The following is a 69,784-nucleotide window of genomic DNA, read 5'->3' as shown; positions in this document are numbered from 1 at the left end:
CCGACAAGACATACAATTCATCCGAGGAGGACTCAGAAAATGGTTGGTATTCAAACATCCGATAATATTACTGTTACTTTTTGGTTTTCATTCAGACATCAAAATCGTCACCAAAGAAGTATACGACAACAACGCACAACCATTCATGAATTGGACTGCGCGGGCAGGAAGCTTCATTGAAGAGTCACGGGCTTTCATCGATCGCTACCTGGGCCGTGGCAATACTGCAGAGGAAAGCAAAGACGACCCCGACGTGGTTGTGGTCGTTGAGGAGGAAGCCATCGAAGGCGAAACGTCGGTAACGTCCGGCGAGGAGGTATGGGGCACCCCGACAAGTGGAGGCGAAAACGACGACTTGCATATTTTTGGCAGCCTTGAACAAACACATTCGGTAAGTACTATTATTCTGAAAATATTTGTGAAAGTATTCCGATGGCATACTGATGTGAGCATATTTGCCTAATCCTCTCCCAAGTCACCGACCAAGTCCACGTCTTCCTACACCGGAGACGACGATACCGAACTGATGATGGATGAACTGCTGATGGCACCACCGATGACTGCCAGTGCCGTTCGTGGTCTATTGCCCAGGTACCTGTAGTTCGTTTGCTTCGTAGATGGTAGTAGTAGGCTGGTTTAATTCCTGTTCCCGTTGTTCGCTCCTAGGCTTAGACTAGTCAAATAGTCTATATTTAGGCGCTAGAACTAGTCCCAGTAGTTGGTAGTTGGCCAGATCTTAGAACAGAATAGTTTAGACGAAATATACTTACTTATCCCATTTGTTTGCGTTGGTTTCTTATTTTTTGAACATTGTTTCAATTGAATTACATACCACCTATAGACGAAAGCTAGAACCATTGTTTGAAGAGGATAGCGAAAGTTGTGAATCAGATGATGATAGTAAACCACTGAGTGGACGGGACAAACAGGTAGGATATGATAAATACAGTCTGTAATGTCAAGTTATTTTTGCCATTTCGATATTATTTTTTTTATATTCATCGTTTTCGTACTCCCAGTTGCAGTTGGTTAATGCAATTATAATACCTAGATTTTAATTCATTAAGTTGTTGCAAGTTCGGAACAGGGCCATTTCGAGCTCAAGTTATAAGATTCTGCATTCGGTGTTGCCTGTTTGAGAATCGTAAAACGCTTTGCTTGGCCTTTGGGGAAGGGATCGGGAGGCAGGTTGGTATCATTTTCGCCGGTTTATCGAGATTTTGAATTTATTTTACAATTTATTATTGGCAAAAACCATAGAACATTAACTACGATGTTATCAACGGAATAGATTAAACCATATTACTACAGATTCTCGTTTCGCTTTAATTGCGATTGTTGAGAGTTATTTACTTTCCGCCGCTTTAGGGAAATTAAATTTAAAGAAATACCTATTTTCTAGAACATGTGTTGAGTTCAGAATGAAAGAAATAAAAAATTCTTCGGTCGTGAAAATCACATTTTCAGCTCGCTATGTTAATTCGTTGGTTCAACAGCAACAATTAGATTTTTATAATGTGCGGGTTTCTCTCAGTTTTATTTGACACGGTTCGATGCGGTAGCTTAACTGTGAAAAATACATTTCTTTTCTTCCAACAAAACCACACCCTATGGTAACGCTATTGAAATTATTTGTATCTGTTTTGTTTTTGTTTTCAAGAGCGGAGAGCGGCAATGCTAAGACTAAGACGCTCATTTTTGCCTTTGTCAACAGAAAGGTATAGCAATTGCTCCGAAAATCGACATTTTAAGCGAAGCACGGAGGGCCGAGTGTCATATACCATTCAATTCAGTTCGTGCAGTATGCAAATGTCTGTGTATCGAGATCAGTTCGGCAATTCCGATGGAGCAAGGCGTCCGGTTCGCTGGTGCCCCTGATGACCTGCGACTGGTGGTTTTCCATAACGGTCTACTCAATCTAGTCCCCGGCGGTGAATGTAGCTTACGCCGACGGAGAGATCCCTGGCGAAGGAAATTTTCCCGATACCGATTCTTCTTTAGTTTTGGCACCACAACTTCTTGAGCCCTTTGGCGCTCTGTCCGGTGCCATTTAGCGCAGCAACTCCTTTAAGCTCTTTGATTTCTTCCTCGTTCCATTTCGACCCACTTCCCTGACGAGCCATTCAGATCCCGACTTGCCCGTGAACTACTCGACGACCCAAGCAACACTTGCAACATGTAATGGCCGCGGTTTGTTGCATAACCATAAACTTTTGCTGGTGCGCTTTTTCAGTTGCTGAATCAGTTTAATAATGGTTTATGTGCGATTCTTTTCAACAAGTTTTGTTGTAGAAACTGCTAAGGGATCATCCATAAATGATGTAGCATTATATGGGGGAGGGGGTAGTTTTGTATTTTGTGATGATGTGTGACTACAGGGAGGTAGGGGGTCATGTCATGCTACGTAGCTTTTTAAAGGGGTATAGAATAGAATTTAAAAAAAAATTACGGAGACAAGGGGGGCAGGGTTACCGTCAAGCTACGTAATTACCAGGGGAGGGGGGAGGATGTATTTAGAGGTTTGTGACGAAATGCTACGATGGGGGAGGGGGGTATTAAAAATCACTCAAAAATGCTACGTCATTTATGGATGATCCCTAATCAACAAGCGGTGCTGCTCGGGGATGGACATAGCTTACTCCGACGGAGAATTCCTCGGTGAGAGAAGTTATCTCGAAGCCGAGCCAATAGATCAAATGTCCTAGTCAGTTCGGTGATTCGGGTGGAGCAGGGCTTCCGGTTCACTAGTGCCTCGACGACCCGCGACTGGTGGTGTCCCGTCATGGGCCACTAAGTCTAGTCACTGGCAGAGAATCTAGCTTACGCCGACGGAGAGTTCCCAGACGAAAGAAGTTCTCCCGAACCGATTCTTCTTGATTTTCACTATATTTCTCATGGGTGAAACGGTAGAGTGCCGTGATCGGTCCGACAATTACGGGTGGAGCGTGGCGTCCGGTTTGCTGGCGCCCCGGCGACCCATATCCGGTGCTTTATTGCGGTCTACTCCACTAGTCCACGGAGGTGAATCTAGCCTACTCTGGCAGAGAATTTGCAGTGATGATTGCTGTCCCGAAACCGTTACTCGCTGTTCGTCATCTCTCTGCGTATCGCTTCGAACCTCGGGCTTTCAGAGACCACATGCTCTGGTGTCTTCTCGACGTTCTCACACTCCGGGCACATTGGTGACGTTGCTCGAACCGATGAAGGACAGCTGTGTCAGGTGGAAGTTAACCTCTCCAGAAACGCCATATCGCAGTATTGATGAAGAAACAAGACCGAGATAGCAGACATCTTGTGCTGCTTTTCGGACAGCCGACGTTTGGTATGATTCTCGTTATTGTTGGCTCGTTGCCTTCACCGACTTTTCACAGGCGTAGTCGATGGGATTGTTGGAGCTCAACCGGTCGTCAGCAATCACTCCCAATTGCACCAGTGCACGCTTCGGTGCAATCACTTGCCCTCCGACGTCGATCTGCATCTGCTGCAGCGTTTTACAGTTGCTGACTAACAACACTTCCATCTTGTGATAAGCTATTTGAGGCTTGACCCAGTTCATCCAGCTCTCGATTGAGTCTCCGTCACCGAAACCTCCTTTTCTTCAAGTGTCTCACTCATCACCGTTAGTGACACGTTGTCCATAAGACCCACGATTTTCACTTACCTGTACAGCCGCAGTGTTAAGATATCCCGTTTCAAAAAGTTGGACCGAGAATGGAGCCCTCAGAAACGCCCGCTAATACTCGCATTGACTTCTGCTCTTCAGTCATCTCATAAAGCAGCACTCTGCGCTGGACGTAGCTCTTCAGGATCTGCCATAGATAGTCGGGAACCCTCATTCTATGCAGCACTGCAGCGATGGCTTCCCAGCTGCTGTTGTTAAATGCATTCTTCACATCTATCATGACCACAGCGCAGTATCGATCTCCTCGTCGCGTCTGTTTAGTTGCCTCCTCAGCATTCTTGAGCGCTGTACGAATAGCATTCACTGTCGATGCTCCTTTGCGGAATCCGAACTGCATCTTGGACAGTCCGCGCTCACCCTCCATGCATTTCGTCAACCTGTTAAGGATGATTCTTTCCAGGAGTTTTCGGAGTGCATCCAGCAGACATTGGCTTCGGCAGCAACACCAGCTTCTGTACCTTCCACATTTCGGGGAAGTTGCTTTCATTTAAAGACTTCTGCTGCACCATCCCGAACATGACCGGATATGCCAAGATCACAGCTTTCAGCACGACGTTTGATATTCCATCCGAACCGAGGGCTTTCTTTGACTCCAGGCGCTTCCATGCTTCTGCGAGCTGATTGTTAGTCACTTGACGATCGTCCGTGTTTGCTCCTTCTTCTTCGCCGTACGGTGTCGGTGGCCAGATTCCCTTTGAATCCCGAAGAGGGTTACGGCAAGGTGATGATCTATCGTGCCTACTGTTCAACGTTGCGTTAGAAGGCGTACTAATTAGAGCAAAGATAGACACGAATGGCACGATCTTCAGGAAGTCCGTCCCGCTTCTTGGCTTCGCCGACGACATTGACATAATGGCTCGAAACTTTGAGGCGATGTCGGAAACGTACATCAGACTGAAGCCAGCAGGATTGGACTTGCCATCAACCTTTCGAAGACAAAATACATGAGTGGAAGAGGCTCTAGAGACGACAATGTGGACCTCCCATCCCGAGTTGGGATTGACGGTGACGAAATCGAGATGGTCGACGAATTCGTGTATTTGGGTTAACTGGTAATCGCCGACAATGATACCAGCAGAGAAATTCAGAGACGGATCTTGGTGGTAAATCGTGCCTACTTTGGACTCCGGAGGACGCTCCGGTCGAACAAAATTCGCCGCCGCACGAAGTATCTACAAGACACTGATTAGACCGGTGGTCCTCTACGGCCACGAGACCTGGACTATGCTCGTGGAGGACCAACGCGCCCTTGGAATTTTCGAACGAAAGGTGTTGCGTACCATCTATGGTGGCGTGGAGATGGAAGACAAAACGTGGCGCAGGCGAATAAACCATGAGTTGCATCAGCTGCTGGAAGAACCATCCATCGCGCATAACGCAAAAATAGGACGTTTGTGGACTGGACACGTCGTTAGAATGTCGGTCGATGACCCGGTGAAGATGGTTCTTGAGGGCGACCCTACAGGAACAAGAAGACGGGACGCACAGCGAGCCCGGTGGATCGACCAGATAGAGAAAGACCTGCGGACCCTTCGAAGGTTGCGAGGCTGGCGACAAGCAGCAATGAACCGAGTGGAGTGGAGACGGCTTCTACATACAGTAAGAGCCAAAAGGCTCTAGCCTGAACGAAAAGGAAAGAAAGTCGGTGGCCAGATAGTTCAATCGTGCTTCGGCAAGGCACATTTCCGCTGGCGTCGTCGAACCCTTCACTTTCGCCATCACGACTAGGTACGCATCACCCCAAGGATTTGCGTTTACTTCTAGGTACAGCTTCCTGTTGCAATCTGACTTGCTAAGTCTGATCTCCCATTTTAAAGCGGCCTTAGCTTCTCGAAATGCTGCCTTACGCTCTTCTCCATCTGGCCCCGGATATTGCTCTTTCAGCTCGTCTTCTGGCTCTGAGACAAGCAGGGCGTAGCGTACTAAGCGTCTCGTTCCACCAGTAAACTGGTTGTCATCTATTGTGTGGTTCCAGTTTTCAAGGCATTGTGACGTCACAAGCCGCCACAATCCTTCTTGTAAGGTCAGCCGCATCCACATTCTAGGTCCCACCGTTTGGTCGAAGTGCCGCAACGAAGAGGTCTTTAATGAAGAATTTCGTTTTCCACTTTTGCTTGCCGGTCATCCTTCTCCTGCTGTAGCTGGGTTCCCTCTTGTGTTGGTTACTTTAATACCCCACACCACCGCCCAGGCGTTGGAAACACCACCAATGACTACCGGTGTCCAACCGATCAACTGCTCGGTTAACTGCTCCAGCATTAGGCTGAACTGCTCCACTGTCTACTTTGGATGAGCGTAACAGCTGCACACGAAGACAATCCTTCCACACAATCACCATCTCCGGGTTTAAAGCTTTAACTTCTGCCTTTTCACCAATTGATTTAGTAATAATCTCCTGTAAGCTCGAATTGTTAGTCGTGGGATCCTCCTTCAACTCGAAGAGAATCTCGCCTTTTTGGGTATGCCTGATTCTTACTACGTTGTCCCCAAAATCTCTGTAGACCTACCTGCATAAGTAATCGCATTATTGGCATCGACGAGCACGGCTTCTCCCTTTGGCGCCTTCTGACGACAGGTTTTCTTTTCCTCTTCTGCTCCCCTTTTCACTCTTCCTTCCGCTTTTGCTATTTATTGTGTTTCTCCTTCCGACCAAAAACGGCACTCAAACTTTCTCGTTGGGAGACGTCTTTTCCTTCGGCAACTACAGCGTCCTCGAGGTTCTGCCTCCTGGGCCCTCCTGGTATTCCAACTCCTGGCGAGGTTCTTATCCTCTTTGGAGTCACGGAAACTGGTGTGTTCTCCACTCCAATCTGCTTTTCCTTCCTCTGCTTCGGAGAGGCTACGAAGATAGTAGCATTTCCGACGCCAATGTGCGCTCAGCTAAATCAGCCCTCCACGATGCGTGCCATACTTCTTCACTGCAGACACCACCTCCTTTCGAATTCTGAGAACCGTCTCCTTAATATCCTTATGGACATTATTTGTCGCGTCCACAAACTTGTGGAGCTCCTCCACCAAGTACCTCGCTGCTACTAATTTTGGCTTCTGTGGGGAGTAACTGTTCCCGCTCGGCTCTGGCTATTGTTGCTGTTGCTGTTGTTGCTTCTTCGATTGTTGCTGCTTCTCCTCCTCCTGATCATACTGAATGGCTTCAGCTGCTGCTGGTGGTGGTGACTTCACCAAACCACATATGGCGAACGAATTCGTAGCGCCTGCTCTATATGTGTGAATTTCTTGTTTTTTCTCTATTGTTTTATTTCGATTATAGAGGTTTTAACCTTAAGATCATTCGCCTCTTCGGGTTAGAAAAATCTCTTATGAAAAATTTCTAGCCCTATGTGCGGGGTCGGAAATCGAACCCAGGTGCGCTGCGTACAAGGCAATCGATTTACCAACTACGCTACGCCCACCCCCTCCTTTTCTCTATTTTATTAGGTGTGTGTATGTGTGTATGCATGTAACCCACCATCGCACATCAATAGCTCGAAGACGACCGAGCCGATTTTCTCAAACTTTTGATGTTTTCGGTTTTAGATGCGAGTCGCCCTAGGTTCACTCTAATGTTTACAATATCCATGCAAAAGTGTCAGTTCCGAGCGAACCTAGAGCAGCTTTGATCTAAAAACGAAATCAGCATTAGTTGAAAATAAAAGTCATGGGTTGCTATTGAATTCAATTCTGGTCTGACGTCCGGTTACGCAGTTGCTTGTTGAGAAGTGCGGTCATACAGTAATTACTTTGTTCGATAATCTCCAAATATTATGCAACTTTCAACAACGTTGTTCGTTATTAAAAAAAAAGCTACAATACTTGAAGTTTTGAGATATGCATGTGGGAGTTTTTATTGAATTTTTTTTATCTCCGATTTTCGCTTATTTCACCATAGAAACTTCTGAACTCTTTTGAGTGAACTAGAGATATAGGAAAAACCTCATATTTGGTATACGGTGTGTAGAGCTAATTACTACTTGATCTAGCGGTGTTCCGAAAAAGTTCAAAAAAGTTGCCGGTTTAATGTATATTGTTGGGCGTAATTTTTCGAAAGTTCCAGTGAAAAGGTCATGTCACTATTGGAAATGTGACTACCATTCAACGGAATGTAGTAAAAACGCGTGTGTACTACTCTTGTGGTGTTATAATAATGATGTATATTTCAGCAACTTTTTTATAAAAATGTATTCATTTCCGGAAACGGTATGTTGGCACTAGTGCTGTTGAGAGCTAGCAGTGCAGCCAGATTGGCTGCTCGGATATAACAGCTCTTCCCCGCAGAACAAAACTCCCTCCATTTGCTACAAATTGAGTCTCTGTGGAGCTTTGCTAGGCCGGTTCGATCGACGCAATCCTTAATTCGATGGTAATTCCACTGCACCTGAAGATCCACCATTGTCAGCCATTGCAGCCGAGATAGACGGTTGGATGTCCGAAGAAGGATTAGGGATGGTCGAATTAGGATTAGGAATACTGTCAGTAGAAGCATTTTTGTTTTCTTCCCGAGTCGTCATACTAGGTTTGTCGGAAGTTACTGCGATAGCATTGGCATGAAAAGTTTGACAGCCGAACTCTTCGCCACGCGAAGTTGTTGATGAGCTCTCAAATGCTGTACTCACGCCACGCATTTGATCTATATGGCGTTTCCAGACCCGTCCGTCGTTAAGTTGCACCATGTAATGAAGTTTACCTAGTCGTTCTATAATATTCTCAAATTCCTACTTGTTTTCGTGAATGTAATGTAATCTCGAGCTGCAACTTTGGAGCCAACTGTTAGCTCCCTTATTTAAGACTGCACTTTGCTTCCTTTTAAATTTGCCGAGGGAATCATGCGATCTAGCCGCCAACGTTTCCAATTGTAGGATCATTTTACGGTAAGATAAGAAGATATTACACAATTCAGTTTGCACATCAGCACGACTGCAATCCATTTGTTTCAATTTGGATTTCATCGACTGAATGAATCGTTCGGCTTGTCCGTTTGTGGCAGGGTGATAAGGAGCACTGAATTTATGAACAACTCCATTCATTTTTAAGAAATTTCCGAAATCTGCCGAGGTGAATTGGGAACCGTTATCACTTATGAAGACTAAAAGTATTCCGTATGTACTGAAATATTCCCTACAAACGCAAATTGTAGACTCCGTAGTCATGTTTTTGGCCTCATGAACCTTAGGCCATTTAGAGAATGCATCTATTAAGAAAAAATAGTAGAATACCATGAATAGTCCGCGTGAACCCGTTGGAAAGGTTTTTAAGGTACTTCCCAACAATGGATTGAAACCTTTGGAGGATTTGCTCTATTAGCTTGACAAGAAACACAATCCTTAACCAGATCTACGAGGTCTTTATCTATTCCTTCCCATCAGCAATACCATCGAGCAAGCGATTTTATTCTAGAAACACCGAAATGTGCTGAATGAAGTTCATTTAGAACTTCCATTCTCTGCGAAGATGGTATATACACACGACTGCTACGCATTATGCAATCATTTTGAAGGCTAAGCTTCTCCTGGTTTACCCCAAAACGAAGTCTAGCGTCAACGACTTTACCTGTTCTCAAAGCACGGGAAAATTCTCGGACATTAACGTCGGAAAGGGTAGCAGAACCTAATTCATCGACTGTCAATGGTAATGTTTGGATGGCGACGATGGCGTTGATCTCGAGTACATCAGGCTCCTAGATCTCCGAGTCAGGATCAGTATGAGAAATGGGTAAACGAGACATAGCATCTGCGGATATTGATGACTGAGAACCGCCCTACACCGTAAGGTTACGCATCAGTGGCTAAAACCACCGGAAGTAAAGGATCGTAATAAACTAAAAATCTATCGGACTGCATTTCCTTCTTAACGAACGCAAATGACTTATCACACTCCGTACTCCATATGAAAGGAACATAATTTTTAGGTAAACTATTGAGCGGATATAAAATGGTACTAAGATTGGGGAAAATCGACTGTAGTACATGATCAACCCAATGAAAGATCGAACTTGTTCTCTGTTCTTAGGAACAGGCATGCTTTGTATCGTATCCATCTTATTTCGAAGCTTATGAATTCCATCTTTATCCACTATGTACCCACAATGCTCAACTCTACCGGAGAAAAAGTCAATTCTCTCGATTTACGCACAAACTGTATTTGTCCAATCTCTTGAAAACTTCCTCTAACCTAAGCAAATGAGTTTTGGCATCAAGACAGGTAATGCGAATATCCTCAATGAAAACCGTTACGCCTGGTATACCTTGAAGGATTTGTTCCATCAATCTTTGCAAAATAGCTGGTGCCGAAGCAACACCACACATGAGTCTAGTAGGGCGAAACAATCCTCTATGGGTACTAAGTGTAAGTAATTCCCTATCTTCCGACCGAACTTCTAGCTGAAAATATGCTTGAGATAGATCCAACTTAGAATCGCTCTCCCCCAGCTACGGTTGCAAATAATTCATCGACAGTGGGGAGGAGATGGTCATCTACCAGCAAACTTGGATTTAATGTGATTTTATAATCACCGCATAATCGTACCCTGCTGCCCGCTTTTTTTACGGGCACGACGGCAGTAGTCCTTTCTGAGTGGTTAACCTTCTCCCAGATACCATCACTCGCGAACTTATCGATCTCCTTAACGATTGCTTCTCCTACCGCAAAAGCAATAGGTCTAGCCTTCACGTACACTGGTTTTGTATTCAAGAACGTTCAGTGAGGCTTGCACCCCCATAGTTTTACCAGCACGTCCATCGAAAACATGTGTGAATTTTATTTGTAAATCTTTCAACGCATTAGCGGTTAATTGATCCATGACGCTACAATAACAAACCGAATGTATACCGGGTCTGAATACGCGATTAAAATCTAACTTTAGCGCGAGTAACCAATCACGACCCAGCAAGGGACTTGCTGGACTTCGCGACGTGCAAAGGTAGTTTTAGCTGTTCACCATTTGAAACAACTCTTACCGAGTACCCCGATATCATTATCGCAGTAACTTACCGGTCGTGTAGTGGTGGGATGAATGTTCAAGTCCTTGAAGTAACGTTGTTTGTCATGTAGATATCAGGGACACGGGCAATCCGCTGTCGACCTCGAATGTTAACTTCTCCCGGTGAACATTCACATCCAGTAGGAACTTACCCGCCAAACTTCGTACCGCATTCAAATGGAAAACATGCTTAATGGTACACGATTCTTTCAAATGGTGTGCATCATTTGTCCCCCTTTTCTCCTTCTGTTTCGACTGGTACACTTTCTCGAGGTGTCCTTTCTTTTCTCAGTAGTTGCAAACAGTAGTTTTGTGCTTGCATTTGTTCGCGAAATGGTCAGCCTCACCACAACAAAAACAGTTTTTTTTTCTACCCATTGTTTGTATATTGACTGGAACTAGCTTGACACGTCGACTGGATAGTGAACTTCTTCATTTTGTTTGCTCCGTGCTCGATGTGCTGCGCCGCGGTGCGGGGTCAGGAGCCGTGCATCTCGTCAGCTCCTCGATGGGACATCTCCATTCCGAATCCAATCCCCTTCGCTTTTGCCAAGGTTAAATCACGAACCTCCAGTAGTCGCGATTGGATGACATGATTCCGGATGCCAAAAACGAACTGGTTGGTTTTGTCCAAGTGATCTCCGAAATTGCATGATTGTGCCAAATTTTCTAAATCCGTCAGAAAGTCGCAAAGGGATTCGTGATCCAGCTGCTTACGACTCGCAAATTTGAAATTCGGAGCAGGACTGTAATGTTCCTTCAATAGAGTCACCACCTGCTCGTACGTTTTGGTTTGTGGCTCTTCTTTTATCAATTTATTGCAGAGCACGTCATAGGTAGCACTGCCCATGAAATGCAGAAGGTAATCGCGTTTTTCACCGTCAGGAACTTTGTAGATACGGAAAGAAACCTGCAGCCGCTCCAACCACCGATAGAATTTTGATGTTGCTGCATTGAACAGCTCGAACGAAAATGAGGCAACTATAGTAGCAGCTTCACTTTTATTTCCAGGCTTTGCATTTTGTGAAATATGGCAGCAAACGATTTTCACGCAGTTTCGAAAACTCCTCGTCGCCAACTATTGGAAATGTGACTGCCACTTAACGGAATGTAGTAAAAACGCGTGTGTACTACTCTTTTGGTGTTATAATAATGATGTGGGGGTGGGCGTAGCGTAGTTGGTAAATCGATTGCCTTGTACGCAGCGCACCTGGGTTGGAGTACCGACCCTCGCACATAGGGTTAGAAATTTTCCACAAGAGATATTTCTAACCCGAAGAGGCGAATGACCTTAAGGTTAAAACCTCTATAATCGAAACAAAAAAAAATAATTATGTATATTTCTGCAACTTTGTTTTAATAAAAAAGTATACATTCCCGGAAACTGTTGGTATGTTGGCACTAGTGCTGTTGAGAGCTAGCAGTGCAGCCGATTGGCATTCTCGGATATAACAGTCACTGTAATAAACTTTTCAATAAAGCTAGATAGAAATGTGGTGTCTTCGAGAAAGTTGTAGCCCTTAACATTTTAAATATATATCCAGAAGATGCAAACATTGTAGGTCCTGTATGTTTCGAGAAAGAGCATGTTTTGGTTAAAAAATTTACTTACAGATTATGTTTCCAAAAAAGCGCCATATTTCAAAACTTGTAGGATCTACAAAGTTAGTACCTTCTGAATGTATACTCAATGAGTATTACTCATAATCACCTGACAAACAACTTTGTCGTAGACACCATCTTTCTATCTCGTTTTAATAAAAAGATGATATCAATGCCGCCTTAGCGACTGAATTCCGAACTAATATGAAATGATCAAATAAAGCGCCAGATGCCATGCAACAACTTTGCCCAAGACACCATAACTCTACAACGAAAGATAAAGAAAGGACGTGTGAATTGTGGGTTATTTTGGACCCTAGGTACCGCGGGGTGCTCGTGAATTGAATGTAATGATCTTATTTTTTTCTAGACAACATGAGTCAATGAGCTACTATTAAAATCGTGTATTTTTACAATAAAAACAATGTTAATTTGGGAATGCGAATGTTTTTTTTCCATTTCCTGTAAAAATGCAAAATGTCAGTTAGCCCCTTTTGGACGCTAGCCATTCAAATATTGACTAGCCAAATCAACCCTTTTTCCCCCAAAATTTTAAAACAGTATTATTCAACTTAATCTTGCGGTATCTTTAAATCGGGTCCATTTGTGTAAATCACCAAAGTAATTGCTAGGATTTTATACTCAACCTTGATTTAACTGGTTATAAACAAGTGCATGTCGATTTTGTTCAATTCAGCAACCTTTGCCAACTCGAAATACCTTATTGAACGAAAGATCTCGATTGAATCATATTTTTAGCCACAATAATGAGTGTGAGTGAAAGACAACACCCAAAGGTTCCAACATTAAATTGAAAGAACCTATGCTTAGGGTTGCGCTATGTTCTTTGCATATAAAAAAGCCCAAGCCCTGCAAGTGCAAGCTTCCATGCAGCGGCCTTTTGTTAAAAATCTGTTTCTGTTACCATTATTACATCGATTAGCTTCAATTCGATGGATGCTTTTCACAAACCACCACCAACAGTGGGCAATATTGACACATCGTATCTATGTTTCCACTTTTCATTTTTTTGAACCTGTAGAACCAATCGCACCAAAACACGACAAAATGACGTGAGTAGTATTCATTCATTGTTTGCTTGTATTTACTCAACAAAAACCAATAATTCACATTTGCTCAAAATCATCAAATATTGTCTCTGGTGATTTAAGGGCTTTTCTTCACATTGTATAGTTTTTATATCTCATGTCGTATCGATTTGTTTTCATACAATGCATTATGTATATTGCTCGATTCCAAATTGGCAATGCTTTCATACAGTAGCAGTATCCGACTGAATAATTCCCGTATTTAGTAATAAATGATTATGTTTATTTGATTTAGTGTAGTATTTAGCGCCGGTGTTAAACTGGCAATAACTTACAAGATAATTCCATTCCTTAAGATATCTAGATGTGTGTGCAAGCCAGTTACCACGCGTTCGTTGTTTTACGATTCTGATTTAGAGCTAGATAAAAAAAAGTCTGATCTAGTCGTTACCGTGTTGCTACCCATTGATTGTAACCGTTCGTTGATTCCGTAGATAACTTATAATTAGCGGGTAATTTACTTTCGATAAATTGGCAGGGGCAAGCTGTGGAAAGAAATCGTCCGGATTATGTGGACTTAAGAGATTCCACCGAATCCGAGTCAGTAAGTACAACGCCGTCGTCGACTCCCCGGGCGGAAACGAGGGAGACGGTGAAGACTACCACGCCCGACGAAAACTATGGGAGTGTTGCTGACAGATGCTCTGTATCTGTACTGCTCCCGAGCACCGGGATACGCTCTGTAAACGGTACCGATCGTTTCGGGGCGATTTCCGGTGCTGCGCCGATCCTCACGTTGCCTCCTCCGCCGTCTACCGACCCACCACCACCCCTATACGGACTCAGTCCACGACTGGAGATGCGGTTGGCACTCAATCACGACATTCTCGGCGACGAAGACCTAATCAGCTACAGCCCTGGGCCGGATCTGACTTCGATTCTCGGGCAAGACCTCTCCACATACCACAGGATGAGTGGGAAGGACGTCATCATGAATCGGATCATTTCGCGGGTCAACAGCTACAGCAGTATTCCGGCAGCAGTGGCCAAACTGTCAACAAGCAGTCAGCAAATTCATCCCAGCACCAGCAGCTTCATCAACCAAACTGTGAAAAACGGAACGAGCTCATCATATCAACAAAACAATTCAAAGATGGATACTCCTACGCCGAATCGCAGAAAACCTCAAAGTCCAGTTACTTGGAACAGTTCTGGGTCTGTGGATCGAGGTACGACGCTTGATAAATCATTCAACTAATTATTATTAATCAAATTTCCTTCCGTGTTCGATTTCAGAAGAAAAGACTCTGTCGGACCTGGAACGGCTGGCGAGGCGCGAGAAAGTTTACTGCATGACTCAGCTGAATCAAAACGGCTCCCACTTGAAACATACAGCTAGTTACAACCGGTCCAAATCTTCCAAATTGTAGGTGATGCTACTACCTTCGGACATGGTCTGTCATTTTAACAAACCGTTTTCGATTTGTTTCAGATTAAAATTTCTGTCACGACGAAACTCGGAAAATCACCTGCACAACTTTTTCGGATCGTCGAAAGACAGCGGTGACGATGTTCCTACTTCGCATTCGGACTCAAGCCGGATGAACTCGCCTCGGAAGGACAATGTAAGTTTTATCTTGGTTCTACGCAATAATCTAGTATTTTGCGCCTACAAATTAGTTTTGCAGGACTTTTATGATGCAATTTACAAAAAATCTGCGGCTAGTTGCTTGTCTAGCACAAAATGAACCATTTAACTAAAACCAACACTTTTGCACGGTGTGCCTAAAACCGTTATTAACAAATAAAAATGACTATCAATTTGGCATACGGCATTCGCAGTATACAAGCATCTTCTCAGTGAATTTGAAAATGATCCATCGAGAGATACGAGAAATATGGAGATTTGAAGTTTTATGACACGTTTCATAAGGCTACCAGCATACACCCACAGGTTTGGTCTGATCTATATAAGCAAAAATATTTGGCTGCTTATTTGGTACTTGGCATTCGAAAGATATTGTATACCTGCAAATTTGAAAATATTTGAATTTGTATGTCGTCATCGATAAGTTTTCTACCAGAAAACTTATAGATGACGAATGTTTGTCTAAGCACTATTTAGAGCGTTTGTACGTGTCGTGGTTCCAAACAAAGACGTTGCTCTTTAATTACATAAATATAATGTACAAAGGCTCTGTGCCAGTTAGCACCGCAACTCCCTTCTCGCACCATTCAGCGCCATTTACTCGTTCATCTCCCGACTTGTTCGCGAACTACTCGGTCTAGTCCCCGACGGTGGACCTAGCCTATTCCGACGGAGAATTCCCCAGCGAAAGAGGCTCTCCCGAAGCAGAGCGGTAGATTTCTCCCGATACCGATGTTCATTTCCGTGAACCATTTAGCTACCCGCTTCGTCTCGATCTAGTCACCGGCGGTGGACCAAGCCTACTCAACGGGCCAGCCAGTCGGTGCTGAGGTTCATCCAGCGATTTCGGGTGGAGAGTAACTTCTGGTTCACTGGCGCCCCAACGACTCGCTGCTAGCTATTCAAAGCGGTCTACTCGAACTAATCCTCAATTAAGTACACAGCAGAAAAAATCATGTAACTTTACGTCTTGCCAGATGCACATAAAAGGAGCGTCCCAATTCACATAAATTTATATTTTATTAGATGTAAAAATGTGAGATGTTCGGCTTTTTCTAGGTCATTCAGTTTGAGTTTTACATCAAAGGAGTCACAATATTTAATTTTACATACAATAGCATGTAAAATCCTATTATCGGACAGAAAAATACGTCGCTGCGTTGTTTGTTGTGTGCGTCAAATGTAATTTTCATGTCGACATGTTGCTCATTAGGTCCGTGGCAGTCGTGCACTCATATATACTTACCAAGTGTAAAAACAATGTAATTGACATTTCCGCAATGTTATATTGAACGTAACCAGCTATTAAATCATAGCTTTTTTGATAAATGAGAAAAACAAAATTGCACCACTAGGTGGATTAAAACAAGCTTTCATTATAATTATGGTGTAATTAAACGGAAGACATCTGACTTAAGAAGGATCATTACATTGCGCTAACTTTCCAGAATCTTTGCGGGGAGCAAAGAATCCTGTGAAAAATATATTATTATATTTTTGTTCCAATTCCAAATGTTTAATGCACAGAATTCAAAATATTAAAGACACAATAATATTGATTTGAAAATTAATGTATTAACAACTATGCTCCTATTATCCAGATTAAACATATTTCACTTTTACCGCCGTTGTGGTGTGGTGATTGCGTTGCAGATGCAGTACGCGGTGCGCTTTTCAAATTATTTAACGCTCATCACGACGAACCCTTCCGCGAGCTATGCCAAATGTTCAAATATGCCGACATTGGAAGGCTGTATAGCAGGCCCGTAGCCACGATTTTGTTTAGGGACTTAAACTTGTTGCATAAATATGATAATTCTGGTGACTTGAGATAACCAACGGAAACTGAATGTACTTTTGAAAAGTTCTTAGTGAAAACAGTGTTACCGTTGATAAGCCGGTCACAATTTCACCAGATCCACGGACAAGAAATACTGGTAACTTATAGTTAGATTTATATAAATGCCTAGTTTTTGTCGTCTCATCTCATTAGTGTATTAAGGCTCATAAAAAAAATACTATAAATTAGAAATGTTCTCCTTTCCAAATTAAAATGTAGTATGATTCAATGTTAGCCTTAAGTTAGGTCACCTAAGACACCTTACCCTAAACCACACGTTTAGCATCCCGTCGATGAGGCACTGTGACAAACTTGACAGAATACGGCGAAGAATTTTGACACGCAACACCACTACATCCGGTCGAGAAAGAGCACGAGGGAAAGAGAGAGCGAGAAGAGGTTAAAGAGGAGTTAGAAAAAAGACGCGAAGGCAGTTGGTAGAAGACAGTTGTGAGATATAGACGTTTTTTGGGGTGACAACCACCAATCGAAAGCAAGTGCGAAGTGCCCGGGAGATACGAATCCCAGTACGGTGGGTCGACGACGAAAGCAGCCCGTCCGAAGTGAGCACAGTCGGTCCGGAATATATACATCGTTCATCCGGAACTTTCCATCAACTGTAGTCCGGATCCAAGCAGCATCCGTTCGATATAGGGTAAAGACTTAATTTTGGCCCCATTAGGGAGGGTGCCACACTATTCCATTAATTACGCAGTCTACAGTCGATGATATGCACATAAATTTGCATGAGTGTCCTTGCTTCGTTCCCAAGAACCAATTTAGTACCAAAACTGTCCTGAGAATGGGGAAATACTTATGTTTGAGCGCCACGAAAACTCGAATCGAATGCTCCTATTTTCGCACTACCATATGGGCCAATGCGTTGAACAAAGATGGCAGACGCTGCTCTAACTAACGGCTTCAAATGGGTAGGGCGATAATAGAAATAGGGCGAAAATAGTCTCCACACCCTACGCTCCGTCCGTACGGAAACAGTCTTCTTTGTCCGGAATTCACACGGTTCGTCCAACATCAAGCGGAACCATCCGATATTTATCACGTCATCAGCGACTCACGTAACCACGTGACGGATCTCCACGCAGCGACGTCTCCATTCATCTACCTCGAGTGGCGTTGGTGGCCGGTGAGCCCCTTTACTATATTGCCGAGTCACACGTGTGCGTTGATTGGTGGGAACGAACGTTTTTGAGGCTTGAGTCCGGTGAGGTCTGGCCAACGGCTCTATTCCCCAACGAAGATCATCGAACCATCCCAACACACCAGGTATGATTGTTCCCTCGCTCTCTCTACATGTTCCTGTCACCCGTGCTCCATCGGTTCCAGTTCGGCCGCGTCGATATCCTTTTCCACAATTCCTACATGTTAAATTCCTTAAATAAAGAAGTAAAATGAATGCATGTTAGTCAACTTTCTTTTTCTACTGAGCCTTAAAGCCTTTCCTGTTTGTCGATCTGCCTTGTTGTCTGGTTTGCGGTAAGCAATCGGTTTTGAGTCCTCCTAAAGCAGCAGTGGGAAAGCCGACCTTGAGAAGTAACACCGATTGAGCTAGTCAGCTGTTACAACAGTTCCAAAGTTAAGGCAATAGACAATATGTTATCTGATATAGGAAATGCTATTATACATTGACGAATTAATGCTGTTAAATTTGATTTTTATTGTGAATTTACAAGTTACAATTTTCACCGTTGGAATTTGCAAACGGCGTATGGTGGGTGCCTCTATCATGCAACTTGGAGCCGAAGAATCAAAGCTGTCCAGCGCAGATATGCGTTACGTCAATTGCCTTGGAACGATCCGCTGAACCTGCCATCATACGAAGACCGTTGTTAATTATTAGGACTACACTTTAAAAGATCGTAGACACGCGTCGCAAGCTACCTTCGTGTCCTCGCTTCTTTTGGCTGAATATGATGTTCCCGATCTCCTATCACAAATTAACCTGTTCGCACCAACCCGTAACTTTCGCCTTCGAACACTGCTACAGACTGAAATTCGCAACACTAACCACGCTGTCAACAGACCGATATTAAAAATGACCCATCAGTTCAACGATTATAGCGACATCTTCGACTTCGCCATTAGCTCTACACAGTTTCGTAACCGTATGTTGCCACTTTAGGTCATTTCTTTTTAGTTTAGTTCATTAAGACGCAGTGTCAGTTGGACTTCAATCATTTAAATACAAAAAGAGAATATCGAAATTCGCTACAACTCTTCTGCTCAGCTAGGCGGAACGGTTCAACTATTCCTATTCCTATTTAACTCAAATTTTTAACATTTTCAATTTAAATGATAATACATGAAAGATTATTTTCAGCAAATTCAAATGCCAAAATATTCTGACTCCTACGGTAGAAGATAAAAGGTTAAAGTAGCCGGTAAACTCTAAGCTTGCTCATATGACCCTATTCCACGCTTTTCTAAACTTTCTTCCTTCAACTCCTTGCTCTCCCTAGAGTAGGGGAACATGGGGAGACTTGACCAAGCGCAAAATTCTATTTTCGGCTATGGCGTCTATGGGGAGACTTGACCAAGCGCAAAATTCTATTTTCGGCTATGGCGTCTTCTATTCGATTCTTAATTTTTTTTCAAAAATATTTTTATACTTGTTTCGATCCCTTAAGGTAATTTTGAAAGTTTGGAGTAAAAAAATCCTTTCCTTGCAGAAAATATTACGTGATTAATAAATTTGCATTAAATGATGTAATTTTTTATCAAACTTTGTATGGACATATCTGCTCGACTACTAATTGCTATTAAAGGACTAATATACCACCTTAATCCTTGTGAAGCAGTGAAATGATTTTACATAAACTGGAACATTGGAATAGTTATTACTAGAATTCGCATGAAATTGAACGCAATAACTTATGTTGGGGAGACTTGACCAAGATTTTATGGGGAGACTTGACCAAGTGGCGATCAGCTGAAGAAGATACAAAATTCATAATATTTATTATGCTTTGGTATCTACTGTTAATGTTAATCACGCCATAAAAAGATCCCACCCTAAACATAAGTCTTTAAATTTTAAAATTTGTAAGCAAAGCTGGCAATAGTAGGACTGATTTCGTGACGTGTGAACATGCAATGCAAGCAGTACAGTTAATCCTTAAAAAGAAATGCATTTAAAAAAATCAAAATTTATCAAATGCAACTCTTTTATATTTTTTACTGCTACCTAAGGATCTCGACAATATGGAAAAAAAATTACAGTATGTTTTATGCCATTATTTTTTGTTATGATTTTTCAAAATTCTCTTGGTCAAGTCTCCCCACGCCTTGGCCAAGTCTCCCCGCAATGGAGAGACTTGACCAGAAAAAACGATAACAGAAAAACTTTTGTAACTTTTCAAAAATTAAATTAAAAATTCTGCAAAAAATCATGAAGACGCACAATAACTTTACGCATTATATCTGAATGATTTTTGGGGGGTTGAAGGCTTTTTTGGAGATTTATGCAATTTTAGCTGAAAACCTGGTCAAGTCTCCCCATGTTCCCCTACTATGGCTCTCAATATTGGAAAATATACTTTACCATCCTGTCCCTTGGTAATTAAATGCCGTTACAGCAGTTTAAAATTGACTCAAAAGGTCGTTAATAACAGTGAGAACAACTTATTATTTATCAATTTAAGTTTTCAGATTTAGATCCTATTTTTATGAAAATGATTCTTTTTATATCATTAGACAGGCTGATTTTTTCTAGTTAACTCTTCTACTACCTTCTTGAATCTATGGCAAAAGGCAGACCAGAAATTTTACTTGTTAACATGTAAAGTGTGCGCAAAAAATCTCGTCAGAACATGTATATGAATATTGACTACAGTGGCGTAGTAGCGGGGGGGGTTTTGGGGACGAAACCCCCCCCGAAATATATTGGAGAAATTTGAAAAAATTGAATATGTTAAACAAAAATATGCCTAATATTTTAAATGAAATTCTCAAAGTTTCATTTGCAAAAGTTATCTTGTAAAAAAAATTCCTTGTGGTGAAAATTGGCTGCAGACTCGACACCTACCTGTCGGCACGTTGTGGAGGCTAGCTCAACCGCCGAGGACTATAACGAGTAGATCACGGCGAAGCGAGGAGCTAGGAGCTTAATGGTTCACGAAACGGATATCGGTACCGAGAGAAATTTCGCCACATTCTGTAGTCCTTGACTGACGGCGAACATGAACTGGAGAGTGTGAGGGAAGTATCCCCATAGAGGCCACCAGGCGATTCGCTACCGCATCGGTCAATGGAACCCTGCTGCAGCACGAAGAAGGACGGGCGGTAAGCTAAAGTCGAAGACGAAAGCCTTTAACGAAAACCTCTTTGTTGAGTTACTTCGGCGAACAACGGAATCAAATACGTTGATACGGCTGACGGCTAACAAGAAGGATTGTGACGGCTTGTGACGTTACAATGTCACGAAAACTAGGGCCATGTAGTAGACGGCGTGCAGCTTACTGGTTAAATGAGTAACTCAGTATGCTATACGCTGCTTGTCGTAGATCCAGAAGGCGGGCTCAGAGCGCAAGATCGGAGAGTGAGAGAGGAGCGCAAGCGACGTATCTAGAAGGTAGGGACTCTTTAAAACAGGAGATCAAGCTTAGCAAGCCAATTGCCATAAGTAGCTGTGCTGAGAAATAAACGCCAGTCCCTGGGGGACGCGTACTGAGTCGTCATGACGAAGATGAGGGTCCGTCGACACCAGCTGAAATATGCCCGGGTAAGCTAAAGATAATCGTTGAGGGTCTCTTCCCGAATCACGATTCAACTACCTGGTCACCGACACCGTACGGCGAAGAAGAAGGAGGTAACACAGTCGAGTGGCAAGTGACTAACGACGAGCTCAAAGACGCGTCGATGTGACTAAAATCAAAGAAAACCCCTGGTCCGGATGGAATACCAACAGCGGCGCTGAAAGCTGCGATCCTGGCATATCCGGACATGTTCAGACATGCTGAAGTCTTTAGACGATAGTAATCCCCGAAATGAGGAAGGTGCAGAAACTGATGTTGCTGCCAAAGTCAGGGAAGTCACCGGGCCATCCAGCCTCGAATAGACCAATGCCGCAGCGTGGCATAAAAGAATGAGCCAGATCCTGAAGAGCTACTTCCAGAGTAGAGCACTGCTGTACCAGACGAACAAAAGGGCAGAAGGCAATGCGAGTCGCAGCGGGCGTTACTCAGGGCTCCATTCTCTGTCAAACACTTTGGAATGGGATGTAAGATGCACTGATAACATAAATTCGTGAATATAATAAATCATGCAATGCACGAATTCATTCGTCGTTTTCTGCAACGAAGTATTTTCGTGCATTGTAAATAGTAAGTTTCGTTCATTTCATGAACAAGAATGGCCGTATGGTGAGCGAAAGCTTTCGTAAATTTTACACATTTAATGTACACTGCACGAATGATATCGTTGATAACGATATTATTTTTCGTGAATGAAATGAAATGTTTTGTTTATTTTAATAAACGTTTGTGTATATTACGAACGATTTCGTTGGTCGCACGAAATCTTTTCGTTTATCTTAGAAAAGTTTTCGTATTTATTGGCCTCTTATTGTTTTCAGTCGATCTTTTAAGATCGATGTTTTTTTTATTTAAAAAAATCTATCTGGCCAATACGATTTTATTGTGATTCGAAGAAATGGCCGCTTGATGAACGAAATTTTCGTTTATTTTAATAAACGTTTATGTATATTACAAACGAATTTGTTGGTTGCATTTTATCTTTTAGGATCGATGTTTGCCAACACCGATATCGCTCTGGCAGAGAAAAACTCAAAATTATTCATACAAAATCAATGAGCAGTTCGCGACGGCTCAACTGATTCTGTACTGCTCCAGATTCTAAATCAACTGGAAGCGAAAGAGGTTCTGGAAATCTTCCTGCAACCGGCGGACACGACTACGACTACTAAATAGTCAGACAACAACAATTATCTGACGAATAGCAACAATGGCTCCATATTGCTCTTTTGACGTGGACGGTTTGACGAATGGTGCTCGCAAATATTATAAAGATATTCGTATATAACAGCGAACGACTCGTTTGCTGAATGAAGCTGTTTCGTAATAAACTAACGAAAGTCATTTCGTGGTTTTCACGAAAAACTCGTAATAAAAAACTACAAGGGGCAGCCCTATGGGGTTGCACGAACTGTAGACGTAGGACTATACTACTTAATGTAAAATATTTATTTTCTTAGTACATTTATAGTAATAATAAATCAAACATATTTCTTACGTATGGTTTAATCACAACCAATCAACATCGAATATTACATATTGAACCAAACCTTCTTGGTTATCAGGTCATTTCATTTGTAGTAGGTGATCGAATCCGATTAAACTTATTTAAGAACATCTGAAGAAAGAAGACAGAAACTGTGATTGAACTAATATCTGGAACTAAATCTTTATAGAATAAGATTAGCTTGTAAAACCCTTTGGATTGTGTGTGGTAAAAAACCCGGACCAGTGAAGAAAAATCAAATTTTAGACAATATAATCACATTTCATATATAGACCAAGCATTCTAGTTATATTTTGCCATTATTATAACTTTCCTAAAGTACGCATACAAATATAGCGAATGCAGTGGTCTTAATCATATATCGAAACTATAAATATATAAGAATCAAAAACAATTTTATATATGCACAAGATGCGTTTTTGCAACGGTTTTTCAAGTGGCAGTGTATTCATTCATAAATAGGCTTTGTAGTATGTACCTATTAGTAGAATCAAAGTACTATAGGCTGAGTGGATATGAATCACGTGATGGGGAAATGAATCAATTAATTGATCGAACGTAAATAATAAACTTTCGTTGTGCAATTTAGTAACAAATTAGATCTATCTACCTACACATACCTACGCTTCAAACATTAAACCCAAGCGCACAAAGCAAAATGAATCAACGCTGATGATAGAGCGAAAGAGACAACTAATACCACGACACTATGTTAACCGTGTTTGCAAATGGAGCTCGCATGTACAAACTATTTTGTGTACGAATAATTATACATAAGTGTGCTGGAAACGAGCACAACACAAAAGATAGCATAGTGTTTGAACGGACAAGCTCATTCGCATTCACTGGGTAACGTACCTCCACAGGCAGTGTAACGGACTTCTAACTCAGCTACACTGGCTGTAAAAAACACAGCGCAGTGATCTGCTTCGCCAGCCGTTCAACAGGGAACTGAGCGTGTCTGGCCAAGTCCGTTCTTTAAATAGTCGATGATGACGTCATTCATAGAAGCGTAGCGCGCTAGGTACACCAATCTGTCGTACAGGGCTTGGGAAGCGCTATCTTCTGTGTGTTAATGCGCGATATTTTGACTAGGTTGTATATTATTTAATTTTTTAATGCTATTATATAGAAAATCATTGGGTTTATCTATTGGAATCTATTCTTAGAAGTATTTCGGGGCGATTTGCGCAAAAAAATTGAAAATTTATCGTGAGATGGCTGAATTATATGCGTTTAAAATTGGACCACTTTTCGTTACATACCATTTTTGTAGAATTTACAACGTGCACCCCTATATCGAAAACAAAGACGTAGTCCTACGTCAAAACAAAAGTGTTTCGATAGAACTACGAACGATTCATCATATGTACGAAAAATTCGTATATTTTATGAAAGTTGTTTATACGAAATTAATTCCGAGAGATTTACGAATATGTTCTATCAGTGTGGGGTCTTAACACTGCGGCTGCCCAGGAAAGTGAAAATCGTTGGTTTTGTGGACGATGTGTCAATAATGGTGAGACACTTGAAGAAATGGAGGTATCGGTGACGGAGACAATAGATGCGATCGAGAGCTGGATGAACGGGTCAAGCTGCAAATAGCTCACCACAAGACGTTGTTGTTGGACAGCAACTGCAAAGGGGTTCAGCGGATACAGATCACCATCAAAGGGCATGTGATTGCATCGAAGCGTGCACTGAAGCAATTGGGAGTGATAATCGACAACTGATTGCGCTTAAACAATCACGTTGATTACACATGCGAAATGTCGGGTCTTTATCTAGTATTTAGTCATCGATACTGCTTGGGGTGCGGCGCTGAAAACCAAGTGAAACCGCGAAAAGCTGAACAGGACGCTTCGACTACTGGTCGTACGAGTTGCGATTGCGTACCGGAGGCAGTATGCCGTGATGCCGCGATGATCCCCATCTGCATTACTCTGACGGAGGATATCAAGTGCTACAATCAATGAAATATCAGAAACGTGAGGTAGATGATGAGAATCGATTCGATGATGACGTAGCAGCAGGAATGGGATAATACGGAGAAAGGAAAGTGGACCTACTGGCTCATGCAAACCTGTCGACGTGGGTCAATAGAATGCACGGAGAGATGACCTTCAACCTGAAACAGCTTCTACCGAGCCACGGCTGCTTAAGGAGTATCTTCATCGGTGTGGGTACGCAACGTCAACACTGTGCCTTGAGCGTCTTTGAATGTCCGGGGTTTCAAGTATTTGAATGTCCGAGGAGAGTCTTTGAATGTTCGAGATTTGAAGTGACGTGCAGGGAGCTACTTAAAATGGGAGAACCGGACATCAACCCGGATAATGTAGCCTACAGAATGACAAGCGACGTAGAGACGTGGAACGCAGTAAACAGAGTTATGATGTAGATCAGTGATTCTCAACCTGGGGTCCGCGGGCCCCAGAGGGCCGCGAAGTCATTGCTGGGAGTCCGCGAAGAAAAATATATTTTCCGAGTGCATATTGAAATTTCAAATCTTGTTTCCTAACAAATTGAAAATAACATATTGATAGCATACAAAATTGATGTTTATCTGTGGGGGTCCGCAGCAACCCAGTGTGATATCTAAGGGGTCCGTGGTACGAAAAAGGTTGAGAACCGATGATGGCATGACCGTCTTACAGCGGAATAGACATCGAACAACGATTTCGGGAGAGCAATCACCGCCAGGGAACTCTCCGCAGGTATAAGCTAGATCCACCGCCGAGGACTAGTCGAGTAGACCGCAACAGAGCAGCGAGTATGAGTCGTCGAAACGCCAGCGAACCGGACGTCACGCTCCATGCGAATTCGCCGGACCGACCACGGCTCCCCAGAATCGATATTGGGAAAACTTTTTTCGCCAGGGAACTTTCCGTTAGCGTAAGCTAGATTCACCGCTGGGGACTAGACGGATTAGACATCAATGAGACACCACTAGTCGCGGGTCATCGGCGCACCAGTGCACCGGATACCCAGCTTCACCAGAATCGCCGAACTGGCACCTAGCTGATTGGCTCGATCTCGGGAGAACTTCTCTCGCCGGGGAATTCTCTGTCGGAGTAGGCCAGGTCCATCGTCGGGGACTAGACCGAGTTGTTTGCGAACAAGTCGAGGACTGAATGGACCATCAAGGAAGTAGTGCTAAATGGCCCAAGAAGAGAACTAAATGGCTTAAAGGAGTTGCGGTGCTAAATAGCACCGGTTACGGAGCCAAAGGGCTCAAGAAGTTGTAGTACTGAAACCAAATAAGAATCGGTATCGGGAGAACTTCTTTCGTCTGGGACCTCTCCTTTAGCTTACAGTCAGATTCACCGCCGGGAACGAGACCGCGTAGACCGCGACGATACACCACCAGCAAACCGGATGCCCCATTCTACCGGAATCGCCGAACTGACCGTAGCACCTGGTTGGTTGGCTCGAACTTCTCTCGCCGGGGAACTTTTCGTCGGTGTAGGCTAGATCTATCGTCGGGGACTAGACCGAGTAGTTCGCTAACCAGTCGGAAGATCAACGAGGAAGTGGTACTGAATGGCACAAGGGAACTGAAGGGCTCAGTAAATTAGACAGTCTGAAGTTTGCCGCCCAGATTGTCCTCGTAGGGGAAGAGCATTTATTCTCTACCAACAGCTAGTTTTCCTACCTTGACTACCCAAACCTGTTCCCTGAGTTGTTGGTTTTTGAACATTTTTTCCTGCTCAGAATGTTTTTGAACATTTTTTCATATATATACAAAAAAAATTTCATATCCCCCCCCGAAAAATTTTCTTACTACGCCACTGATTGACTAGCAATCTTGCAAAACCGTTGGGGCTAGATAGGATTTCCTAGATTAAGTAAATATTATGTTTGAGCACACGAAGCTTATGGGTCTTATTTCATGGATTTTTGGAAAATACAAAAGATATGTTGCAATGCATTAATGTACTAAACTAATCGGAATTTTATCTACTAAAAGACTGTTTACTAATCGAAAGAGAATTCCTTAGTAGTGATAAATGCTATCTCCAAATTTACGTAAATTTTGTTAAATATAACATTGATGACCCTGCCAAAATAACTAGAAACAATAAATTTAGGTGAGCTCATTAATTTTAGCCTCACACTTGCTTACGACAAATCAAAGAGAACACATCACACTGACTGCTCCTGTGCCGAATTTTTGTGAGCGGCAGTGTGCATGGTCTACTGTCTAGTTCCTTCTGGCTGTTGGATTTGCTATGATGCTTGCAGTTACACATTCTAAGTCAATTCAAACACAAATGTTGACACTAATCTGCTCAGCAATTGGTTCGTTTTTAATTAGCTAATGCTTTTTTACAATCATCATCAAGATTGGAAAAGATGCATGACTTCTTGAAGAAAGCTGTAATGCTTTTTGATTAGAAGTTCGTTTAATGAAAATTTAGGAAACAATTTCAATTAATATTACGTTCACACTAGTGTATAGAAAAGATAGAAGAGATACTCTTAAGGCGACTTAGATTAGCTGATTCGTTTTCCTCCTCCGTGATTTCTGATCATCTCTCTCATTTTATTCCAAAACAAACAAAACACAGACCAAGAGACTGTCATATACATAGACATGAAATCGAAATAATTGGATTTATAAATTCAACCAGTCGCTACATTTTAGTCGCAACAGTGTTTTAATACGGAACGAATTCATCACACGAGAATGAAATTAAGTGCCAATGAAAATGATATTGCGTAAAGCTAAAATATAATAAAAACTGTCCTCTCGGCTATATCGATCTTAGTAAATTGAAATATTTTTTATCTTGTAATAACAGGATTTTGGAACTGAAGATTACTAGCATTAGTCTCTTAGCTTCTGTGTAAGCACAATATATTTTATGTCTGTCTTCTAACAAGTATTTTTTATATTAAATTATTTATATATTTATTATTTATACTAAGAATACAGAGTGCACTGACCTAATACAGAAATTCAAAAACTTGTCATTTAAATTTAAAATGGAGTTGCCAGTATCAAGTATTACATTTGAGTTTTGTTAAACGTGACTATCACTTGCAATGAAGCGTTCACTTTTGGAGAGTTTTAGTGCTTACCCGTCCATAAAAATTCTTCCACTTTTTTTAAAATAATTCGTTTAGTTTAATGCTTTAACTAATCGAAGCAGAGGTTCTTTTATCTATTTCTACCTATTTTCAACAATAAAAATAATAAAACGCGTTTTAATGGATGTCCAGCGTAAGCTCTTAGCCATTGCACGTTGATGCCTGTTTACGAGGCGAGGAAATACTTTTTCTTCACCAACTGTGTATAGAGTGTCGTTGATATTTATCTCGCTATTGAACATTTCCGTGTCATCTTCGTGGTTGCTGCCTTTATGTTCGCGAGCATCTGATTTCTTCCTTACTTGTTGCCCTTACAAGTGTGAATTTCCTCAATGATTGTGCTGGTTGTAGATTTTGAGATACTTGACGCAGCTTATGTCATTGTCAATATTACCTGCCACAAATTTGGTGTTCAGCTGTTTCTGATCAGGGTTAATCGTAATGTGCAATTTTTTTCAAAGAACTGGAACGTTTGTCCTTGATATGTACAAAGAATCGTAACTGAACATTGATTTTCTCATCGTCCACATATATGAAGCTCTTAATTATAGCATTGTCATACATAACCATGTGTTTTAAATTATTCAAAATGAATGCTTTCGCCTAGACCAATTTGTTAAATGCTTTGAGCGCTGAATACCTGACATGGTAGAACTCGATAAAGGTGACTACCGTAAGTCTAACCTCTATTTTCACCTTCAGATTGCTAGGGCAAGAAGTATAGTAGCAGCTTCCTTTGTTCTTCAGACAAGGCACACAATATATAAGTAACTATATTTGTCGTTCACTTCACACTGGCTCGGACAGAACCATAGACCACACTGAGTTTCGTGACCATTGTTTTTGCTTGTTGGAATCAGCAATCTTCTTTAACTTTTTCTCAATAATCTGTTCACGCCAAACGAGCTACATAATTGTTGAAAGTCGCTGATAGTCATGTTTTTTTTTTAATTTATTTCAAAAGATTTCGGGGGGGGGGGGGCATTAGCCCCCTAGCTCCACCTCCTGCTACGTACCTGCTGTATAGACTCTTTATGAGCTATCCATAATCGATTAAATGCTGCCAATCCATAAATCCTACGACGTTGGTGGGGCACGGTGTGAAAGTTGCATTGCGTTGCGTTGCGTAAGCACGGTATACTTCGTAGATTGCAGACTGATGACCTTCATTTCCAGCCAGACTACTTGAGGAGCATTGTTAGGGAATAACAATTGATCCAGTCCAAGCGAGAATTTCGCCTGAGAGCCACCATTGCGGGCCACGACCATCTTTACCGTAATTTGGGATGAGAAAGGAAGTGTTGATGTGGTACGGAACGGAACGGAAGGCCCCGACTCAGTGACACTGGGTTGTTAGTCAGGATTCGTTTCAAGCAAGCGATGTGACTGAGAATATACTTTCGTGCATAAGATGTTTGAATAGTTTATTGATTGTAGGATACGTAAATGTTCTAGGCGTTTAAACTCTGGGTAATCGTTTATCGAGATTGTTTCATCGAAAACAACTTGAACTCCGGACAGCCGGCTGTCGGGAGTGTTGTCGACAATGTAAAATGGGCCGTAAACAATGAGTCTAAAAGTGGTATTGTGGAACATTTATAAATTATGTCACGCAAAGATTACCCAACACTAACTAACTCTCTGTCATTTTACCACTTTATTTTTATCCTTGGTCTAATACGAATCATAAAATTTTAGTATTTTCTTCATTTTGTAGTATCACATTAATGCCGCTACTCGCAAAAGTGTTCATGTTGCATGGAATTTCCTATATACATGGCGCAATCGTGCGTAAAACGGCCGATTGCGTCAAAGCACATGACGTGCTCCCCTCCCATTTATTTCACAATTAGTCATATCTCTTCCTCCTAATAGCGTGGCAAAATTAATAAATGGTCCTTATTGGTATAATCACAAGCATATTAAGATTCCGTAACTTGAAATTTTCCACCTCGTTCGAATAAACGTTGCGATATTACAATGAAGACGCGAAACAGAAAAAATAGAAATGCTGCGTTCCTAAATGATATTAACATCATGCACGAATCAAACACCCCCCGTTTCCAAATAGTACGTACTTATTCTTAGCTCAGTATAATTGACTGATGAGTTAATGGACTAAAAGTAAACCATTATATATGACCATAAAACATTTGGGTCATTCCATGCGAAGTGATCAAGGCACGTGTAATCGACCTTCACGGATTTGAACAAAATTTGGAGAAATTGTTCATCTAGGGCCAATTTATAAAAACCCAACTTTTGGGAAATTGCCAAAACCCTTGATTTTCTTTTGATCATATCTCCGGTTCTATTTACTCTAGAATCAAACTGCAAGATGGCTTTCGAAGAAAATTGTTCAAGGAATCTAGAAAAATAATATTTTCCGGCAGTGCTGCCAACTATGCGATTTTTTCAGTTAAATATTAAAAGGTAATTTTTCTCTCAATACATATATTTTAATTTTGAAAATTCTAGTGCCATCGTGTTCCTCAGACATCTTTACATAAAAAACACTTATAATCTCAATATAATTTGAGCGGATCCTGAGATACACCGTTTTAAAGAGAAAAAACTGCAATTTCCTATATAAAATCGCAAGCGCATAACACTAAAAAACCAACGAGTATCAGAATACTCATCAGTTTAGAATATCAGTTCTAACATAATTTTTCGAGAAGTAGACGAGAAATGATTAAAAACTACGTTTTTGGTTTGCTTCTAGCAGATCAGGGTCAATTTTTATGACCGTTTGAAGATTTTCTCAATTTTGGCCAATAAAAATGGATTTTTTATGAGAAAATGGGAGTTTTTTCCTTCAAAACGGTATATCTCAGGATGTGCTCATATTATATTGGGATGATAAGTGATTTTTATGTAAAAATGTCTGAGGAACGCGATGGCATTAGAATTTTCAAAATTAAAATATATGTATTGAGAGAAAAATTAACTTTTAATATTTAACTGAAAAAATCGCATAGCCCTGCTGGCAAAAAATAAAAAAAATTCTAGACTCCTTGAACAATTTTCTTCAAAAGCCAACTTGCGGTTTGATTCTAGAGTAAAGAGAACCGGAGATATGATCAAAAGAAAATCAAGGGTTTTGGAAATTTGCCAAAACGGGGGGGGGGGTGTTCCCATGACCCGAGGGGTGGTTCAATTGACACAAAAATTTGGGTTTTTATATATTGGCCCTAGATGAATAATTCCTCCAAACTTGGTTCAAATCCGTGAAGGTCGATTTCAAGTTTGCATCTTTTTTTGATCACTTCGCGTGGAATGACCCACTTGTTTTTTATGTTGAATTGATTGCCGCAAATTGGTAATTGGATTTGAATTGATCTTGCAAATTGTCATTTCTTCACCCTCATACATAATTCAAAAGTCATTCACTCGGACAAGACCATGCATATTTCCCACATGCATTAAAGACCCAGTGGATTCGTTTCCTAGTTGGTCGAATAAACACTAAACAAACAAATAAATTAGTTTGCTCAGTCTAAAGAAATATCAGCTCGATTGGCATCAACCGCCGGATACGTGTTCCCTTACAGTGCCATCAAATGAAAGTACATTTAAAATTACATACGACAAAATATGTGCAATTCAGAATATAACAAAATGAAGATTGCTCAATTATTTGCATTTAAAAAAGATCGGAAAAAATTAGTTGCATATACAAGGTGGTTCATTTTCAAAGATAGCACTGCTGATGACTCACTTTATAAAAATAGATGATAAGGGACGGACGAAAATAGCTGACCACCGCCCGTTGGTAGGGCACTGTGTAAAAGAGTATATAAAAGTTACTGTACCTCACCGCTTATTTATTTTCCGTATTTCATCCTACTTAACTAAACGCGTGTACTTGTTAAGCGAAACTGAATTGCTGCAATGTCCTTCTTTTCCTTTTTTTTCTTCTCTACAGGACAAATCATTAGATCGACGGTTTTGGAAACAACTCAGCAGAAGACGACGCGCCAGCTTGCATGAGCTCACAGCTAGCGAAACATAGAAACTAGAAGGACTAGATTAGTTAAACAGCACGCAGCTGTCCCCCTAATGCGTGCCATATTTCATAATGTTTGTCGATGTGAATCAACAACTCTTCGAAATGTTTCGATCTGCTAAAACTCGACTCAGCCGACCTACCTAACTCTATCTATATATCGTACTGTAAATCGGATTAGTTTGTTCTTAGATAGCATGATATGTAAAGTTGCTGCAAAATTCTATCCTCTTTGTCCCTCAATGTCCGGAGTGTTGTAATTCTTTGAAATAATGACGGAAATTTCCAACGGAGACGGTGACAAACACACAGTTCTAAATAGTAATGGAATGAAAAGGAACTCAATAGAATCGAATCAGAGAGGAGATTGTGTCTTTGGCAAGATCTATGTATCGATAATCAACAATGAAGTAACACGTTAGTGAAGTTCTGGTTTTTGGATAGAATCGTTAAATACAATAATTAGAGTGTAGCACGGGATAAAAAACACAAGCAAAGGCAAACAACAGAGGAACATGCTGGGCGATAGCAACAATTAAGCGAATCAATTCGTGATACTAGGGAATAATGCATCTTTTAACTTTTACATAGTAACGCCAGCAGTAATTAAAAACCTAATTGTAAAATTTTGAAAAATACCGTAGTCTAGGAGCAAATCGTTTTATGTGTACATATTTTTACGATGAGTTTTATGAACACAATTTGTTACCAATACTAGAAAATCAAAAGAGGCGTTACGCTGAAGTGAAAACGAACTTGCAATTGTTAACGCATAGTGATTATAACTGAACAATTGACGCTTCTGGAGCAAGTTAGCGATACTTTGTAGAAATTTGTCTGTGTTTAGTGGCAAACCAATAGCGAAGTGGTGGGTGGTTTTCTTAGTTAAGTGTTTTGTGAAGGGTAGCTACTTCAGCAGAACAGGTCAATTCGAAGCCATACAGAATGGATCCCGTCCTTAAAAGTTTTTTATCAACATTCTGTAAACGGTTATGTCTACACAACAGAGCCAAAGTATCTCAGTTGCATTCTTGACGTCCAAAATGATTTACATATTCCGTCGGTTCATCTCGATTTTTTTACAAGAAGATATTTTGAAACGGTTTATAAACTTTTCAGTAACGTCGCGTTTTAAAATTTTTATCTTGTTACTAGATAACTGAAACGCCAAAAACAGCAGCTTTACCAAACAGAAGGATGATTGCAGAACTTTCACGAATGAATCACGAAGAAGAGGAGAGCGTAGATAAGATTTACGATTTTTTAACTTAACCCAAGTTTACAGTAAAAATTCATAAAAAAATCAAAATCTCAGCAATTTTAAAAACTTCTACTACCAATCGACTTGGCATCAATGAACTTAAATATTCATGATACGATACGAACACAGTAATTAGATTAGCTAAACTTGAATAAAAGTCTTCATCATTCCGCAGATTTCAAGCATCAACTAAGATATAAGAAGCAACATAGTCGGAGTATCCAGCACTAGTCAGACATAGATTTTTAAAGTGAAAAAAGACGTATTTTGCCTTACGAAATCGTTATTCTACATACTCAAACACTAACAGGAATACACAACAATAGTAACAGCAATCGAAGATAACAACCATGTCGAAAGTTGACGGAAAATAAAACCAATTGATTTCACTCTGATTGGAGAAAAAAGTCTGGAGTCTTTTCATATGTACATATACTCGCAAATTGGAACGCCAGCCTTAGCAGATATCACAATACGTTCTATTTATATAATTTCCATTGTTATTGTTGTTATTCAATAAAGTAATTTTAGCGCTATCTATCAGAAGAACTTAACTGCACAACTGCAGTGCACATTCGTTTTCGAGCGCTCGATCGAGACACAAGTCTTTTACTGCCAGTCCGTGCAGTGTATATTCGACAAAGAATAGTGCTAATCCGCGTTCAAGGTTATTTTGCGCACTCTCAAGCTCGTCGAGGTTTCAGTATTTTTTCCTTCTTTTGTGTTTCTGTTTCTGAGTACCGTTAGCCGGCCAGTGACCAGTGAAGCAGTGCTCTTCTAGTAAGCCGTCTGGATACGGCGGGAACCCCGGGAAAAAAGATTTTTAATTTATTTCTAAAGGCTTAGGTTCTGCGAAAAAAATTCTGTAGGAAATATCTTTATCGGCAAACAATTGGAGTGAGCAGTGAATGCAGATGCTTTTCCAACTGATTTGCAGATCTTTGGACTATATATCTTTAGGCTCGCTGATATGTTCTCATGATTTTTTAGGTATATAGTCCAAGCCTTGCTCAAAATACTACTAAAAATGTTGATATTTTCATTCAAAAATGGATTAATTTGCCGGCCGTTGTACCGAAGCATTTCCTTACAGTAGCGTTAGTGATGCGCACGATATCTCTGCAACGGATGAACCGATTGAGCAGATTTTTTAACAGTTCTTTTAGTAGTTAGATCTTGAATGAATGCAATCAAATTAGTAATTGAAATGGCGGTAATTTTTTTAAAAAAATCGATGAGTGTTTGTTTCAAACTTGGGATGGTTTGTAGTGATATATAGTGATATATGATGCTTAACGCAAACGCTATTTAAAATAAGGAATGTTTCTAGAACGTCTGCAGAAATATTTGATCGGTTCATCGAATGCATATTTCGTCTAATTTGTTATACCGTAACTGTAATATCTGTAAATTTTTGGATGTATGAAAAGAAAGACATAACGCTGTAGCTGTCCAATATCATGCGCATCCAACCTATTTGAATGTCGCTTTCAAGGATGCAGGAAGGATTTTTGAAGTGATAAGATCAAGCAATCCAGATACTCGCCCGTAACAGGAAATTGATGGTGAGCTTCATTCATCGCTGCACAGTTCATCCATTATCTGCTTGATTTTGATTCACACTTAATTCGGGATGATGCTGATCCTACAGCTACAGAAATGTATTCCATATATCACATTTTCTCATTTGATCGGAAATAACTGCACAATACCCTGAAGCAGCTTAATCGTTTCATTCAAAATTACCAAAGAAGGTGCTTTACGTTAAATTGATCCATTGTATCAGAACAACGAATTCCAATTTTGGGCAGTAACTCTAGCAGCTGCGTTTAGTATATCGTCTCAATGGTATCCGTGATTACCAAAATTTAGGTTATACATATAGTCAAGAAAAATCAAAAGAAGTTGATGTTGTGTAAACTTATTGACGAGTTATCAAATGATTGAATAATGTGTAGGACACCAAATCGCCTTTTAGGACAGATATACATGCACTCAAACGGGTCTGAAAACTTTTCAATTTATTCTTTTTTTCTTAAGAAAATCATTCACCTTTTTATTTCTCTTCTGTATTCCCGGGATTTCCCGGGAAATTTATTATTTATTTCCCGAATCCCGGGAAGCTGAAAACCGTCGGGAAATGGAAGCTCTAATTGTGTCCTTCGATAGCTATTTCATCGAGCGAGGTCAAGGATTTAATCACTGTTCTACAGTGGAATTGTAGAAGCATCATCCCAAAAATCGATTCTTTTAAAATCTTACTGCGATGCATTTGCCCTATGCGAGACATGGCTTACTTCAGAAATAGACCTACACTTTCACGATTTTAATATTATTCGCTTGAAACGAGAAGACTCTTACGGAGGAGTACGTTTGGGCATCAAAATGTGTTATTCTTTCAATCGAATCGACCTCCCCTCGACACCAGGCATTGAAGTTGTCGCTTGCCAAACCAGAATTAAAGGACCTTTGCATTGCTTCCACCTACATCCCCCTAAAGCCTCAGTTAGCTACCGTCGGCTTTGCGATATTGCGGAACTCCTCTCTGCACCGAGGCTAGTTTTAGGTGACTTCAACTCCTACGGTACGGCGTGGGGTTGCTTTCATGACGATAATCGATCTACCATGAGCTTTGCGACAACTTCAATATGATCATTTTGAACACGGGTGAAATGACACGGACTCCTGCCCCTGCAGCGCGTTCGAGCGCCTCAGATCTGTCCCTCTGCTCGACATCGCTGCGGTTCGATTGTGTGTGGAAGGTAGTCTCTGATCCCCACGGCAGCGACCATCTGTCAATCGTAATTAATATTGCTAATGGTTCAGGGCCACCGGATACAATTAATGTTTCCTATGATCTCACACAAAATATTGATTCGAAGAGCTACGCGTACGCGATATCCGGAAAAGTATAATCGACACAAGAGCTTCCTCCGGTGGAAGAGTACGGGTTCATGACTGGCTTGATTCTCGATACCGCGATTCAAGCTCAGACTAAACGCGTACCAGACGCGAACTCTCGCGGGCGTCCTCCCAACCCATGGTGGGATAAAGAGTGCTCAAAAGTGTACGTAGAGAAGACCAACGCGTATAAGACCTTCCGGGACGACGGGCTACCAACCAGCTACCAACATTACGCAAAGGCAAAAACGCGCATGAAGAGTTTGATGAATGCCGAAAAACGTAGCTACTGCCGCCGGTTCATCGACGGGCTAACGCGAGAAACATCGATGAGCACTCTTTGGCGCACGGCCCGGCGCTTACGAAACCGAAGCAGTAGTAACGAGAGCGTGGATTATTCAAACCGTTGGATATTCGATTTTGCCAAGATGGTTTGACCGGATTCCACCCGGCACAGAAGATCTACCGCGTCGCGCCCCCTTAAGATAACGTGAACGAAACACCGTTTTCGATGGTGGTGTTCTCACTTGCTCTCTTGACATGTAACAATAAAGCCCCAAGGCCAGACAAAATCAAATCCAACTTGTTAAAGAATCTGCCAGACTCTACCAAGGAACGCTTGTTGAATTTATTTAATAAGTGTCTTGAGGGTAATATTGTCCCTCATGAATGGAGGCAAGTGAAGGTCATCCAAAAACCAGGAAAACCAGCTTCCGACCACAACTCGAATCTACCGATTGCGATGCTGTTCTGTATCGGAAAGTTGTTCGAGAGAATTATCTTGTTTCGCCTCGACAATTGGGTTGAAGCAAATGGCTTACTGTTAGATACACAATTTGGTTTCCGCAAAGGCAAAGGCACGAACGACTGTCTTGCGTTGCTCTCAACAAAAATTCAAATGGCTATGCTTATAAAGAGCAGATGGCAGCAGTTGTCCTAGATATAAAGGTGGCTTTTGATTCAGTTTCTATCATTTTTTTCTGAGAAGCTGTACCAGCATGGTCTTACACCGACTCTAAACAACTTTTTGCTAAACTTGCTGTCTGAAAATACAAATAGGGTAAAGTACCTATTTACATCATACTAAGCAGGGTGCAGGCTCACTAATTCATTAATTTCTCGGCCCAGAATCATTGGAATGCGAAAAAATTTACATCAACTGTTTTACTTCGTTAACAAGAGTCAATATAATAACATAAATGCGCTGAAAACAGTGAAATTTTCGTGTTTGAGCGCAACGAAAACTCGAATCGAGTGTCCCTATTGCTGCGCTACCATTTGACTGAATGCGTTGAACAAAGATGGCAGACACTGCTCTAATAAACGGCTTCAAGTGGGTAGGGTGATAATAGAAACATGGCGAAAATTGACTCATCACCGTACATTTTTCGCATGGTGATTTATCGACATCACGCATTAGCTACATGGATCTGCCCCAGGGCTCATGTCTAAGCTCCCTTCTCTATAACTTTTACGTGAATGACATTGTCGAATGCCTTGTCAATTTCTGCACGCCAAGACAGCTTGCAGATGACGGTGAAGTATCTATTACAGGTCCTTTTACAGGTCCCACAGCCGTCGATTTGCAAAAATCATTGCAAGATACCTTGAACAATTTGTCTGCTTGGACCCTCCAGCTGAGTTTCGAGTTCTCCGCGGAGAAAACTGCGCTAGTTGTATTTTCAAGGAAGCGTGAGCCATCGCAACTATAGCTTCAAATAATGGATCAAACTTACTCAGGTTTCAACTTTCAAATATCTCAGGGTATGGTTCGACTCTAAAGGAACCTGGGGATGTCACATTAGGTATCTGAAACAGAAGTGCCAACAAATGATCAACTTTCTCCGTACAATAACCGGAATATGGTGGGGTGCCAGCCAGGAGACCTGATCAGGATGTACCAAACAACGATATTGTCGGTGATGGAGTATGGGAGTTTCTGATTCCGCTTCGCTGCGAACATACATTTCATCAAACTAGAGCGAATCCAATATTGTTGATTGCGTATTGCTTTGGGTTGCATGCACTCGACACATACGATGAGTTTAGAAGTTCTGGCGGGCGTTTTTCCGCTAAAAAATCGACATTAGGACCTCTCATATCGATTGCTCATCCGATGCGATATCTTGAACCCGTTAGTAATTGCAAATTTCGAAAGGCTTGTCGAGTTCAATTCTCAAACCGGATTTATGTTCTTGTACTTCGATTGCATGGCACAAAATATCAATCCTTCTTCATATTATCCCAACCGTGTCAATCTCTGACTCAACTGTATTCTTCGTCACATCCATGAAAGACGAGATTCGTGGAATCCCGGATCACATACGTCCGCAAGTGATCCAAAGCATCTTTCATAGTAAATTTCGAGAAGTCGACTGCAACAAGATGTTTTACACCGACGGGTCAAACCTCGACGGCTCCGCTGGTTTCGGTATATTCAATCAAAACCTCACCGCCTCATTCAAACTCAATGATCCTGCTTCAGTTTACGTCGCAGAGCTTGCTGCTATTCAGTATACCCTTGGGATCATTGATACTTTGCCCACCGATCATTACTGTATTTTCTCGGATAGCCTCAGCTCAATCGTGGCTCTCCGTTCAATGAAACCTATAAAGCACATTCCATATTTTCTGGGGAAAATCTGGGAACGCCTGCGTGCTTTGTCTGTAAGATCGTACAAGTTTACTTTAGTTTGGGTACCCTCGCATTGCTCCATTCCAGGTAATGAAGAAGCGGACTCTTTAGCTAAGGCGGGCGCTGTAGAACATAATTGACATAATTGTATGAAAGACCAATTAGCTTCAGCGAATTTTTTAGTATTACTCATCAGAGAACCCTCGAAAGTTGGCAAACTTCATGGAGTAATGATGAACTAGGAAGGCGGCTACATTCGATAATCCTAAGGTATGGAAGAAACCATGATTCAACGGGATTGATGTGGATCGAGATTTTATTCGTGTGATATCTCGGCTCATGTCCAATCACTACACACTGGACGCTCATCTCCGACGTATTGGGCTCGCAAATAGCGGTATCTCCACCTGTGACAACGGTTATCACGATATTAAACATATTGTCTGGGCATGCGCCGAGTACTGTTCTGCCAGATCTCAACTATTGGATTCCCTTCGAGCCCGAGGAAGATCACCCAATGTCCCGGTTCGAGATGTACTGGCAAGCCGTGATCTCCTCTATATGTCCCTCGTATACAGCTTCCTAAAAACCATCAAAACATTTCTGTCGAATGACCCAACAAACACGAGACCTATAGCACAACATCACACGCGCAACGCGGTGTGTTGCCGATCCGCATCTTAGTCGTACTACGAAATCGTCTGAAGGAAGCCTTGCTGGCTCGAGAACGACCGCCCGGCGTCCCAATACATGATGCATCCGTCCGAATCTGTAATCCTTACTGTTGATTCCCGATGCCGGAAACTCAAAATTAATGTCATCGCCACCCCCCCCCCCCCCCCCCCTGTCAGCCTTGTCCAGCCTCTCTGCCCTGTCTCTGATACACAGATCCACTACTTAAAAATAGCACTAATTAATCCTTCCTAATCTTAATAAAATTGAACCACTCCCTCTCGTTATTTCTAGTTTTAATATGCTTGTGAAATGTTCCGCTTAGTTAATACATAATTGCTCCAATAATCTCTCTTCTAAAAATCCTACAGTGCATTACTATACAAAACACACAAAATGAACCCCCCCCCCCCTAATTTTATTAATATTAACAACACATGGGGAGGGTATGGGGTACCAAAAAATCCATGCTTGTCCATGGAAGGAGGGGTGGGGGGACGAGACTTGTCCGCGTGAACCCTTGCTGATTATTTTCCTTTATTAGCATGTAGAACAAATTTGCGCCATAAGTGGCATAAGCGCATGCTTTTTTCCTTCCATTTAATTATTAAAAGACTTTTAAATCACACATGCAGTTCTGTAACTGACATCACATAATTTTGCTCTCAAAAACATCCAATCTTCTGTAAACCAATTTCCATTATTGTTTTGGCTTTGATAACTTGCTGCATGACCCAATCCAAGAATTTATATGCAACTTCCATGTTGCGTTATTATGATGAAGGCAGAAATGTGTCTAAGATTCAACAATTTCAAAAACCTTTTTTAAACTGATTTTGTTAACAAAATTTTATATATATATATATATTTTTCACAAAATTCACAAAAAAACAAATCTGTGGACAAAGTCTAATATGAAAGATTCCTGGTCCTTGCGAAAGATATGTTAAGATTCAACATCAAAGTAGTCAAATGCATTGGAAAAATCCATAGTTTCCTGGATTTTAAAACTGTTTATGTAATTACCGGACAAAAACCTGTTTTAATCCACCTAGTGGTGGATATGTTCAGTACAATGGTGGAAATGTATATTACATATTCAGTACGATTTGCACATAGTACATACAATGGATCGACTGCCACGATTTTGAGATACTATGTGTCGACACTGAAACATCGCTTGAAACCAACGGCGGATCAAGGAGGAAGATCCGTTAAGAAATTTAAACTAGTTATAATTTTAAAGTAGCAACCTCTTACTGCATGCTCCTACCTAAGCCAATACAAGCCAAAAAAATTAGGTTAACGATTTTTAGAGCGATTGCATAACCTTTCTATATGAGAAAGCCAAAAATGTGCCAAACTCAAAAAAGTCAATTTTCGTCAAAAAAAAATTTTCGAGATTACATCAAATCTCAACGTTTCATGCATTTAAACGTCATTTGGCATCAAAAATACAAATTCGATTTTGAAATTTTCCCTTTCTCCCCCTTTTGAGAATTTTTCATTTCAGTTTATACAGGAATTTGCTGTGTGGTCGCACTCTTCAACCCGTAACTCCGGAACCAGAAGTCCAATCAACAAAAAAATCAATAGCAGCCGATGGGAAGGTTGTACCTTTCATTTGAGTTTATGCAAATTGGTCCAGCCATCTCTGAGAAACAGAGGTGACATTTTTTTCCACATACACACACGTACACACAGACATTTTCCAATCTCGACGAACTGAGTCGAATGGCATATGACATCCGGTCCTCCGTGCCGGGATTAGGTTGACGATTTTTAGAGCGATTGCATAACCTTTCTATATGAGAAAGGCAAAACCTTTTTAAAACTGATTTTGTTAACAATGAAATATTTTTACAAAATTCACAAAAAAAAACAAATCTGTGGACAAAGTTTAAACGAAAGATATGTTAAGATTCAAAGTAGTCCAAAACATTGGAAAAATCCATAGTTTTCTGCATTTTTAAACTTTTTATGTAATTACCAGACAAAAAATGGGAAAAGTCCATGTGGGCATCGTGGCTGGGGGGAAAGAGTACAAAGGTTTCCATTGTCCACGGTAGGAGGGTGTCAAAACCAAGATATTTCTATATACGTGGTATATGAATGGCCCCTATCGTCCTGACTCTTCTTAGCTAATGTCAAAATTAAATTTGCAATTTGCGTACTAGTCAATTACACAACAGAAATCTATTCGAAATAGATCATCATCGAAGAGATTACGCTGGATTCAGACCACAAAACCAGATGATGACATTGTGAAATTATTGTCCTTAATAGGCCCTGAACAAGTTTAAAACAGTGTTTCAGCTCTTTACGATATCATTGTAAATAAGTAAAAAATATTTGTGTAAAGTAATGAACGATTGATTGACGAATAAGAGAAATCTGGATCTTGATACGTACATAGCGTGGTTTGAGCGCTGGTAATGGATATAAATTCTAAGCAAATCCAATATCTCCGGTAGAAAGCATATGATACTGTTTATCCCCAGACCGTTCTTCTCAGTACAAAACAAATACATATTTGTATTTGGTACAAAATGAGTAATAAAAGTGGACGGATAACCCAAACCTTACAAACGGAACTAGATCTAGTATGAATGTAAAGATGAAAAGGGAATCACGCAAGGTTTTAATGAAAATATTTGTTTCTTAAATACTTCGACCAATTATAACTATCACATTTTATTATTAAACTCTGTAGCTCCATTTCTTAACATATATTTCCCGACGGAAACAGCACATCCAACTCCACCAATATCATAAAAGCTACAATAATAAAATAGCCTACCGCTAGGGTCAAACCGACCAACTTCCTCAGAGTATACTTCGCTAGGTACAGAACTACGTAGAGTATCGCAACGGCAACAAACATAGCAAGCACTGAATACTGCATTCCATACGAATTTATCTCGACATAGGCGCCAGTGGTCGCTCCACCTTCTGCCATATTCCTAATGAACCACGGTAGTCCCAGAGAAAATAGGATCGCAAGCGAGTTTGCGCCCAGTGAGTTCGACACACCCATTGCTCCATTTCCTGTAAAATGAGTTTTAACTATAAGCCTGCTCCATTGACGTTCATCATCAGTAAAACTAACCTTTTCTAATCACAGTTATCGCGGACACTGCTTCCGGCATACATCCACCAAATGCAAGAAATGTTAGTCCCATTACCGTTTCCGGAACATCAAAAGTATTTCCAATGATGGTCATCATCCAGAACACCACATAAGATGTGCCACCGATCCACACTATACACATGAAAAATGTCAACGGGTAAAGCTTCCGAAAGGAGCGAGGATTTGGAACGGTTCCTCGTATAAGTATCCGGAACGGCCAAGTGTAGAACCACCAAAATACGCTGAACCACGATGTCGTTGAGATTCGAAATAGCTGCATCCGGTTGCTGGTGCTTTGAATTGACTCAGTTATCGAGTCTGAATTGCGTGAGATTTCCTTCTCGCCAGCTGGAACATCCAGAGTAGTATTGATTGCTTCACCTAGGACTGCTATTGAATACTTTCGGCAAGATTTATGTTCTATGAACTCATCACTCACAGCAGGTTGCATTCTAGTGCAAAGATTCCAGCGTGTTTCAATCAGATCAACTGCAATCCGTTTCATTCGATCATTTTGGAACATCACCAGAAAGTACAGAACGTACATTATGACAAATACTGCTGATTCATACCAATAGACACGATCGTCCCAAAGACAGCCTACGAGAGCACTTGTCGTGATCAACACAATCACTGAGTCCCTGGTCAGTGGCCACCATTCCAGTTGAACGTGCTATTAATAATATTGTTTGGGTTACAGTCTGCTATGATCGATTCAAAATCAATGAGATTTGAAACTACTTACGCTTTTGGTAAGCAATCCAACCAAAGCCGCCACTCCCAGGGTATTGAATAACATTGATCCCATTATCGTTCCGAGACCCATGTCCGAGTCTACTACCAACGTGCTAATGGTATTGGTGAAAAACTCCGGCATTGACGTTGCTGTAGCCATAAAAGTTGCGGCTGCCACATCCTGTCGGATAAATAAAATTTAAAGAATCAGTAAATATTTACAATTATCTTGTTCGAGCAAGCAGACCTCCGAAAGATGTAGATCTTCACAAATACACTCCACCGAAGGAAGGAAGTACTCACTACATATGTATGCTAAAATTGTAAAAAAATATATTGCCGCGAAGAAATGGATTGCAATGGCACCATTTAGTCGTTCAGTTTCTGAAATTAAATCATAAGCATTAAGCAATAGTAGTACTTCAAGTACAATAACCAGTACAAACTTGTGAAAATATCCGGCGGTAGATCATCCATGGATGTGGTCAGGACGCACACCATCGGCGTCAGAGATTCATTTGTCCCTGGAATGAACTGGATGTTGTCTCGATTATCCGGGCGGGAAAATTCAATGTCGGTTGATCCATTTTGCATCAGATGATTTTTAAAAATGACGTTCTGTGCTGGAACTGCAAAGGGTTTTATGTGATTAGGAATCACCAGAATAAATTTAGAAGTTTAAAAAAAGCAAAAGCGAAACACGTATCTAAAAAAATTTATAACATTCTCTAGTATACGAGAGACACCATTCGATTAAAATCCCCTTGGTTGGGTCAATCGTATATTCCACTTCCACCCGCAGTATATTAGATAACTGGTAAATTATCAACAGCACATAAATTGGCCAATAACCTCAGAAACTATATACGAACCAACTGAAGATCAGAAGTAAATGGTCTTCAATTCGGAGTTAATAATTATAAATATGTGTACCATCTTTAAAGTCACCTCCTATAGTTGTTCATTATGAAAGCTACAACACTCGCCAAATATTTAGGAGCTCCTCTTTGCAAAATTCCACCGGTTGCAAAAAACTTTATAATTGAGGTTTAACTAATCACGGCCACATTTGTCAAATTTAAGCAATGAACTAGATCTTGTGACATCAAATCACAACTCTAACCTTCCATTTCTGAGTTGATGCAAGTGTTCCTACTGACATGTAAACACAGTTGTTGTTTACGGGTTTGAAAAATGTGTGACAAAAATAGAGGAACATGTTATTAGCTACAACCGAATGACGACCTACGAGCAGGTAAGTTCTACGACGACAATATTAGGTGTATAGGGTAATTTGGGGAGAGATGCCGCACATTTTTTAAAATCGATCCTGCATCAAAGTAAACCATTCAATAATTGATGAAATCATTTTTACCAATTGCGACAAGTTTCTAAAATACTGTGAAATGGTTTTTGTAATGAAAAAAAAATCACCAAATTTCCATGAACATTTTACAAGAGAGATGGGAGAGATGCCGCACCGTGGCACAGAGGAGTAGTTGGGGTCGAATCCTGGCCAAAATTATTTGCTGATGCAATTGTTGTTATTAAGCCTTAATATGAACTAAAAATAGACAATTACTAGTTTTGGAACAATTTGGCATCTACCCACTTACCAGTGCAGAGGCCAATTTTCTATATCCTTTCAAATACTAGTAATTTCTAGGTGATTTTTTCCAGTTGCATAAACATTTGATTATTTTCCAGTTGCATAAACATTTGATCAGTGGGAAAGGGAGAAGAAAAGGGACGCCTGTGCATATTTTCATATAGATACATGTTGGCAAACATAATATTTGGCCCTACAGCATTTCGGTGTACCTCAAATTAGTCAAAATTTCAATATTTTCAAATCGCTTGGGATTGGTGGATCGGACAAGATCGGAAGAGTTCGAATATTTTTTGTATAGCTGAAATCTTGTTTTGTAATACTGCTTCAGCAACTTTGCCGGATCTAGCCGTATAATGTAACTTTTTTATAATTCAAATTTGGAATAAAATGTTAAAACAAGGTATTTTTTAAAGTTGGTGCAATACACAGCAAGTTTACTTTTTTTAGTTAGTGTTAAGCTGAAGTTAAACAAACGGTTGTGTTGAACTACGTTTGTAATAATATTATCTTATTTAATACAGTCATCATCACTAGAAAGCGATTTTGCTGAATATATAACGAAAACGATTAAAATATCCCTTAAAATATCACCATGGGGCATACATGCAAAAATTCTTTAACAATTTTTGATATACTCCTAATTTTTCCACGTTATACAGTAGGTTCTAAGGTAAGTAAAAAAAATATAACGAAACAAAAAGATCGAAAAAAAATATTTTGGTTTTTGGCCAAGAATTTGTTCTAGTTACTCCTCTGTGCGTGGTCACAAACTGAAAAATGGTGAACAAAAGTATTTTTTGGCTCTCATTGATATTTTTGTGATTCAGTGTATTCAGCAGAGTTTCATGAAGTTTGATTGCACCTATAAATTGGCTAGCACCTTCACTTTTCTTAAGGGGGTACTACCATTTCCAGAATCATTTTTTTATTCAATATTTTAAAAATATTTTTCTTTCTCAACCTTGTGTAACGGTTGAGTTGGAGTAACTTAATTCAGGGCACTATTAATCATTATGCTTGTACGATATACATATCTATGTGTTAGTAGTAGTTCCTTAAAAGCATTGTTTGGCTGTTTCTCTCAATGAATTTATACAACTTAGGTTTGTTCTTGAAAGATTCATTTTGAAAAAGCATCAATTCGTTCAAATTTTCGCTTTTATCTCAATATTGACATCACTACAACTCAATGCGTTCACGAAAATTAGTGCCTGAAACTTTAAAGAATAAACCGAAGTAACTAATACTTAGATACATGTCGCCCATTTAAATATATAGATAAATAGACTCATAATCCTATATGTCACTGTGTTAGGTCCGTTAGTTTGTGGATATACCTTATTAAGAAACTATACCTGACGGAAATGATCATTTAATGACATTCCGGGGCGAAAAAATGCATTTTAGCTATGCATCCTCTTACATTGAGTGCGGCATCTCACCCGCAATGTTGATGCGGCATCTCTCCCAATTGTAGGGGAGTAGTCAAAGCTACTTTGATTGGTCATAAGTGATCTAGACTTTCCAAGTAATTTTGCACTTACTTTAATATTTTAATAATTTAGACATCATTTAGACCAGTTTATATGGGGATTTGCTGTCTGATCACACTCTTCAATCCGTAACTCCGGAACGGAAGTCGGAACACCTAAAAATTTAATAGCAGCTTATGGGAGCGTTATACCTTTCATTAGAAACAAATTTTGTGTAAATCGGTTCAGTCATCTCTGAAAAAATTGTGCGAGTTTAAATGAAACACACGGACATACACACACACAGACATTTTCAGATCTCGACGAACTGAGTCGAATGGTATATGACACTCGGCCCTCTGGGCCTCGGTTAAAAAGTCGATTTTTACAGTGATTGCATAGCCTTTCTTTACATGAGAAAGGCAAAAAGACGGTTTGCTGATAACTATGTTTTGGAATACTGAACGAGAATCATTTGAAACAATTCGAACCAGGCCGGCGATTCGTTTCTGCTGCATACACGAACATTCCCCCTTCGTAGCTCATGTCAAATGAGCACTTTGTGAAACAAGACGATTCCTTTTATCAACTTTTTGATACAGATGAAAGACCATCCTTTTGTGCAATAAATAATAATATTTTCATCATTTTTTTTTGGTGTACTGAGAAATAAAAATATGCATAGTTAGCATACTTTCTATTCCAATCTCCTTTATTCTGCTGTGATTTTAATACATTTTCTAGCATATACTTCTAGTAAGCATTCAATGAGTGGATAGACAGAATATGTTCAAAAAATTAAAAAAAAATTACTGCGGAAAAAATAGATGCAGATAGCTAAGTATTCTACCGATACATAAATAAAATTCTGCGTGTGTGGCTTTCTCTTAGTGGCAGGGTTGCTACATTCTCTGATTTCCTTAAAGGTTTTGCAAAAACTTTCGGGTTCGTAGATTATCATTTTGATGAACATTTGCTTATATTTTGATTCACTGGTAAAGCTACAGATTTAACAAGCGCAAACTTACATACAAAATAATAAGAGGAATTTTCTAATTGAATTATTTTTCCATTATCTATTTGTCGGTTTACTGATAGCTGTCTTGTGATACAGGACGAGAATCCTACGGAACGATTTGAGCCTTGCCTGCACGACTCATACGCACGGTATAAACCAGAAATTCACCATCGTGCTTCTGTTCCGCCATCCTCGTTTGGAACTAAGAACAAAATCCTTCCCACACACACAGACAAACGTTTTCCATCCGTAGCTCGTGTCAAACGAAAGATGTAGCAGCTATCCTACAAGCAACAGTAGCGATGATCTAACAGTTTTTGCTAGCGGAGCAGGCATGGCAATGAAAGAATTCGGTCAAAAACATTCCTTTTATATCAAGCGATGAAATGTGTAGGACGCTTATGAATGTCGAGATGAGGTCCCTGTTGGGGAAAGTCTTGCGCAAATTTATGAAAATTGTATATGCTTTCACTATTTTTTGCAGATTTACAGACTTTTCAATAATGTGCTAATAAAATTCACAGATAAATTTTGATAACTTTTATTGGCAATTTTCCGAATGGATTGGTGTTCGAATCATGAAAATCCAACCACAAAACGTGAGCGAAAACTTTGTCTGTTTTCTTACATTTTCCGAATATTTTTACAATAATACGGATTTTTCAATAAGATAGGGGAAAGTGGTCGGTTGCTGGCACTGGTCAGTTGTCGGCACCTCTATGTAGCTTTTGACAGAAACCAGAAATGGACATTCTGATAAATATTATATGTGTGTTATATTAGCACGATCTCTTTTTGCCGATTGCTGAAGCAAACAGACTCGAATGTTCTGTTCTACAACCAATATATTTTTTGAACAAGTGAAACTCTACCTAAAAGTTTTTTTCTGATGCTTTGCTTAGTGTTATAGAAAGAAGTAAATCGATCGAATTCATTCTATTTTGTGATTCTACATTGAATGGTACCGAAATGTTCGCTACAGATTTTTTTTATCAGTTTACAAAAAGGTTACTAAAATCGGTTGTCGGCACCCATACATAGTCGGTTGTCGGCACCCCATTTTTGTGGCAAATGCTCTCAATAACCTAATCATAACGAGTATTTTGGAACGGGCTTTACGAAAAGATACCAGAGATCCAGTGTTTCAAAAATCACTCCAATCAGCATGCGTTGAAAAAACCATAGTTTGACAAATCATTAAAACCCATGATTTCATCACTCATGGTTTTTTGGCTCCTGATGAGTGAAAACCGCCAAGGAGTGAAAACAGGTTACTAGATTAGTTTGACAAATCATTAAAACCCATGATTTCATCACTCATGGTTTTTTGGCTCCTGATGAGTGAAAACCGCCAAGGAGTGAAAACAGGTTACTAGATTATAATTGCAGCATACAGTTTAAAAGCCCGAGCTCAATTTAGATTATCAATTTTCATTTTATCAAGCACAAAAGCAAAACAGATCCTTGGTACAGTTCATGGCGAAAGCTTCTTTTCGATAGACCTCGAAGGAGTGCTATTTTAGCTATAAGTCGATTTACACCAAAAGAACGCGCTGAAATCGTAGCGCTTTACATTGAAAACGATCGTTCAATAGTGAAAACTGCGCGTGCTTATCGTAAAAAATATAGCAGGCTCCCATCACCCTTTCCGGCGGAGTAAATAAACAAAATTGTCGAATTTGGGGGACACAGAACCCACACGTTATACACGAAACACCACTGCAGGACCAGAAAGTAACTGTTTTGGCCGGTGTGTGCTCCAAAACAATCATCGGTTCTTATTTTTTCAAAGAGGGAGATACCATCGACAACGCACGCTACCGTTGGATTTTGGCGCACTTTGTCTGTCCACAAATGCAGAAAAAAGGTCTGAAGAACTTCTATTTTCTACAAGGCACCTTGCCATACCGCAATCAAGTTCTTGCAGAGCAAATTCCCAGGACTCACTGTCTCAAAAAATTGTGATATGTAATGGCCTCCTCGTTCTCCGGATTTAACGGTGCCAGACTTTTTTGTGGGGTTACTTAAAAAGTGAAGTGTATTCTAGCAAACCTAAGTACCTTGACGAACTCAAGGCTAATATACGAGCTGAAATTGCTGCGATTAAGCGCGATATGCTGTCCAATGTCACGCAAAAGAGCTGCTTGCTGCTGTATAAATGGGGGTGGTTATTTAAACGACGTTGTATAACAAATCTGGTTTATAATAAATGGCATAAAATATCCTAAAAAAACTTATTTACTTGTGAAAACGGCTAAAAATGGCGAAGTTGCTCAATGTTGTAAAAGGATGCATCCAGCTGGCGCACCCTGTACCTTCTGCTGGAATAATTGAGAAATTAAACAGCAAAGCAAAGTTTGAAATTAAATTCGGTCTATAAGCGGCGACAGAACAAGAATCACAAACCGGAGTGGAGCCAAAACCAGGAGCGAAAACCTAAGAGTCAAAATCCACTTGGATTGCTTTGATTTTTTTACTAACTCCCAGAAACGTGCATAACAATGACTGGTTTCCACTGCTCCTTTGGAAACAGGCTCCTTGGTGTGAAATGTGTGGTTTATTTGAAACACTGCAGAGATCGATCTTTGGCACCATTCTGAAAACAAGGAAGCCTACTTCCGGTTTAGCGTTTTACATTTACATGAAGAAATCCCACCTGGTCGTGTTTTCACCGCTAGGTAGTACTGTATATAACAGATTGTCAGGACCAGAGAATTTGGTGGGGAGGAGGCGGGGTTATCCTGTAGCCCCCTCCCTCTTTGGCTGACATCTATCTGATCTGTCTGAAACTTTGGTATAAAAATGGACTGCCGGAAACTAACTCAATTGCAGTGAATGCGATCCGTCAGTGCATTAGCAGTGCGAAATATTCGCACTAGTTTTTCACATACACATATTGTGGTTATGATGAAGAATAATGTTCATAATGCCTTTGATGGTTGTTGAAATGAATAAATTTCCTTTTCTCTTTGAATCTTGATGAATATCATTCATATTTTTCCATTTTTAGTAATTTTTCATAGGGTGCCGACAACCGACCACATTTTTCAAAATGGTAAAAAATTATCATTTTACTAAATTGTCAACAAAAATTTCAAGTTGACAGAATAAATTAAATTCTTCCATAAGTTTTTAGCTAAGCTTTCCATTGATATGCTTATTCCCATATATTGTTCAATTGGAGTAATGTTGTGAGCCAAAAACAAAAGTGTGCCGACAACCGAACACATTCCCCTACAATTGAAATATCAATTTATAATTGCAACCAATTTTTAAGTTGGACTTCTCTGAATCGATTGGAATTTAAATGACGCAAATCCATCAACAATTAACAGCGCTACAGTCGTTTAAAACTGTGCCAAATTTCCGTGACGCAGTTCGAAATCAGATTTTAGTTTTACACTCAGCCCCAGCCCCATATAGTAGAGTAAAGCATTTTCAATACTAAAAATGATATGCATTATAGTGCTGCCGAAAAAACAATTTAGTTTTGCAGTTTGTGAGAAACGCAAGGTTTCCGTCTTACCCACAGTGTCCGTATTATCCGATTTTCCCCTAGGTCAGTTTTTTTTGGCGAGCGACCTGCGACGGTATTTTTGCACTGATTTTGACAAGCACTCGTTGGAAAGGTTATACATCTGGAAATGTTTTGGCAATATTGATTTTATGCATGGCTAAATATTTTTCAAGCTAAATCCAAAAAGGCGAAGGCACTTTTTTCGATGTTTATATTCGAGGTTAAATAAAACAAGGTAAACGCCTAGACAAGGAAGGTGGCATCTTGACGGACGAACGTGAGGTGGTCGAAAGGTGGAGGCAGTACTACAATGAACATCAGAATGGTGCGCAGGCCGACAATCGGGCGTTCGAGGAGGACGATTATGTCAGCGTCGCAGCTGGCGGGGATGTACCGGCGCCCACTATGAATGAGGTTAATGAGGCTATTCAACAGCTCAAGAACAACAAGGCATCTGGTAAGGATGGTCTAGGAGCGGAACTCTTCAAGGTGGGTCCGGAGAAACTGACGGAATGCATGCACCGAATAATTGAAAGAATCGAGGAGAGGGAACAGCTATCGGAGTAGTGGAAGGAAGGGGTCATCACCCCGATATACAAGAAAGGCGACAAATTGGACTGTGAAAACTACAGAGCGACAGTGACAGTGACAAATGCCGCTTACAAAGTGCTATCCCAGATTCTGCTCCGGCGCCTATCACCGCTGATAAATGGATTTGTCGGGAGTTATCAGGCCGGTTTTATCAACGGCAGATCAACAAACGACCAAATCTTTACTATACGGCAAATCCTCCAAAAATGCCGTGAATACCAGGTTCCGACACATCACCTGTTCATCGACTTTAAAGCCGCATATGACACGGTGGACTGTGTAGAGCTATTGAAAATAATGGACGAGAACGGCTTCCCTGGGAAGCTGACAAGGCTACGATAGATGGTGTAAGGTCAAAATTTCGGGTGGCCTCTCGGGTCCGTTTGAAACACGCAGGGGACTAAGACAAGGTGATGGGTTGTTCTGTCTGCTGTTCAATATAGCGCTGGAAGGTGTAATGCGAAGAGCGGGGTTCAACATGCGGGGCACGATTTTCACGAGGTCCGGACAGTTCCACTATGGGTCACAGGGGCGGTTTTTTGGTACAAAAATCAATATCTTCCAAACCGTTCATTTTAGAGAAATTTTGTCTGAGAGAATATTTGTGAGAATAAAATTGGCTTTCTTTTAAAGTAAAATGTAACTAGGGTGGTCCTCTCGAACATTCTTTTCGAAAAATTATTTTTCGAACGAAATGGTATAGCAAGGTACTTACTTCAGCAAAGTTGTGGAAAAATGTTTTTCAAGACACATTTTCAAATGCATCAAAATTATAGCACTATCGGTTTTCATGTTATAATTATTTTTATTCTTTAACGTAGGGTGTTTCTGAAAAAGTTAGTTTTTTAACTATAACTTTTTAAGTAGTTAGTGTATCTTAATACTCTCTATGAAGCAATTTTAGTACTTTTCATTGCGCATATTTTTGGGGAAGAATATGAATCGATATCATTTTTCGTTATCGAGTTACGATCATTTTTTTAAATAAAAATCATAGTTTTCAATGACCTCTAACTCAGAAGGTTGCAAAAAGTAGCAGCTAAATTTGTACTTTTTCGAAAATGCATAAAAAATACTACCAAATATCTCGAAATCAACTTTTGCTTTTTTGTCCTTCGATGTCATATATAAACAACAACACCACGAGTCGTGACAGTTTAATTGGTATCAAGCCCATTCATGTATCGAATCGCAGTAGCCGACGACTGCTTTGATGAACGCGTGTAGTCCTTTGTATTATTAGTTCCGTTAAAATGGATAAAAGAAAATCATTCGATCTCTGGAAAGTGACCAAAGGTGAAAATAGAAGTAAAATAAAGGCTGGGTTTGAGAAAATTATGAGATCATTTGATGTGGGAGAAAATGAAAAAAAGAATTTCGCTCGGAATGCAAAAGCTGTAGCAATTAAAACATGTGAAAGGTTTGATCAATTTTGGAAAGATAGTCATCAAATTGAGACGAAAGTGCTCGATAAAAATTCGAAATATTTTGAGAAGCTGTTAACAGTTCCAAAAAAATGCACTTCCTCCCAAACCAGCATTCACAGAAATTCGTCGCTTACTCAGAACAGAATGAAGGGTAATCCTTAATTCATTCGCTTTTTAAAGTAACATGCTCTACATTTTATACTGTTCATATAATGTTCAAAATTATAGGACGACGATGCTGATGATGTTGATGATTGTGATTATAATAATTATGATGATGTCGATTATAATAAAATAGTTATGTAGAATAGTAAAATAAATATCTGCTTGAGCCTAACGTTTTCAATCTTTGTGTACATATATTTGAAAAGCTCAAAAAATCATTTAAAAACTCGACTTTTTGATCTAGTAAAGCAGGTGCTAAATGGCGATGACCAGGCCCTTAACCCATTCATGCCCATGTTGTTTGTGGACAACAACGTTTTTAAACAGCTATAACTTTTGATTGAGGCGAGATTTGCTCACAAAAACAAGTAAAGCTCATTAATGTGATTATCGCCTTTAATTTGAGTATTAACAGTTACAAGGATCAGCTCTAGAACTGAAGTTATTGCAATTTGTCTGATTGGATTCCGATGGAGCAGTGCTGCCAGGGATAGTTTACGTTGACGACGGAAAATGATTCTTCGTTATAGTGCAATATTATTGAAAACTGATAAAACTTATCAATTGAGACTGTCGTTGCTACGTTTTCTACGCAATTGGACTATTGAAATTATTCTAGGAGAATTGCATTGAGCATTACAAGGTAAAAATTGACCAGCTTCTAGCACTGCCATGGAAGCACCTATCTTTATGAAAATAGGCTTCTCGTGTTTCTTGACCCAACCGTTTTCAAGGAAAAATAGTTTTGAAACCCTACATGCACTAGAAAAAAGTTGGACATGAAAGGGTTAAAAACAGCCGTAAGCTGATGTCATTTGATCATAAAGTTGATGTCAACATTTTTCGCTGAAGGATAAAAAAGCAAAAGTGGATTTTGAGAGACTTTATAGTATTTTTGATGCACTTTCGAAAAAGTACAAATTTAGCTGCTACTTTTTGCAACCTTCTGAGTTAGAGGTCATTGAAAACTATCATTTTTATTTAAAAAAATGATCGTAACTCGATAACGAAAAATGATATCGATTAACATTCTTCAGCAAAAATATGTGCAATGAAAAGTACTAAAATTGCTTCATAGAGAGTATTAAGATGGACAAACTACTTAAAAAGTTATAGTTAAAAAACTGACTTTTTCAGAAACTCCCTAGGTTAAAGAAGAAAAATCATTATAACATGAAAACCGATAGTGCTATAACTTTGATGCATTTGAAAATGTTACTTATAAAACATTTTTCTACAACTTTGCTGAAGTAAGTACCTTGCTACACCATTTAGTTCGAAAAATATTTTTTCGAAAAGAATGTTCGAGAGGACCACCCTAGTTACATTTTACTTTAAAAGAAAGCCAATTTAATTTCCAAAAATATTTTCTCAGACAAAATTTCTCTAAAATGAATGGTTTGAGATTTATTGATTTTTGTACCGAAAAACCGCTCTTGTGACCCATAGTGAGTTCGTGTGCTTCGACGACGACGTGGACATAAACAAGGAGACGGTAGCAGATCTATACACCCGACTGAAGCGCGAAGCAGCACGAGTAGGACTCAAGATAACTTTGTCTAAGACGAAGTACATGCTGGCTGGCGGAACCGATCGCGATAGGGAATGCTTGGACAACAGTATTACGATCGACGGCGACGAGTTCGAGGTGGTTGACGAGTTCATCTATCTAGGCTCATTGGTGACTGCGGACAATAACACCAACCGGGAGATCAGAAGGCGTATTTTCTCTGGAAGTCGTGCTTACTATGGGCTCCACAAAACTTTGAGATCCAGAAAGCTTCACCACCGCATGCTCGAGGAGGATCTTCAAACCTTCGAAGTCTTCAAAAGAAGGGTGCTGAGAACGATCTTCGGTGGTGTGCAGGAGGGTGGCGTGTGGAGGAGACGGATGAACCACGAACTTGTGCAACTCTATGGTGAGCCAAGTATCCGAAAAGTAGCTCAAGCTGGAAGGGTACGGTGGGCGGGGCATGTTGTGAGTATGCCGGACAACAACCCCACCAAGTTGGTTTTCACCTCCAATCCGGCAGGTACAAGACGGAGAGGAGCGCAGCGTTCCCGGTGGCTGGACCAAGTGAAGCAGAACCTGGCGAGTATCGAGCACCTGAGATGTTGGAAACAAGCAGCAACTGACAGAGTGACGTGGCGGAATATTGTGGAACAGATTTCATCATGTTAATATGGTGAATAATCAGGAAGTAATAATAATAAACGCCTACAAAATCAGCGCTTCAACGTATCAGCTTATGAAAACTGTAGATTATTTAAAAATTAATTAAAAATTATGAAACCGCGGAATGAAATGTTGGGTACTGTACTTGCAAATGACTTCTTCGACGTTCTCGTCGTCGCCAGAGTGTGTAATTGAAGTTGTGCATTCCGATTAACGTGGTTGCGTAGCTGGGCGACAATCACGTTTGCGCTTCAGAGCATTTTTTGGATTCCTTTTTCTTCCCTTTTTCGATCATGTTTTTTTTTCGATTATCTACTGCAACAACCCCTTAAATGATTATATTGTTAACCTACGAGAGATATCTGACGCGCTTTCATTGATGACGAGCACTTTTCTTTCACACGAGCACGTATTGTTTCGAATGGAACCTTGAATTGTTTAGAGGCTGATCGAATACTGGCGCTACCTTTTAGTGATGTAATTGCGTGCTTAATTTCCTCTTCGCATCGCTTTGACGTTTCTCGCACGAAATTATACAATTATTTTTAATTCAAATTTACATTGTAAGAGTGACCTATAGTGCCCCTAAACGGATGACCTATCGTGCCCCCAAGCGTATGTTTCATGTTAAACCAACACAATACTCGTGCTCAGCATTAATTTTTACGTAAGAAACAACTCACTTGGCTTTTTTTACATTGATTAAATGTACTGTACTGAGGACGAAAGACAATGCGTTTTCACAGAACAACGCTGATCCAAGGTGACAGCCGAAATAACAGTCGTCAACTAGAGGGAAATCACTCTAAACTTTGGACTAAAATAATTTAGTGAACTTTTTTGTTCCCAAAATATTTCCGACTAGTTTTAGCTAATATTGTTAACTCTTGCTGATCTCGGATAATTCCACCTAGTTTTGAATAATCTTGGTTTAGATACCATTTCAGAACTCGAATAGGGAAATTTTGCTGCGACTGGAGACATACCATTACAGAAAAAAAATTATATCGTTGAATAAAAAAATGTTTCTAAAAAAAGAAGTACTCTCTTCAGAAAAGTGGATGAAATCAAAATTATGCAAAGCTTATTAAAATGGGTACCCTAGCTCATGATAAGCCCATATTACCCCCATAATCATGGTAAAATTTCACCCCCATTGCATGGTATTTTGATAATGTTTTGAATGGGATGAACTCATGAAAACACCATCACCATGGTCCGGTAGAGCCCATGCAAAATTAGATGTTAGATGTTGTTTATTATAGAAGATTTAACTCTAAGGGTCATTCTCCTCCGTCCCATGAAAAATTCATATTGTGGTGTATTTATGGGTCATTGAGTCACATTATTTTATGGTGTTTTAATGGTTGTGAAAATTGGTTCGGACCATATTTATGGTCTTTTCAAGAGGTTGTATTGTGTCTGTCTCATGAGAATTTGCTCGGGTACAACATTATTTGGATTTGCTAGTCTAGATCAATAAAGTCGCTCTGGCCAGATTGGTCACCTACAACGGTTCTTGATTCCATATAAACAGGAACTATTGTATTATCTACGATAAATTTCGCGCAATGTGCTCTGAATATGTAAATTCACAAAAAAAATCGCATTAATTTTTTAAGTTGTTAAATAAACGAACCCAACTCTCTACAATTCACAAATATGCTCGAATCCGTAGATGAACCTATTCATAGCAGATTTAGTTTTTTGGGCTAAATTATTTTAAGGATTTTGCGGAAAAAATCGTTCATATTACGAAAGATGCTCGTAAATTCTAGAAACACTTTCGTATATTTCATCAAATAATTCGTTAGATCAATGAAACCGATTCGTAATAATCCTACGAAAATCGTTTCGTGGTTTTACGAAAGACTCGTAACAAAAATAAAAAAAAGTTTCGATAGAACTATGAATGATTCTTCATATATACGAAAGAATCGTATTTTTTCTAAACGAAACCTATTCACGTATCATCTCATTGTGGGCATAAATCGACGCATCGGTCCCGAAATAATTGGTTGATTCAATGCCACGACGTCTAGCAGATGTTATAAGTGCTCTAGAAGGATGAAAAAAGTATTAAGTTCTCAATTGAAATCTGCTTTGTGATTAAGATTGATTGATTCGGTTTCGTACTGTATAATTATTTCTTAAGAATTGATTGTAAATTAATAAATTTAAAAATAAGAAGCATAATAATAATAAAGTCAATATATGTTCCATGTGACTTGTTTCGGGCCAAAGTACCGCACAAAAATCGATTTCACTTAAATTTGGGTTTTAGAACTAATATTTTATAGTAGACAGTATACTTATTTCGCGTACTGCAGCTTTCACGGTGCACATTACATACCAATTAGGCTGTTTAAACCTTACCTTACTACTGAATTGTCCAGCTGAATACTTCTAAGTGGAAGTACTCACTTATTTGGATATGAATCATAGAAAGGTTGCACTTGAGATAGTGTTATTTGAACTACCCATTCCTGAAGACTATTCTACTCGGTTACTATGAAGCAGATTAAATTCTGTAGTCTTTTGTTCTGATACTTATCTACTGGGGATATACTGCGAATATATCTAAAGATCCATTTGAAATTGAGAACTGAATGGATTGATATGATTTTCTTGATCAAAAATATATGATAATATGATAATTCATTTGAATGTATGGCGTCAGAAGTAATAAATGTTTCAAAGCAGAAAACTTCTTTGAGGCAGCAATCACGTTCACTTGCTTTTGAATACTTTTCAGTTTATTTGATGTAAATTTCCACCTCACACTAAATATCGAAAATACATTTTAACTATCAAAATGCATCACTATTTGCAGTTTTCATTACACGATAGAGTCCATTCTATTTGACATTTGCCAAAAATCACTTTGATCAATTACCAATTACTTAAAAGTCCATAAAATTAAGTCTAATTACCATAAACAGCATTAACACTACACACGAACACGCTGAGCAAAACGGAAGCACTAGTTTCAAATAGATTCATTTCTCCTACTTTGTATTTACGATAAAGTTAACCTTTTTCAAACGAATCGTAAGAAGCGCAAAAATCTACTGAGTTTCAACGACCGTGGCTCACTGTTTCGAGCTATTGCATGTAACGCGTGTCCAGAATTCCCGGCGACCTATTGACAAATGCCACGGAGCTGTCGAACGTTCTACCATTGTCGCCCTTAAATCATTCCATCTGAGATATCAGCCCGAACCGCGCTATCTGTGAAATAGTCAAGTGCGGTTGCATATTTATTATCAACACACATGTACTCTCCTCAAGCAGGTGGTGAACAGTTTAATGATATTTGGCCCCAGCCTAATTGAGGCAATAACTCGAATATCTAGATGTTGTCTGGTTGAGCTGTTTCCGCCCGACTCACAACCCTTTGGTACCAAAGCGATTGTAAACAAAAACGAACGCGGTTTATGACAACCAAAAATCCACTTCAAACTAGCTGCTGCGTTGAGGACTAACGCGCTTAGATACTTTTGATACGATTGCTGGAATCCCGGATGTGCGAGTGTTTTGCAAGTACCTAACTGTAAACAAATTAAACTTACCTAAATCCACCTAGTGTTGTAATGTGGCCTTTCTCTTCCCGAGCAAACGGAAAGTCCATAATACCCCCATACTCATGGGGCTTGACATGGGTGTTTGAAATGGGTTCAACCCATGAAAACACCATTACCATCGTCCGGTAGATCCCACATAAAACACCATATGTTGGTGTATTTATGCGTTATTGAGACCATTTTATGGTGTCTTGATGGTTGCGAATTTTGGCACGGACCATGTTTAAGATCTTTTCAAGGGGCTGTGTGGTGTTCGAACCCATGAGTATTTGCTCGCGTTATGCGCATGCAATATTCAATGGTATTGTTCGAATAATGGAACATACACGTTGCTACGATACGAAAACAGAACCGTGGACAGAAATCGCTACTTTGTTCAGATTAGAATCCATAGCTTCTTTTTTTAAGACTCGTGAACTAGGGTTATGGTTCTAGCACGTTGTTCCAATGTTATTTTTTAGGGCGAACTCGTTCACATATTTGGAAGTAATTCTAAGACTTCGAGTAAATTTGTTCTTTTCGAACCGATTCACATGATCACGTGTGCTAAATGAGTAACTTTTTGTAGTAACTTGCGTATACATGACTTCAAGCGATGAGAGAGGAGAGGGGGAGGGTAGTCCATGGCAATTGTCAAAGGGCCCGGGTCTTGTTTGAGAGTTTGCATTTTTACCTGAAAGTAAAATTGAATTGACGGAAGATAGACGAAAAATTTCGGTATTCATATTATTAAAAAATAGTGATTAAACTTACTTTGGATTCATTCGCTCTATTAAGTTGTTATATGATGAAAGCAGGAAAAAATTAAAAGACATTTTAATTTAACCCTTACACTACCAGATTATATTTCTTCTGAAAATTTTGCTTTCATTTCGTCAATTTTTGACCGATTTGAATGGAAATGGCTTTTAAAGATCTTAGTTCAGTTTCTGTATCCCAATTAGAGTTCGAATCCGTTGACTTGTGGGGTATATTTGGCATCCAAGTAAGGTGACGGACGAGTTTTGGAGAAACTAATGCAAGTTTTTCTTTCTAAATTGACCTACATATGACTATTTTCCAGACCATTCATAATGGACATGAATTGATTGAAGATAGGTGGCCACCGCAAAACCCCATTTCGGGAGAACTTTGGAAAATGTAAATACTTTTCTCTCATTCCAGCTGCTGTATTCATAGATTTGTACGAATTGCGAAATTCTTCTAATCATACTCTCCTACAGGACCCTCAACCTCGGTATGACCATTCCGGCACCGGTTCCAGATGGAACCAAATAAGGGCATTTGATGCGATTTTGAAAAGTGGCTGTTCATGAACCACGTAGACTCATGGAGGAGCGGGAGGTCCAGCAAAAGTCTACGTTTATCTACGAGGACGGAGGGGGGTATTAGCAAAAGTTTACGTAGACTTAGATTTTTTGTTATTCTCGTGTGACTAATTATAAATGGGATTTAAAGTGTGTTGTGCTATCATACTAGTCGATGCAGCTAGATGTATTTCTGCAGACACTTCGAAGCTAGCACATTATTGAGGAAAATACCTCTTTAGGCGACCACTCAACCCAAAACGCACGTAGGGGAATTATGGTTGAAACCGACACCTTAAGCTAAACAATTTTTCTAAGTTGCCATAAAACCAATAAAATTCTAGTTTTTATGCAGAATTATTCTTCAGAAAATTCTTAGCAAAGACTTAATTTTTTCAGCGCTTCAAAAAATTAATTTCATTAAAAATTATTGGTTGTAAAACTTGGAAAACGAAGTGACTTTTTGTTGGCACTGCGGGTAAAACCGACACCCCATAGGGGTAACAAAACAACCCATCCATTTAATGACACTGTTTGCGTTTCTATACAAAACGCAGTCTTTTTTGTAGTAGTGAATTATACTTCGTAATACGAACTGATGACACATATAACCGTACCAAATGTTAGCACCTCTGAATCGCTAGAATTCGTCGTATTTTCTGGTGCTCAAATATTGTATTTTTTCATTCTTGCATAAAATTCCGTCTCTTCAGATTCGCAAACTGCCTGAATTATATAATTTTTTAAACCAACATTCATGAAAGATCATTCAACAATACGTGTTTCACATCTAAATCTCTTTGCGTATTATTTTTCATGATAATTAGTAATAAACCAAGTCAACAGGAATTTATCGGAAAATATCGGTTCAACTTTCTAAAATGGAATATAAATTTTGACAAGTACGGTTTTATGGGGTACATTCGTACCCCAGAACTAAAATCGCTCTAGTATGTCTAATTTTTATTAAATTTATAATTAAATTGGATAGTTTTAGTCTAAAATCATTCGTAAAGTAACCTGTTTAAAAATATTCGTGTTTGGCTATTTAATTAGGTAATATTTCATTTTGTATAGAACAAGTCTTTAAAATACGTCAAAATTCTCTTTTTTTCTTCATATTGCTATAACTCCGGTAGTTTCAAATCGATTTTGACCATTGGTACGACGTTGTAAAGCTTATTAAATTTCCTTTTGAACAATTTTTTTCAAAAACTGGTCAAAAAGTATATTTATTCCGATGCTTTTTTGAAAACCAAACCCCTACACAAACGTTATAAATACAGCAATATGCAGTAACAGAGATGAAACAGGAAGGCGTCGAAGGAATAGGTAGAGCCGGTGCAGTGTACGTGTATATAAAGTAAGTATGTTCCAGAGCTTGGGCTGCAGAAGATAACGATTCGAATGATGCGTAGTATATACAAATCATATTCACGAATGTGTTTTGACTCTTTCATCCGCAAAACAAAAATTACGATACCGATCCAAATGCATTTTCTAGTTGCTTTGCTATTGTGCTTTGTTATACCAAATAACAGATACTATTATTCAGCAGAGTTGAAACTTATACAATTTTACACATGTTTCTCGCTTACTATGTATCGATATTTTGCTTTTAAAAAAATATATAATTTTTTTTTGAATTATGTACACACGACAAAACACTAACGCTAACGGTTTTGTGGACTACATTTGTACCCCAAACACACTTTAAGCAAGCACTGTTGAATTGGTCAAATGAAACAAATAGGTTGTACCTGCCTTCACGGAAGTTTATTAATCAAATTGGTTTATGATAAAGATTTCTTGCAATTCTTGCAATAAACTGTAACGGAAAAATAAGGATTTGGACTCATAAATTTGTTGGTACTTTGGTGTCATTATGGCGGCTCAAATTTAAAAAGGGCGCATTATTTTTTTAAAAGCAGATAGTTTAGGCCAAATTTATTTTCTAGAAACTGTCTTTGTCCCATCAGACCTAAACCTAGCTTCACTTCCGCCAGGTTTCGTTGTTCATGACACGCATATGGTGATGGGATAATAGCACCATTATCAAATCAGTGGTACATATATGATACAAGCAATTTCTGTCAGATTGTTCCCGGGCTGAGCTTTTTGGTTAAAGGTTTGGTTAATTACGACGGGCAAGGTTGTTGGAAACTGTGACCATTAAGCTTTCTGTTTCCCCATGAGTTGGCCGCCGATATAACTTAATTTCCGGTTAAGATATCAATGATTTATCAAGTTTCTCAGCACGTTACAAATTTGACGTTCAATAATAGTAAATATAAATGCGGATTTGTTTTTCCAAATGCAGATATAACTCAATGCGTATGGTGCTACTTCAGATTCGAGTGATTCTATTCTTAGATGAGTCAAGGGTCCAGCTCGGGTGCCTAGAATTAAAAATCTTCGAGATCTTTGGTTGATTCTCCGTATTAGCAAGTTGGATTCGGATCGGGCTTCCCAAATTTAAAATTTTCGGGTTCGGGTCGGGTTCGGGTTTTCAAATTTTAAAATTCTCGGGTCGGGTAGGGTTTGCGTTTTACAAAATTTTCATTCTCGGGTACGGGTCGGGCTCGGGTTTTTAAGTTATAAAATGTTCGGGCTCCGGTCGGGTTCGGGTTTTTCAAATTTTATAATTTCGGGCTCGGGTCGGGTTAGGGTTTCTAAATTTTCATGCGCTCGGGTTCGGGTCGGGTTCGGGTTCGTAAAAATTGAAACCCGACCATCTCTACTATACATAAGAGTATTTTATGCTATAGGTTTATTTATTGATATGAGTATTTCCAAATAATCTTTGTGCACATCATAGCAACCTCCAGTGTCATTTTATTTCGTAAGAGAAGATTTGCAAGTGCTCTACGTTTTGCTAATTGGATTCATTCACTTATAAGTGACACACACACTTCTTAGTAAAACTTTCTTTTTCAGATTTGATTTTTCGGATCATCAGCGATCTATTGGGGTATACATAAGATCATTGTCTCATTGTGATAAAGTTCGTCTAAGAAAAACCAAGAGAACACTAGAAATTCGGTTTGATGATCTTTTTGCAGAAATAGCAAAAGCTTCGATAGAATCAGATAAGCAAAAATTCAAATTAATAATTTTTAAAGAGACTTACAAGAAATGAACACAATAAAAGTATTTCTGTGTATTTCTGCTAATACTATAGTGTTCTAATAGGCTAATTGAAGTGTCACAAAGATCTCCAGTATTTTGAAATGAATCGTAGGTATACACAACCATCTTAACAGCGTGGCGGTTTTACCCTAACCATAGGGTGTCGGTTTTACCCCAACAGCGCACATTTTTTTTTTATAAAAGCAATTAAAAATATTGAATTTCTCAATAATTTCGTCTTCAATGCACCTAGTTGATCATAGGACAGGCCGATAATAATAGGTACTGAAAAATGGGGTGATTTGAAAAGCTTTTGTTCGGTTAAAACCTTAAAATCTACCAACGAAATTTAACATCCAGACGAGTATGAGCGCTGCTGTCGTATTTTTTATGACATTCGGCGTACTAACTTAAATCCAATTTTTCTTCAAATGCTCTAAATAAACGTACTAATAATAATGTATCATTATGAAATGAATAAAAATTTGATTTCTAGGAAATGTTGTGGGGTGTCGGTTTTACCCACAGTGTCGGTTTTTCCCACAATTCCCCTAATTTTTAGTCAAAACAACAACCCGAAAAGTTGCTGTTTCTTGCGTATATTTAGAAATAGTTTTGGTTTCGTGAAACAATTCTAGGAATAACACAAAATGACAGTTCTAAAGTCGTGAATTATCATCTGAGACACCACTAGTTAACAGACATGCAAATGATCAAAGTTAAACATTACAACCACCATGCTAACAAGAAAACGCCGATTATTAATTTCGGTGGTTCAATCAGGTGTAGTTAAACTTCTACAACAAAGTGTTTACTAGAATTAATCAGTTTGAAATTTATCTTGCTATCATTTACACTGATTTCAAAATCTTTAAACGCCCATTAAATTCATCCGGTCAACTCCATATATTTCGGTTCTGCTACAGTTAAGCTTTCCGATAATATTCTCAGGTGATAAGACTATTAATTTTTTAAGAAAAATGTAAACTTTTGAAAAAATTTGGATAGTTTCGTCCTCATAATTCCCTTAATTTAGGAATATTGAAGTTTGTTCTCGAAAGGTGAAATTTGTGTGCATGTTTGGTTTGATATTTCTGTCTGGATAATAGTAAATATCGACAGCATAATTTCAAATCGTTTCCTAAAGTTATCAATTTTTAATGCAACTCTGCACTGTTGGTGTAATTGCCATTCTGCGCTGTTGGTGTAAGTGGAATTTCGGCTAAATCTGAATTGGTTATAGCATCATATCTTTTGAAATATTCTCGAGTGACTTACTTTAAAAAGAAGTATTCTGCTAAACAAATATTTGAAAGCACTTTTAAATTTGCACTTGTATTATATAGAATACTACACGGTTTTAGTACAAGTCCAACTGATAATATAATGAAATTAAAATGGAAATTGAAGATTATAATGTGCTAATGATATTAACATTTTCCACAAAGAAAAAAATTAAAAGGTCAACGAAGCCTTTTGGTAAGGGGGGGAGGGGTTTGTTGGTAATGGTCTACTGGGTAGGAAGGGGGGGGGGGGGTTGAAAAATCTCAAATTTCGGCCGATGTGGTTCATGAACGGTCCCAAACCAGGATATCGGTTTCCTATTATCAAAAAAAAAACAGTGAAAACTATCATCAATATGGGTGTAGTTTTCCAAGTAGCAATTGAAATGCTTGATGGATTTATCATTGCTTTATCTTGGTTTTAATGGATTACATATATTTTTGTGACGAAACATTTGACATAAAACATAAAACACTCAATACTATTCTTCTGTCCCCGACGGAACTAGATCAAAGTATAACTTCGAGGATTGTTCTTTCATGTCACCTTTTTCTTTTGCTCACGAGTTTCCCACAATTAACTCGGAGCCTCACTTGATCCATCTATTTAGCTTCCGACTTTCCTCTTATTTTCCGTCATTCTCTCCATTATTACGTTTCCATCCTCTGCGTGCTTGAACCATTTAAGAACTTAACTCTGATATTGTCCAACGGTAAATCACCGCAAACCATTTAACTCTTGTTTCTATAAGCCATTTAGCACCGATTTCTGTAAGCTATTTAAATCACAGTTTTGTCGAGGTCCATTCGGATAGTCTTCCGAAGGCGGTGGTCAGCTATTTTCGTCCGCGTCCCTTATCAACTATTTTTATAAAGTGATTCATCAGCAGTGATATCTTTGAAAATGAACCACCTTGGTTATGCAACTAATTTTTTCCGATCTTTTTTAAAAGCAAAAAATAAAGCAGTCTTAATTTTGTTATATTCTGAATTGCACATATTTTGTCATATGTAATTTTAAATGTTCTTTCATTTGATGGCATTGTAAGGGAACACATATCCGCCGGTTGATGCAAATCGAGCTGACACTTCTTTAGACTGAGCAAACTAATCTATCTGTTTGTTTAGTGTTTATTTGACTAACTAGGAAACGAATCCACTGGGTCTTTAATGCTTGTGGGAAATACGCATGGTCTTGGCGGAGTGAATGACTTTTGTATGAGGGTTGAGAATTGACAATTCGCAAGAACAATTCAAAACCAATTACCAATGTGCAGCAATCATTTCAGCACGAGGACCAAATGTTTTATTGTCATATTTAATGGTTTACTTTGAGTCCATTAACTCGTCAATCAATTATACTGAGCTAAGAATAAGTACGTACTATTTGGAAACGGGGGTTGATACGTGCATGATGTTATATCGTTTAGGAACGCAGCATCGATATTTTTGTCTGTTTCGCATCTTCATTGTAATATCGCAACGTTTACTCGAACGAGGTAGAAAATTTCAAGTTACGGGATCTCAATGTGCTTGTGATAATACTCCTTTATTTATAAATTCAGCCGCGCTATTAGGAGGAAGAGATATGACTAATTGTGGCATAAATGGGAAAGGAGCATGTCATGTGCTTTGACGCAATCGGCCGTTTTACGCACGATTGCGCCATGTATATAGGAAATTCCATAGAACATGGACACTTTTGCGGTATTAAAGTGCTCCTACAAAAAGAAAGAAAAACTGAAATCATTTGGTTCATATTAGACCAAAGGGATAAATAAAGTGGTACAATGAGAGAGTATTGGGCAATCTTTATGAGGCATAATTTATGAATGTTCCACAACACCACTTTTAAACTCTTTGTTTACGGTCCATTTTATATTGTCGACAACACTCCCGACAGCCGGCTGTCCGGAATTCAAGTTGATTTCGATTAAACAAACTCTCGATAAACGATTACCCAGAGTTTAAACGCCTTAACATCTAGATCATTTACATATCCCACAGTCAATAAACTATACAAACTTTTTAGGCACGAAAATATATTCTCAGCAGGGCATTGAAAAAACAAAAAAAAATTGAATTCTCAGAGCCCCCCCGCTCTCATTTTGTGACCAATGTCAAAGTAAGCTCAGATGCCAAATTTCACATCATTTGGATAATTCTAGACTCCCGTCCACTTCGCTTGAAATTTTTGAAATTGGTACTATGGGAAAATATGGAGGAAAAATATATTAAATGCTATAACTTTTGATGTAGCAATTAAAAAAAACACAATTCGTATTCTTTTTAAAGGAAATAATATTAGTATTTGAATGGAGATATTTATGTTTCTAGAAAAATACAGGAAAGTGGGGTACTGGGTCATTTTGGCCCCAAAATCCCCTATTTCCAGTAATTTTTCTGCTCCGTGATGCAAATCATACATATTTTGCAGTTTTTTTAATGTGAAAAACCTGTTTTAATCGACCTAGCGGTGCAATTGTGCCTTTCTCAATCATGAACACGAGAATTTTTTAGTTTTAGTTTTTAGTTTAGTTTTAGTTCATTTTAAAGATGACATTTTAGCGAAATTTTTACCTTTTTTGCTTTCATCGGAGTATCGGTTTGAATCGCAATTTGCTATGTGATCGCACGCCACAACCCGTAACTCCAGAACCGGAAGTCGGATTGGGCTGAAATTTAATAGCCATTTACGGGGGCGTAACACCTTTCATTTGAGACTATGTTTGGTTGAATCGGTCTAGCCATCTCCGAGAAACCGATGTGACTGTTATTCTGAATTTGGATACTTCCGCCGAGGCTTCCAGAACCGATGATGGTGGCCAATGTGGCCAAAAAGACTTTGAATGGATGTTAGTGACCTAATACTACAAATTGAAGCAGTTGTGGTCATATTTTGGAAAAAAAATCATCTTTATACATTCATTGCAGAATTTATTAAAATCGACATTTTCTGCGTGATCATGCTCACCACCCTGTAATTCCGGAACCGGAAGTCGGATCCATCAGAAATTCAATAGCAGCCTATGGGAACGTTGTATCTTTCATTTGAGACTAAGTTTGTCAAAATCGGTTCAGCCATCTCTGAGAAAAATGACTGACATTTTTTATCACATACACACACAGACGCACATACACACACAAACATACATACATACACACGCACAGACATTTGCCGAACTGAATCGAATGGTATATGTCACTCGGCCCTTCGGGCCTCCGTTAAAAAGTCGGTTTTCGGAGCGCTTGCAATACCTTTCTATTGAGAAAGGCAAAAATCTCAGAAATCGAACGGAATCTTTTTGACCTTTGTTCGAATACGAGAAGTTGGGGTTATAGGGCCTTTTGTCATTCATATTAAATTTTATCATTTTCTCGTGCATATATCTCTATTATTCTTCAATCAATTTTCATAGATTGTACCGTATTGAACGTATAAAATCCTTAGAAACAAAATAAAAATAGATTCGTTACCGGTAAAATTCAGAAAAATCAAATTATCTGACATACAGTCTCGATTTCGCATTTTTATCTTAAAATCGCACATATTAACTCCATTTAACAACAAAATTCTTATTTAATTTACTACTTTTAGCGTAAAATATGTTTGGGGATTACATGGTAAAAGTTTCCATCTTGGAAAAATAGGGGAAGTTGAGGTATTAGGACATTTAATGAAAACATGTGATTTGTAGAGATAATGTCAAAACATTTGATGTTTCTGAATTTTACCGATAACGAATCTATTTTTGTAGCATTCCTTAGAATTTTCCACGCTCAACAAGTTACGTTTTATGAAAATTGATTGAAGGATAATAGAGATATATGCACGAGAAAATGATAAAATTTAATATGAATGACTAAAGGCCCTATAACCCCAACTTCTCGTATTCGGACAACGGTCAAAACGGTTCCGTTCGATTTCTAAGATTTTTTTAAATTAGAAAAACTGCAAAATATGTATAATTTGCATCACGGAGCAGAAAAATTATTAAAAATAGGGGATTTTGGAGCCAAAATAACCCAGTACCCCACTTTCCCGTATTTTTCTAGAAACAGAAATATCTCTATTCAAATACTAAGGTTATTTTCTTTAAAAAGAGGTATAATTTGTAATTTTCTGATTGCTGCTACAAAAGTTATTGCATTTAATATATTTTTCCTCCATATTTTCCCATAGTACCATTTCAAAAATTTCAAGCGAAGTGGGCGGGAGCCTAGAATTGTCCAAATGATGTGAAATTTGGCATCTGAGCTTATTTTGACATTGGTCACAATATGAGAGGGGGGGGGGGCTTTGAGAATTAAAAAAAAAATTTGCTATGCCCTAATTCTCAGTCGCATCGCTTGCTTGACGCGAATCCTGACTAACAACCCACCCACTACCCAATCCGTGGTTCCTATGGGAGTGTCACTGAGTCGAGGCCTTCCATTAAGTAAGTACCACATCAACACTTCCTTTCTCATCCCAAGTTCCGGTAAAGATGGTCATGGCCCGCAATGGTGATTCTCAGGCGAACTTCTCGCTTGGACTGGATCAATTGTTATTTTCCCAAACAATGCTCCTCAAGTAGTCTGGCTGGAAATGAGAGTCATCAGTCTGCAATCTACGAAGTATACCGTGCTTACGCAACGGAACGATCCATTCGGATAGTCTTCCGAAGTGATCTCACCTTACTCCGACTGAGAGTTCCCCGGCGGCGGGATTTCTCCCGATACAGATATTCGTTTCCTTGAGCGGTAGTGCCAATTAGCCCCGCCGGTGGACCTTGCCTACTCAACGAGCATACCGATAAGTCGGGGTCCGCAGCCAATTTTCTGTACAAGCATCTTATAAAATATTTTAAGTAGATAACTCTTTCAAAAGGAACTTAGAGATCTCTATTTAGAGCATTAGGTGCATTTTTGACGAACATATTTCATTTTTAAATAAATAAAATATTTCGATGGTGCTTTGTCCCCAAAACACCCCCCGCTACTACGCCTCTGCACACAA

General features: G+C 39.5%; 2 protein-coding genes across 3 annotated transcripts; one reads left to right on the top strand and one right to left on the bottom strand.

The window, feature by feature from the left end:
• The first annotated feature begins 6 nt into the window (after positions 1 to 6).
• On the top strand, positions 7 to 33,838 carry LOC131695303 (uncharacterized). The gene is made up of 8 exons (XM_058983772.1): positions 7 to 42; positions 96 to 391; positions 476 to 591; positions 842 to 929; positions 13,845 to 14,535; positions 14,603 to 14,732; positions 14,799 to 14,931; positions 32,090 to 33,838. The coding sequence occupies exons 2-8, from the start codon at positions 146 to 148 to the stop codon at positions 32,174 to 32,176; spliced, it is 1,491 nt and encodes a 496-aa protein (XP_058839755.1). The 5' UTR covers positions 7 to 42; positions 96 to 145; the 3' UTR covers positions 32,177 to 33,838.
• Positions 33,839 to 42,318: 8,480 nt separating this feature from the next.
• On the bottom strand, positions 42,319 to 58,623 carry LOC131695300 (sodium/potassium/calcium exchanger 4-like). 2 transcript variants are annotated; one of them, XM_058983769.1, is made up of 6 exons: positions 58,416 to 58,623; positions 43,951 to 44,133; positions 43,752 to 43,888; positions 43,515 to 43,685; positions 42,749 to 43,442; positions 42,319 to 42,687 (listed from the first exon to the last, which is right to left on the bottom strand). In XM_058983769.1, the coding sequence occupies exons 1-6, from the start codon at positions 58,483 to 58,485 to the stop codon at positions 42,362 to 42,364; spliced, it is 1,581 nt and encodes a 526-aa protein (XP_058839752.1). In that variant the 5' UTR covers positions 58,486 to 58,623; the 3' UTR covers positions 42,319 to 42,361. The 2 variants fall into 2 exon arrangements, with proteins under 2 accessions (XP_058839752.1, XP_058839753.1); XM_058983770.1 differs by lacking the exon at positions 58,416 to 58,623 and adding an exon at positions 44,453 to 44,748.
• Positions 58,624 to 69,784: the final 11,161 nt, after the last annotated feature.

Source organism: Topomyia yanbarensis, unplaced genomic scaffold, assembly GCF_030247195.1.
Source record: "Topomyia yanbarensis strain Yona2022 unplaced genomic scaffold, ASM3024719v1 HiC_scaffold_34, whole genome shotgun sequence".
Lineage (NCBI taxonomy): Eukaryota > Metazoa > Arthropoda > Insecta > Diptera > Culicidae > Topomyia > Topomyia yanbarensis.
The sequence above is the reverse complement of the archived record's forward strand: the minus strand, read 5'-3'. Positions and strand labels throughout refer to the sequence as shown.

Bases quoted from the DNA above. Each gene is read 5' to 3' on its own strand.
- LOC131695303 (XM_058983772.1), top strand. From the start codon at position 146: ATGAATTGGACTGCGCGGGCAGGAAGCTTCATTGAAGAGTCACGGGCT. The intron at 930-13,844 runs GTAGGATATGAT...ATAAATTGGCAG, and splicing joins TGAGTGGACGGGACAAACAG to GGGCAAGCTGTGGAAAGAAA. The intron at 14,932-32,089 runs GTAAGTTTTATC...TCTTCTCTACAG, and splicing joins ACTCGCCTCGGAAGGACAAT to GACAAATCATTAGATCGACG.
- LOC131695300 (XM_058983769.1), bottom strand. From the start codon at position 58,485: ATGAATCTATTTGAAACTAGTGCTTCCGTTTTGCTCAGCGTGTTCGTG. The intron at 43,889-43,950 runs GTTTGTACTGGT...ATTTAATTTCAG, and splicing joins ACCGCCGGATATTTTCACAA to AAACTGAACGACTAAATGGT. The intron at 43,443-43,514 runs GTAAGTAGTTTC...TATTATTAATAG, and splicing joins TTGGATTGCTTACCAAAAGC to CACGTTCAACTGGAATGGTG.